Below are 72,089 nucleotides of genomic sequence, written 5' to 3' on the forward strand. Positions count from 1 at the left end.
GTACTGTTCAAAGGTCCTGATCAGGATCAAGGGACTAAATCCAGGGGCCCAGTTAGTCTCCATCCAAGAATATAAAAAGAGCTGGCACATGAACTTGCAAGCCCAATAGCAAGGATTTGTAATGAATCTGTATACTCAGGGGTCATACCCTGTGACTGGAGAATTTGCCGTCTACACATTTTATTAGCACACTCCCACTTTTTGTGCCAAGGTCAGTAACAAAAATTTTAAATAGGATTGGTCCCAACCCGATCCCTGTGGAACTCCACTGGTAACCTCCAGCCACTGCAGATACCTGGGAAACTCAGAGTATCTGGAGATATTACTACAGAGAATTCTTTCCCAAGTGTCTGGCTGGTGGGTCCTGCCCACATGCTCAAGGTCTGGTTGCCGTATTTGGTGTCGGGAAGGAATTTTGCCCTGGGTTAGATTAGCAAAGACTCTGAGAGTTTTTCACCTTCCTCTGCAGCGTGGGGCACGGGTCACTTGCAGGTTTAAATTAGAGTAAATGGTGGATTCTATGTAACTTGAAGCCTTTAAACCATGATTTGAGGACATGTATAATTCAGCCAAAGGTTAGGGGTCTGTTACAGGAGTGGGTGAGTGAGGTTCTGTGGCCTGCCACGTGCCGGAGTCAGACTAGACAACCATGATGGTCCTTTCTGACTTTCAAATCTAGGAGTCTAAGGTCCCATTTTGCTCAGGCAGCCTAAACTACATCACTTCCCGTCTATTCAATCCATGTAAGATGCTTATCTGGCCCCCATCACCATTGGATCTGAGCGTCTCAGCATCTTCAATGTCGCTCTCCCCATCACACTCACATGCGGGAAGGCAGCGCTATTGTCCCCATTGTACGCATCGGGGAATTTGAGGCACAGAGTAGGTGACTTGCCCAAGGTCACCCAGGAAATCTGTGGTAGAGCTGGGAATTGAACCCAGGTCTATCAAATCCCCAGCTAGCCCCCAGGTACCGGGACCGTCCTTCCTCAAGTGCTCCATTGCCATTGTACTGATATTTGAATGTATGCTTTTGCATGGGTTTCCTAGGTGTTTTAAATCCTAAAAACCACCAGGTTCGGCTGCCTGCTAGTCAGTAGTCCAGCACTCTCTGCAGCTCAGCATGTGCAACGATTGGCAGGAGCCGCGTCCTCATTCTAGGTACATCTCTGTAGGGCTTGCAAATCCCTACCTGTTTCCATATGCTTATCATGGGACTCACCTGGAGTCCTTTTTACATTGTGCCTCTACCCCAGGACATCCTCACTAATCCAAGAGGAGGACTATGAATTTTCCGAAGCTATGCCTACATGTGCAGTAATAGCCAAACCATTGGCAGACAAGACATCGCATTATAATTGCCAATGTTTGTAATTTTTCAAGCCCTTTAATAAGAACTAATTTTCATCAGGCCACCAAAAAGACCACACATCTAAAGACTTCCTCTCTGCCCCTGTTCAATATTCTACCATCTACCGCTACCCAAGCTTGTACAAATTACAATTGTTTTTAGAACAGGAAAAGCGTGTGTGAGAGAGGGGGAAGTTCTTCTTTCTTGAAAAAGCCTGGACCATTTTAGCTTAAACTTCCCACAATTATTCTCTCCCGGACAGAGAAAAAATCTGCCAAAGATAAAAATTGGAAACCGTATACGTGAAAGAAAATGACTCCTTAGAATGCAACCATATAGGAGTTGCTCGGCCTACAATAAAAGGTTGGTCTTGTAGTTCAGACTCTGGACCTGGACTAAGGAGACTGGATTTAATTTTTGGTTCTGTCACAGACTCCCTGTGTGACCTTGGACAAGTCACTTAGGTCCCGTGAAAATATGAGCCTAAGTGACTTGGGCTCCTAAGTCCTGTTCACTTTAACTTGGACTCAGGCTCCCAAGTCACTTAGGTACTTGTGAAAATGTTTACCCTTAGTAAAAAGAAGAACAGGAGTACTTGTGGCACCTTAGAGACTAACAAATTTATTAGAGCATAAGCTTTCGTGGACTACAGCCCACTTCTTCGGATGCATATGCATGTATGCTGTAGTCCACGAAAGCTTATGCTCTAATAAATTTGTTAGTCTCTAAGGTGCCACAAGTACTCCTGTTTTTCTTTTTGCGGATACAGACTAACACGGCTGCTACTCTGAAACCTGTCTTTACCCTTAGTGTCTCTGTGCCTCAGTTCCCCAGCTACAAAATGGGTGCTAGTACTTTTCTTTGTCTCTTTTGTCGACTTATATTGTAAAGTCTTCGGGGCAGGGGCCTGTCCCTGACTCTCTTTGTGCACAGTGCCCAGCACAATGGGGCCCTGATCTCAGTTGGGGCCTTTTAATAATACAAAAAAAATCTATATCCTCACTGGCCTTGTAGCTAGCTTTCCTCAGTTGGTCTAAGAGAACAATTTTGCCCAAGGTTTTAGCCAGGTACGGTGAGACTGGAAGTAGAAGCAGCAATGGTGATGGCTAATCACATCATGATCTTTCTTTTTTCTTTGTTTTTGTTTAACAAAGCAGTAACTCTTCCAACTGAACAGTAGTAGAGTAACCAGTCCTGCCCCGGGACTCAAACACTTTCCCAGTACAGAACTCTTAAAACACAAGGCTTCCCTTCCTCGGCCCCTAACTCTTGGTCCTTTTCCTCGGAGAATCTTGAGTGTGAGTGTGTGTGATTACAGAACCTTGCAGAGATGTCACTTTCACCTTTGAAGGTAGCCCTGCATTCAGTTAAAATAAAAAAGACACTTGCCTATTAGCTTTTATATGCAGTTAGAGGAGTGATGGGGTCAGTTCCAGGATCTCAGAAGGCCGTTGCTTCGCTGTATTTAGATCTTCCCTCTTTGGGAGGCCTTGGGGAGTGGGGGAGATCCAGGTGGGACTCCATCTGGTGCAGCTAAATGTCATCTCTGGAACTGAATTCTTCTACCTGAGGAGAGGCCTCCTAGTAGCTAGGTCTTGGTTTTAGTGCTTCCTTCTTACTTCTGTCTTGCTACGCTGCTCCCATTAGTGCCTGTATGTCAAGTTTGAAAGGCTGCCCCATTTGCCTTACACCCTTGCTGTCAAATCTATAAATGAGGGACAAGCCAGGGGCACGGCAGACAGATGCCTGGTGCTGACAGCCAAGGATGAAACCCATTTCTCTGTAGTACTGTCAAGCTGCGAAGCTCAAGGAAACTATCTGCCATTGTGAGCTGGCAAAATTCAGCCTCTTGCCGGTGTTTTGTGACACTTCCTAGCTGTGCTGCTCAGGCAGGTTGCAGGGTTATTGCTCCTGTCTCTGACGCAATTAGCATTTATTAGCAGGATATGAAAAGACTGCCTCAAGCTCTCTCAGCAGGAAGGGGAAAGGGTTTGGCAGTCCCCTGCCCACCTTTGAAATAACAGGAATATTGGTCCATGTCCTCCTTTGCTGAAGGACCAGGGTAAGGTCTTTGGAGGGGTTGAACAGGAATATCCCTCAAGGCAGTAGCCTGAAGTGTATCTCCCTCTCTCCAGCTGAGGCGTGGTGTGGTTGCGGATTAGGATACACACTTTGTAGAGGGCAGAACAGAACCAATTTTTTTAATGCGATTTACTGTGTATTGCTTTCTTTGTATTCCATTAGCACCTAAAGACCCTAGTCAAGATCAGGGTCCTGTTGCGTTAGGCATTGTATAGACACATGGCAAGAGCTGATTTGGCCCCAAAGACGTTTCTGTCTAAGTAGACAAGGCAGATCAAGGGTAGAATGAAAAACAGAGAAGTAAAGCCACTCGCCTATGGTCATGCAGAACATCAGTTGCAGAGCCGGGAAGAGAAACCAGGTATCCTAGTCACTGGACCATCCTGCTTCTCATGCCGCAGTTCACCTGTAAGACAACTGGAAATCTGTGGATCAGTCCTGTTCTCTTACCCCCTCCAACATAAATGCTAACTGGCCACGAGATGGGTGTGAGAGCCCTGAATCTGCATGTGATGTAAAGTTAGATGCCGCCTTTATCGGTCGATAAATGACAGTGGCATTCTGAATTTTGGCCAGTGAATTTGCAATTAGCAAATGTTTTCCTTGAACTTGGCTTGCTGATTGGAGTCAACATCACCTTTCCCCACTCAGCTGGTCCGGGAAAGAGTGACAATTCAGATTACAGCCTCAAGCGTCATCCCTATTTTCAGGCCCTCCAACTATATTGTCAGTATCCTCCGAAGGGAAAGCCTAATGATTTATATTGAAGTAGTGCCCCAAGCTCTTGTGACCATTTGGGGACTTGGTGTATAGCGTATGGATTTTGTTTGAGATTCTGAACTCTGCATGTTTAAGCCCTTATGATTAGACTTGTTCTTGTCTCATATGCCATGTGGGAAGGAGATAGGGGAGTGGTGCCTGCATTTCTGTCTATAAATAGGCTAGTCATTAAAGACAATCAACACCTGAATAGATGAGGCCTGAGCAAAACAAAGGAGTAACAGTACCTAGAAAAAACAGTTTTCTCCAGAAGCAGTTGCCTGTTGTAAGCTTTCTGGGGGCAGGGACTGGCTAGGTTCTGTGTTTGTACAGTGCCTAGCACAAAGGGCCCTGGTCCGTGAATGACACTATTAGGAATACAGTATTATAGAGCAATAAAAATAATAGTAATGAAGAGATGAATTGTTGGCATAGCCCTTTAAAAGCACAGAGACTGGGTCAGTCAGCCACACAGAGCAGCTTGGGGCAGGGGAGAAGAACAGAAGGCCATGCTTTCATTGCAGAGAGGTCCTTTTTGACCGCAGGACCAGCCAAGGCCGGAGGAAACTGACTGCAGAGGTCACGGAAAGATGGCGTGTGTCAGAGGAGAAGCCAGGAACTTGAAAAGTGCGGCCCATCAGAGGGCACCTTGAATCCTGAAGAGAGACTAACCCAAAGAGCCACTTGAGTGAAGGGAAACTGAGGCAGGGACTAGTGTGCAGGTGTGTTAGTGTTTTGCTTAGATCTGTATATCTCTTGTGCTACCTAAGATGAAGAGTAACCGGGGTAGAAACCTTTTGCGAAGCCTGCATCTGTTTGCTTCAACTATCCCGTGTCCCTGAAGAGGTGAACTGTAAACCAGAGTGGCCACAAGGATGAAGCTCTGGGGAACGGTGTATTAAACAACTGGGGAGTCTGGGGGAGCCAGCAGCAGCCTCAGGGCACAGGGGGTCTAAACTTTCAGAATGGGGGTGCTAGAAATCTGATCCTGAGAGTGCACTTCGACCCAGAGGCAGTGCCGGCAGTCTGCTCAGAGTTGAGAAAGCTTTAATGCGCACAGGTGCGGCGTGCTGGGACCCAGACACCACAACCTGGTGAGTGTCCAGCAGGGGAAGCTGGATCAGGGCTGTGACTGGTGCCAGCCAGGGCCCTACTCTTCTAGATGAGGTGCACATATATAGTAAGAAACAACATCCTTGCCTAGAAGAACATACAGTCTAAGTTAAGACCAGAGGCAAGCTTTGGGCACAGCAAGCAAATGGGGTTGCGGTAGGGCGGGTGATAGCGATAGAAGTGTGCGGGTGCATAGATCTGCCAGTTTCTTTATTCTAAGCGTACATGTCCTCGCCAGCCATTGTCAGCCAGCAGTTTCGCTGCAGATGGCCCCAGGGAAGGGAGCCGTGAGTGAACCGGGTCTCTGGTGGCTTGAAGATGGAGGTAGCTCTCTGGCATCGTTGGGGATGGAGATTCCTGACCTGAAAAGTGCATACAGCAAAAGGGCCATCTTGCATCACAGTGAAGCCATAAAGGGCAAAGAGCCGGTTTTGGTGCTTCCTGTGAGAAGCATCATTGTGTTCGGAACCCGCTGGAGGGCTCAGGCACTGGCCGGCACTGGGAGGGAGGAGACCAGCTTGGGAAACATGGACAACCAGTGGTGGCAGGGATCGTGGTCACTGTCAAAGGTTCCTCCTTCCCCCCCAGCCAGGCAGCGCCTCAGTGAGCATGGAGCCCTTGCCCAGAACTGTCTGCTCCACACCAACAAAGATGCCTGGTAATTAAGGAGGTAATTAGTTGGGTAATTAAAGGTAATTAGTTGGATTCTCTCTCAGGCCAGGGACTGTTGGGGAAGGCAAGAACACTCAGCCATTGTGCTGCAGGGAGCCTGGTGCTTTGCAAAGCAGCTTCCAGCCGGTGTAACCCTTTCCCTTCCACTCGTGGCTGTGGCATACAAGATTCCCAAGGAAGGCACGATTCATAGGAAAAATGACCGTTACTGAAACATTGCTGCTTGGGGGATCCTCATGCCCAGAGATCCCTGGGCACCTAACAGTAAAACCAATACAGACTAGAGCCAGAGTCCCACAGCCTGGTCTCCTAGCCACCCCACCATACATACCACCCTGACCCCAATCACTGGGATGGGCTCTCGGGCAGCACACGGTCTCTGGGGTGGCTTGATCCTGAATTATGGAGGCTTTACAGACTTATAGCTCTGGGGTGCACCTCAGGGGTAACTGCTGGTTTTAGAGTTCAGTCCCAGTCGGGTTGTTGATCAGGGAATTCAGCACGAATATTGGGGGGCTCAGGGGGGTCCAAGGTTTGGGGTTTATTACTGCCCTTATTTTAGTACTATAGGGCTGCACTGAGATTTAAGCTGAGCAAAGAGGAAATCCCTGAATTCACACGGCACTGAGTAAGGATCGGAGCGAAATGTCGAGCATTCACGGCCTGGATCCTGTGAATCCTTACGCACATGCTCAGCTTTATGCATGTGAGGAATCCCATTGACTTCAGTGGAGCTACTCAGATTTATGCATTTCTGTGGGATCAGGGCCTAAGACAGCAGCACAGATGCAGCGTTGCCAACTCTCATGATTTTGTCATGAGACGCATGATAATTACTGTTTTCTTTAAAGCCCCAGCTCCTGGAGTCATGTGGATCTGTGAAGATTTCAGCCTTCATTCTTAAAGAAAACGTGAATTTCTAGCCCTTGTGGCTCTGGAGAAAGCTTCAAAATGTGACCCTGGGGTGATGTTACTGACATGAACTGTGACCATATAGATCATTGTTGCAAGGTCCTACAGTTGCACCAAATCTTGTACAAAGGAGGTCAAATAAGGTGTTTATGGAAAGGTGGTAATTTGCTAGTTATGATTATGCTGTCTGTATGTGTGTATCATTTTTGTATTTGAAGTTATGAATATTGGCTATGTACTTGTATCTCAATGTGTTTGATTGTAAGTAGCATCAATGAAGCATTTGGTCAGCTTCTTGAAAAAGGACTATTCTGAGTAAGTGCCCAATCAAGAAACACTTAACTGACAATGGACTTTGGGAGATGCTAATACACATCTGAGCTTTCCTGGGAACATTCAAACTAACATGTAAACAATGGCGTCAGCCTGCAAAAAGCTGAATCATTCATGGACATGTGACTTGCCCAGGTGGCTACAAACTCCATCTTGTTGCTGTGATTTTGCACAGAAGAACAAAGGGTTTTCCGCCCACAAGAGAGAGAATATAAAAGGCCCTGGAAGCCTCTCCATTTTGTCTTCAGCTGGCTCAAGAGATGGCTACTCCACCCCACAAGAGATGCCTGAAAGAAACTGGAACAAAGGACAGTAACTACGGGGGTAGGAGTGATTCTGGACCCAGGCCAGAAACTACACCGTTGGTCTGAACAGGATTGGGCCCAGACTAGGAAGGGGTCTAGTCTGTGAAAGAAGCTTATTGGAACATCTCTGAGAGTGAGATTTCCCTGTATTCAGTTTCCTACTGTATTAGGCTTAGACTTGCGTGTTTTGTTTTATTTTGCTTGGTAATTTACTTAGTTCTGTCTGTTATTACTTGGAACCACTTAAATCCTACTTTTTATACTTCTGCTTATTAATTAACCCAGAGTAAGTGATTAATACCTGGGGGAGCAAACAACTGTGCATATCTCTATCAGTGTTATAAAGGGTGGGCAATTTATGAGTTTACCCTGTATAAGCTTTATACAGAGTAAAATGGAATTATTTGGGGTTTGGATCCCATTGGGAGCTGGGTGTCTGGGTGCTGGAGACAGGAGCACTTGCTAAGCCGTTTTCAGTTAAGTCTGCAGCTTTGGGGGTGTGGGTCAGACCCAGGGTCTGTGTTGCAGCAGATTAGTGTATCTGGCTCAACAAGGCAGGGTTCTGGAGGCCCAAACTGGCAGAGAAAACAGTCTCAGAGGTAATCTCAGCACATCAGGTGACAGTCCCAAGGGGGTCTCTGTGACTGAACCCATCACAACCAGTGCACTTTAAAGGCTCAAAAAGCAGAAGGCAAATACGAAGAACCCCACATCTATTATATTTATGTAATCTCGTGAGTTTAAAGCTAATCTCATGATTTCCGTTGCGGGATTGGTTGGAGGTGTATTTCATGATGGAAGCTGAGGAGACCAGATGCATGGCAGGTCCTTACTGCCCTACCTCCTTCTCTAGCCAGACTGCCAATACTCATTTACCCCTTTTCTGCCCCATTCCTCATTTCAAGTGGTTTTCTTTACTTGTATTTTTTCGATGGTCAGTTATTTTTAAAGGGGCCACTGTCAGCTTGAATTTCTTCTAAAGTGATTCCTTTAAAAAACAACAACTATATTCTGCCATGGCCCCCTTTAAACAGTATGGCTTGCAACTTGCAAGGAAGTTAGTTGTGGGGGTGAGGAGCCTGGGTGGTGTTAACAACTGCAGAGTTCCCAACTCTCGCTATTTTATTGTGAGGTATCATTATATTTGTTGTTTCACTTCAAGCCCTGGCTCTTGGTGTCAGATGATTGCAGGAGAATCTCAGCTTTCATTACAGAGAAACAAGTACATTTCTAGCCCGCATGATTGCAGAGCAAAAACTTGGAAATGTGACCTGAGTTTAAATTGGAAAGCTCAAAGTCCAGAAGGCAAAGAAAAAGAACCCCCGTTTACTTGTAATCTCGAATTTTGAAGCAGTCTCTCCTGAGTTTTGGAATGTTTGGGGTTGGCCACCCCAGGACAGGGGCACGTGACCTGAGGCTGGCGCAGAAAGTGGCCCGTTCATTGGTTTAGCTGGCAATCACGGTTGCACATTGGGTGGGTAGGTAGGAAAGCTCCTGGCCTCTGCACACCTCCCTTTCTTGGGTCCCGGTTTGTGGCCTCATAGGAACGATAAGGAAGCATCTAGGAAACACTGCAGCAAACATGCTTGTGTGGGTTTGTTTTTACAGGCTGGAAGGAAAGCTGCAAAAGAGGGGAGGGGAGAAAGAGCCAGGGTGACACCAGCATGTTAAGTAGCCTCCAGTAACACAGCAGACAGTTGTGAATCCACTTTGAGCTTTTAGGATGCATGCTGTGTGGCTGCTGCTAATGTTACTGTAAGCTCTGGGTGTGCTGGGATCTGCATATCAACCTAAGTACGCTGGGTTTAGGGCACTGAATCTAGCGACATCAGTCGCTAACTGCGCAGCGTGTTTTCCTTGAATGGGGAGCACATCCATCAGGGAGCCTGTAATACAGTGAGTGGCTGCATCGTTACCAATCACTAGTAAGTCTCCTCTGTTTTTTTTTTTTAATGGAAGCTCTTTAATTTGATGTCACCGTAATATTGCTCGGTTTTAGAACAACTCTGGTTGCCGCTGCCAGGAAACCAGAGACAGCAATAAATCTGTCGCACTGAGCCTTGGTTAACCAAGGAGGGTGAGATTCTCTGAGCAAGGCAATGATATCCTCCCCTGTTCCGTGAAATCTCTTTGAGCCATCTTAGTTCTGTGCAGCACCTGTTACGGCGCGATCCGGGGACCAGCCCTGGAGGAGTCGGTTCCTGCTGCTCAGGCCCTCTTAGCTGTCGCTGACATGTCAGATTGCGAGCGGTGGGCTTTGGAAGGGACCGTGGTCTAATGGTCAGAGGAGCAGACTAAGAACTGGGGCACCTGGGTCCTGTTTCCTGTGCTGACACTGATTTACTGCGTGAGCTTGGGTAAATCACATAACTGCTCCGTGCCTCAGTTTCCCCAGCATACGTTGAGGATAATTGGGGTGTTGCAGGGATCGTTATGTTTTAAAGTGCTTTGCGATCCCGGCATGAAGGGTGCTAGAGGGGTGAGGAGTGGGATCATTGTAGATGGAGCCATTAGGGATGGTGTTAACTCTCTTCCCTGTCTATCTAATCCATCCGTTTAGGATCACATCAGGCCCTCATCACTGTAGTACCTGAACACCTCCCTAGAACAGAGCTAACATGACACAGGGTCTGTCACACAGTGACTGGTCCCTTTAAGAGGGATTGAGGTCCAGTGCATCTGTGACTAAATATGTGCTCCCAATGGGGAAGGCAGCACCCACTGCAGCCTGTATGGTTTCCACTCCCCTCTCTCCTTAACTTCCTGTTCCCATTTAAATAGTCCAGCACTAGGGTGGGGGCAGGGCCCCCTTGATTACACCCCAGGCTCTCCAGGGCATAGGTGCCAGCCTACCCTTAAAGGGGTAGTGCGCTCCTGCAAAAGGTCCAACAACGGGGCTAGATTTCTCCCTCCTTCCCATATGCTTGCCGGACACTGGTCTCTGCTGGGTGGGTTTGGGGAGGGGACACCCACTCCTAGCTTTCCCTGAGTTGTCGCTGCGGGCAGGCGAGGCTGAACAAGCGAGTCTTGTATTTTGTTCTGGAGGCATGAGGTCTGGTCATTCTCACTTCCTCTAACAGGGAGTCCCATAGTCTTTCCATTGACTTCTCTGGGCTTCCGGTCAGGCCCTTAACATCCAGTGTCATCCAAACTGTGGAGGTAAGCGTCTCTCCAGCTCCCCTCCTGCAGAGTTTAGCAGCGTTACAGCAGCAGACGGGAAGAGCTCGGCACCTCCTGAGTATCAAACTCCCCCTGATTTATACCCTGTGTAACTTTTCACTTAATAACAATACCTGGCTGGGGGATCTGTGCCACTCTGCAAACTCCGTACATACGGGAAACACTTCCCTCCGGGAGAAATTGCATTGCTTCCAGCAGTCACTGGAACACAAGGAAGGGGTAATTCTGGCCAAGCGCCTCAGAACAAACTCTTCCTCTCATGGAAAGTGCAAGGGAGTCTTTACTCTCCATGCGGAGCAGTCCCTGGTTTCAGGGACTCATCTGCAAGACCCGCAACCTCCTACCCACATTGAAAGCTGCATGGAATTAAATGTATCTATCTTGAAAGGAGGAAGGATGGCTCAGAGATTAGGGTGCTAGCCGAGGATGCAATTCCCAGCGGTACCACTGACTTCCTGTGTGGCCTTGGGCAAGTCACTTAGCTTCCATATGCCTTAGTCTGTCAAATAGGGCCGAACACACTTCCCTACCTTACGGGGTGTTGTGATGCATTAAAGGCGGTGAGGTGCTCATACTATGGAATGGGGGCCAATTATATAAGTGAGAGAGACAGAAAGACCGAGTCGATCTTTATGGGAAATAATGTGTCAGTCAAACCCAGGCCAAGCTTTTCCAAAAGGGCGGAGGCGGCTCCATTTTTGGGTGTCCAACTTGACACCTTAAAAGGACCTGATGCAGAAAGTGCTGAGCACTGACCCTGTGAAATTCAGGTCCCTTTAAAGTGTGTGATGTTCCCCCCTCCAAAATCACTGATCACCTTTGGCCCTGGTCCTTAAGGCATCCCCACTCCTGAACAAAAGCTGCTGACAAGGGGATTTAAGTGGCTAGATACACTTTTTTTTTTTTTCATGGGTGGGATCAAAACCCACTTTTCCTCAAGGGAATCATTTCTTTTCCATCCCAAGCATAGCGCCCCCTCTCCACCCGGTTACCTTCTTTAATGCCAATCTGCTTACAGGTTTTGATGGACAAGTCTGGGTTTTTTTGGATCCCGCCACCCACTCAGCAGGGTGTATCTTCTTTATTTTTCCCTATGAATTTATTTGGCGGTGCCTCCACCCTCCTCACTCCTTCCTGGCAGGGCAGCTTGGGAGGAAAATTCTAACGACAGGGTAACCCCCACTTATTTGCCAGATAGTTGGAGACTTCCAAGAAGTAACACAAATACATACAATATATTCAACACAATAATTATATTAAACAGGAGACAAATATAACATAACAGGGTAAAACACTATTTTTAGGGTCACCGGTGCCCACGCTGATAATACCCATGACTTTCCCCAGTCTCGTGACTCGATGTAGCAAATGTAAGATTAGTGTCCCGTTGGTATGTGTATTTTGTTGGGGCCCTGGATGACCTATGACCACGCGATCTTCTCTGCAGTGGTTTAGCAGGATGGCTGACTGGCTTCAGTACAGCCCAAAGGACTCACAAGTGGGAGAAGGTGGTAAGTCCCTCCACAGGTTTAATACACAGCAGGTTATAAAATCCCCAAACCCTCACTCCCTGGCTTGAGGACACAGTTCAGGGAGTAGGGGGTCCCCAAAACAATTTCCCTGACTAACTAGAAGATGGTTCACTCACAAACTCCATGAATGATCCTCAGGTTCAGAGCTGACTTTGGACTCCTCAGTCACTGCAGAGGGGCTGATCTCTGCTGGCAGGGATCCTCTTCAGGCAGGAGTCGGGCTGCTTCAGTCCCAGGATTTCCCCTCCCCACAAAGGGGTGCAGGGCTCAAGGTGCAGATTACACAACTGTACTAACATCCAAACTGTAGTCTCCCAGCCCAGTGTCCAGACACACTGCTCACAGCAGGCAGCAGGCCTGGACTAGCAGCCAGAGCAGAGCTGACCGTGTGGTGACTGGTCTCACCTAGGGAATTGGGAGGGCTAACTCAGCCTGGCTGGGGAAATTTCCCAGCAAAATTCTACAGATTGGGAGTCCTCAGTGGAGAGGGAAAAGCCCAGCTGAGGGATCTTGCTTTCAGGTCCCTAGAGGCCAGTTCTCAGGGGGAACCCTGCATGCAGGCCTGGGACTCACCAGCTCCCTACACAGCCAGTCCTGCCCTTGCCCTGGCTGGCTCCAGACTGCCTCAAAAATGGCTTCTCCCCTTTCCTGAACTCCCTGGGACGGGCCTCTCACTCCCTATTGGTTGCTGGGCAGATTCTGAGTCTGCTTTGGCTCCCTGTCCCTACCAGGGACAGTGCCTCTCCCTGAGCTGCCGGAAGACAGAGCCCCAGGAATCTAGGTCATCTCCTTGGGGGGTTGTGATGAAGTGGGACTGTTCTTAATGTTTTCTCTGAATACTGTGTGGGTGCCTCAGTTTCCCCTATGCATTTCTTAAGTATCTAGGTGGTGGGATAAGGGTGTGTGATTGTCACAGAGTCCTAGGGGGCCAGCGTGATGGTGTCTGCACAGAGAATGGCTGACACCCTGTCTCCTGGCAACTGATGGCCTGGGCCTCTCCCCTGCAAAGGTGCCAACTGAAGGTGTTGGAGAACAAAGAGATCAGGTGACCTCCTGGCCAGGGAAAGAGACAAAGGCCAGAGGAGGGGCTGGAGAGTTTCAGTTTGGAGCTGGCTGGGGAAATGGGGAGGGGGTGGAGCAGATGGGGCTCTGGCCTCCCTGGCCTCAAGATGGACCTGACTTAGGGGTCCTGTTCTCTGTACCTACAAGCTCTGTTTTGGACTGTGTTCCTGTTGTCTAATAAACCTTCTGTTTTACTGGCTGGCTAAAAGTCACATCTGACTGCGGAATTGGGGTGCAGGGCCCACTGGCTTCCCTAGGACCCCGCCCGGGTGGACTCGCTGTGGGAAGCACACGGAGGGGCAGAGGATGCTGAATGCTCCGAGGTCAGACCCAGGAAGGTGGAAGCTGTGGAAGCTTCTTGCCCTGGAGACAGTCTGCTCAGAGAGAGGAGGCTCCCCCAGAGTCCTGACTGGCTTCGTAGGGAGCAGTTCCAGAGCATCGCCCTGGTGACTCCATGACAGAGTTACACAAAATTCCCACAGGAGGTGGATTCCCATGACGAGGGCCTTCTCAGTTTCCTCATTTTCCAAGCAGGGGTTGTAATGAGAAGCCAGTGCTGGAATTTTGCTCAAGTCATTAATAGTTTCAGAACAGATCCTTCTCACAACACAGTGAAATTAATTCCTCGCCCATAACATGCTCGCCCAAAAACCAACACATCACCAGGCATTTCGCCCCCAGGAATGAGTTATCCAGAGCCCCGATTCCTTTAAAGATTCCACTTGCTGTGCAGAAGAACAATTCAAATGTATTTTGTTCCCTAGATCCTGGTGAGACAAAAGTCTTGGGAGAAAAATAATTGTTGGCTTAAACTTCAGCCTGCATTCAGCAGCAATTCATCACCTCCATGTGTGGTTTGAAGCCGGGCTTGCTCAATATTCAAGCTGGGAACACTCAGTAAGAAAGAATAGACTTGGGCCAGTGTGAAATATCACCCGCAAAATTCTCCCTAAACTGCTTTCATTTCATGCCCTTTGCTTTGCCGCTAGACGCCATGCACGAAAGGGAAGGAAATCAGGCGTCTCTTTATATTCCTTCCAGCTCTTTGAAAAGCACTGGGAATGTGGTGGGGCTATTGAATTCATGGTCCTGCCATCTCCCATGGTCTGTTCCTAGAATCTTTGCTCATCTGAGATGGTACTTCCAGGGATTGATGCTAGATCATGGAGATAGAATACTAGTTCCAGTGGCATAAGTAACTGTGATGATGGCATCTCTATACCACACCAGTGGATGTGCCTAGTATGCACACTAGTTTGCCTACTAGGCTGGGGATGGGTCTTTTGCAGAGGGAAGGGGATTCTAGAGGGAGGATTTTACAGAGTAAGACATAAGCGCTCTGCTTTCTCTCTTGTGGAGACTTTACATTTGTTCTTTCTTTTCTTCTTCTTTCAGTTTGAAATAGGTCACCTCATCCGTACCGTGCATCTCTTGCTCTTTGTGTTTGGAAGACACAGCACAATCTCTCTGGGAGCATCTGAGATCCTTCAGTTCTGCTGCTATAACCCCATGTCACCCAGGTCTTCGTGGACGTGTGACACCACAATGAGGGGCACGTTCCAAATTCATGGACAGATACTAAGAGATGCTCTCCGTGATCACTGAGACTCAATGGCTCTTATTTCAATGGCAGTGTAAAGAGATGAGTGTGTATGGTTCTGCCACCATTGTAACCTGTCTGATCTCAGTGGGAATGTAGGAGATACTGCATTATGATTCTACAGCGAAAACTGTAATGGCTGTGATGTTATGGATGGTAGAGGGCCGAGAGGGGGGGAGACTCCAGTACCAACCTCCTGGAGTAATAACACTATGGTGCGCTGTTCTGTTTGGGCCTATTACCCCAAGAGCTACTCTCACAGGACTCAAAAAGACTGAGACTCAATAGCGGGGTACGAAACAATGAATTTCATTGATCATGACTCTGCTGCTCCGGAGATTCCCCAGCACGGTTGGTGAGGAGACAGCGTCTCTTTGGTTATTACAAAGCCCTGAACTGGAGTATGGAGAGGCTCAGCCCTGGATTGTTTTCCCCGAATGGGGAGACTGAGCTAAGGTTTCCCCAATGTATGACCCCTGCACATGTGAGTGAGCAGATTTAGAATTAACAATTGGAATGTACAGTACCATGCACATGAGTCATTTGAAACTAAGCTTCCATAAGAATTGCCAGACCAGATCAGACCAAGGTCCAGCCTGTCTCCGACGGTGACCAATACCAGCTATTTCAGAGGAAGACGCAAGAACCTCTGCAGCAGGCAGAGGGGGGATAATTTACCTCAGGGAAGTCTCCTCTTATCCCCTAATACGCCGAGACTGATTTAAGTCCTGAAGCATGAGGAGGGTTTATACACTGTCAGACTTTTTTTTTTTAAATATTAACAAGAATAACCAAAGTTACCACAGCAATCCAGGCGAACATCCAGTCCCTCTGTGAATCTTGCTAATGACATCCAGTGGGAATGAGTTCCCCAAGGTAATTACACATTGTGAGAACGTGTAAAATAACCAAACCATGCCGCTTTCCCCTCTTTAGTATGACATGAATTTAGTGATGGTTAAAGGTACTTAAATGGGCAGGTCTGAAGATTCAAATGGTTGGTTTATTTGTAGAAACTGGCCAATAGCAATGCAAGCGTCCCCAGCCCTGACCAGGAGGGACCCACCTTTAGGCTGGGGGGAGGGCGGGGGTGTACTCTCCATGGCCCATTCAACTCTTGGTCTCTGGTGCTGGGAAGATGGTACCAAGAAATTTGCCAGTGAGGGCCGACAGTGCTGGTAAATTCTGTTCCATGAAGGTGTTTGCCTTGCAAGTGGACGCCGGTCAAGGCAGGTCATGTGTCTCAGGCAGTTTGTGTTAGCATCAGCCTGGCGTATGGCGCTGTTGCCTTTTAGCTGCACACTGATCTTTGCCAGACGTGTTTTGGGCGGTGGCGTATGGGGGAATAGAGTAAGGGATGGGAAGGTGTATTTTCGCAAAGGGAGGAGATCCTTCCCTTCCACTGCAAAAACAAAAACACCCTGCAGCAGTGGATCTCCGAGCCTGGGTCAACTGACTCAGGCGGCTCGTGCTATGGGCTAAGAAGAGAAGTGTAGACATTCCCAGTTGCGCTGGAGGTTGGGCTCTGAGACCTGTCCTGCTCACCAGGTTTCAGAGCCCGGCTCCAGCCTGAGTGGGAATGTTTACACTGCTATTTTTACCCCCATAGAGTGAGCCTGAGGCCAATGACCCACGATCTGAGACTGGCTGCCCCAGCTGGTTTTTGCATGGTAGATGTACCCAAAGAGACCCTGGAGCGTGACTGCAATGTGTTCCTGGCCTTCCCAGACTGAGCCCCAGAACAGCCTTTCCTGGAAGCGGGATTCTGCCCTGTAGGCAGAATGGGAGGCCATTGGTGATCTGCACCAGGCGCTGGGATGTAAAACGTCTTTTGGGGCAGATTTCCCTGGTTTTGCTTAAGGGCAAAATCAGACACAGACCCACAAAATCTATTTTTGGACCATTTAGGCCCCTCCCTCCGGTGGCTCAGCAGATGGGATGCGGCGGTTGTGTGTTTCAAGTGGTGTTTGCAGTGCAGTGCCCTGAAACGTTGCCATGAATATTGAGGTGCAGAAGGCCCCTGATTAACAGGCACACACAAGAGAAGCAGGAGTGCGTGCTCTGCCGTCTGCTAATGGACCGTTCACTGATGGTGGATGGCAGTGCTACCCCTGCACCTCTCCTGCGCGCGTGTAGGGGACCCACGCCAGCAGCCACTGAGGTCGGTGCAGGTTTGCCCATTCGCTCTGCTGGGAGCAGAATGGGCCTGCAGAGATGTCAGAGATGCTGTTTCCATTTGGTTCCATCCTGCTTTGAATAGAGGTAAGGAAGGAGCCGAGTTTACTGCAGACCAAAGTCCTGGCTAAGCCACAGAATGAGGGGAGCACAGGGTCATCTGAGACATGAACTGGAAGGTGCCAGATTTAGGACGTGACCCTGAGCAGGGCAGAGCACCTCAAAGCCTCTATGACTTGTCCTTTGGCTGACCCTGCCCTAGGCCATAGTAATCCTTAACGCAGTGGTTCCCAAACTTGTTCCGCCACGTGTGCAGGGAAAGCCCCTGGCAGGCCGGGCTGGTTTGTTTAACTGCTGCGTCTGCAGGTTCAGCCGATCACGGCTCCCACTGGCCGCGGTTCGCTGCTCCAGGCCATTTTCAGGTGACATTGTAATCAAGAAGTGGGCAGCATTAGCTCCCGTAAATGTAAACAAACTTATTTCTCTTAGTGATTGGTTGAAGAAGAAGTAGGACTGAGTGGACTTGTAGGCTCTAAAGTTTTACATTGTTTTATTTTTGAGTGCAGTTACGTAACAAAAAAAATCTACATTTGTAAGTTGCACTTTCATGACAAAGAGATTGCACTACAGTAGTTGTATGAGGTGAATTGAAAAATACTATTTCTTTTGTTTATCATTTTTACAGTGCAAATATTTGTAATAAAAATAATATAAAGTGAGCACTGTACACTTTGTATTCTGTGTTGTAACTGAAATCGGTATATTTGAAAATGTAGAACAACATCCAAAAATATTTAATACATTTCAGTTGGTATTCTATTGTTTAACAGTGTGATTAAAACTGCAATTAATCACGACAAAATGTTTTAAGCGTGATTAATTTTTTTTTAGTTAATCGCGTGAGTTAACTGCGATTAATCGACAGCCCTAATTTGGACCCTTTCCAGCCGTTGCAGGTGAGAGAATAACAGAGGAGGATATGTAAGGTATGTCTTTTGCTGTCTGCGTCTTGTATGTGAAAATGTCTAAAAACTCTGAGTTCAGCAGAGTTTGTTCTCAATGTTGCTGCAGCGTGTTAGAAAAGAGGCACACGCATACTGTGCTCTCTCCTGGAAACTTTACTTTTTTTTGCTGTTTTCCTTCATCTTCAAAATAAGCCACTGTGGAGTGAAAGTGTGTGTGTGTGTGTGTTTTGTTTTGGTGTAGGGAAAGGTAGCGGGATGCGTCAGCACATCCTTCAGTGCTTTGCTGAATCAGAGCCTAGATTTATTCAGGAGAGAATTGGATCAAATACTGAGTATGGGCGCCTGCCATGTTTGTGTGTGTGTAAGAAAGAAAGAGAGAGAGAGACCAAATGATTCAGCAGCTCCCAGCACTGGGGAGAAAAATCAGATTCTAAACATATAATTCCACTGGCTATTTCTGTGGTCCCTTTGATTTGTATCCGTCTCTAACTACTCTGGTATGCCCCTAACAAATCGCAAGGCCATGGAGCCAACAGGCATTCGCTCCATAGTGGTAAAAGAAATGAAGCCTTCCATAATAACCATCATACAGAGAATCCCAAACAGACTATGCTGTGGATGAAGAAACACACCCAGGAACCATGCAGCCCTGGGAGAGGAAATCTGCCTCAGAAAAGCAGGTCATGTGTAATCCTTCTGCGAGGTGTCCTTGGCAGCAAAGAGACCCATGCTTATTTCTCTACGGCCTCCTTCAATAACACTGGCTTGAGTCCCCACCCAGAAACCTGAGAAAACTAACCCCCACCCCCGGGTTCCCTTGACGGGCAGTACTCCCCCTGTGCAAACACGGAGTCTGTTGCTTGAAACAAAGAAAACTCTACTGGGGGAGAGGGAAAAGGGACGCATTAAATTTGTGGAGGCCAGTAACAGAGAATCAACAAGAGCTCTGTATATATTTTAAGTAAAATTCTATCTCACACACGCCACAGGATGTATTAAACTCAGCTAAGGATTATTATTATGCTAACCTGAATTATAGTCCCATATAGATTAGGAATGGAGCCTGATACAGAACAGGATTATAGTCTGATCTGGTATCTGTACCACCACAATTGGTCCCAATTAGCTTCCTTGCTGGCTACCTTAAGAGGCCAAACACTGTTAATTAACTGAATTAACTGTGCTCTCACTTCAGGAAGCAATCCCTTTCAGTTCAGGCTTCAGGCACACTGGTGAATAAACCTGCGCTGTTAGCAGGCGACTTCCATTTCTAGGGCTGTGGTTCTGGCAGCAAATACTAACAACACATTAAAAAAAAAAGTTTCATTCTTTGTAAAGGGGCGGGAGTGAGCAGTAGAACTTCTTACACCTCCAGGAATTGTTCATTGGATTCATTACTGATGTGTCTAGAAACCACCTGCATTCAGAAAAGCTAAACAATGGCTAATCTTGCTAAGCATCTTCATTAATTATCTCCATCTGGCTGGCATGCACTTAGATACACAGAGAGATTGTTTTGATCGTTTGCTGTTTACATATTTTCTTGCAGTTTAGTAAAATACAGAAGCCATCCACAATAAATAAATACTACGCAGAATAAATAAATAAATAAAATGCATGGAAAAGAGCAGTAGTGGATGTGATCATAATGGGTGAAATTCACCCTGTGTGCAGAGAGCCACCACAAAGCCTGTGCATTGGTCCTAACCCTAGTAGGTGAGATTTAGGGTATTTGTTGCCTATGGGTGAATTTCTCCCTATAGGAGAGTATATGCCATTTATCTAGCACTGAAGGGCTTTATTGGAGTATGTTGTATATAAAGGGGCTGAGTCCCGTTCGCTACCCCAATCAGATGCACAACCCCCTGCACTAGCCCTGTGGTGCAGCAGTGTTTTGGGGGCGGGAAAGGTCAGTCCTTTAGCAACGAGACTTTTGGCCTCCATCTAGGCCGAGAAAGGCCGAGCGTATTTCATTAGTCAGCTGCAGGCATTTTGTCAAGTGCTTCCAAGGGAGAATGATCTCACTCAGGAATAGGGTGACCAGATGTCCTGCTTTTATAGGGACAGGCCCCTCTGATAGTTGGGGCTTTGTCTTATACACGCGCCCATCCCCTGTCCTGATTGTTCACACTTGCTGGTCACCCTACTCGGGAAGCGAGCTCATTGAGACGCTCACCTTGCAAGAAGCTGACCAGTTCCTGCACATTGCAGGACTGGGCTCTTTGGCTGTGATTTGAGCCCTTGCAGAGGAGCTGTTCACTGTCCTTGTCATAATTATAAAGGGAAGGGTAACAACCCTCCTGTGTGCAATACTATAAAATCCCTCTTGGCCAGAGACACCAGAATCCTTTACCTGTAAAGGGTTAAGAAGCTCAGGTAACCTGGCTGACACCAGATCCAAAGGACCAATAAGGGGATGAGATACTTTCAGATCTTGGTGGGGGGGAAGGCTGTTGTTTGTGCTCTTTGTTTTGGGGGTTTTTTGCTCTTGGGACTAAGAGGGACCGAACATCAATCCATGCTCTCCAAATCTTTCTGAACAAGTCTCTCATATTTCAAACTTGTAAGTAACAGCCAGGCAAGGCATGTTAGGTTTATCTTTGTTTTCTCAACTTGTAAATGTTCCTTTTGCTAGAGGGTTTACCTCTGTTTGCTGTAACTTTGAACCTAAGGCTAGAGGGGGTTCCTCTGGGTTCTTTGAATCTGATTACCCTGTAAAGTTATTTTCCATCCTGATTTTACAGAGATGATTTTTACCTTTCTTTCTTTAATTAAAAGCCTTGTTTTTAAGAACCTGATTGATTTTTCCTTGTTTTAAGATCCAAGGGGGTTGGATCCGGACTCACCAGGAATTGGTGGGGGAAAGGAGGGGGAATGGTTAATTTCTCCGTGTTTTAAGATCCAAGGGTTTGGATCGGTGTTCACCAGGAAATTGGTGGAGAAGTCTCTGAAGGCTGCCCAGGGAAGGGTTATAGTACTTGGGAGGGAGATATTTTGGGGGGAAGACAGAGTTTCCAAATGACTCATAAACGATTTGGTGGTGGCAGCTTACTGATAAGCTAAGCTGGTAAATAAGCTTAGGTGACTTTCATGCGGGTCCCCACATCTGTACCCTAGCGTTCAGAGTGGGGAAGGAACCCTGACAGTCCTCTTCGCCATTTGAAGGCCTTAGGTCTAAATCCTTGTCCTGGGGATGTTGGTGGCAAAGCCCCCATTGCCGTTAATGGGGCCAGCACTTGGGCCTTATCGTAGAGCTTGGATCGTGAAGGGGCGACACAGTAATAACACAGGGTGGGTCTGAACTGGAACCCCAGGTTGGGGGCTCCCTCTCCCCTTTTGCATTTGGGGGGAAGGTTGGATTTGAATCCCCAGGTCTGAACCCGTCCCCTTTGTTTTGGGTGTGGGCTTGGAAGGGGTCTGGTTCAGCTGCAGATCAGAGAAGTGGAAGGCTGGACAGGTGGGTGATCTCATGAGTGGCTGTCATTCAAGGGGCCCCAGGCAGGAATGGGGGGGAGGGGCATCAGAACTGGAGCTGGCTCCTAATGCGATCCAGACAGACACTCGTTCCGTGGCTTGGCAGCAGTATTAAACGCTGCTCCCACGGAGCTCTCTGCCTTAGCCCACGTTCTCTGGGTGAGCTAAGCCATGGGACTTACCAGACAGAATCTTGTCTCCAGCCGCAGAACAGACAGCTCTGGAATAACCTGACCAGAGCGGACAGTCCTTCCTCACCCCATCCCTTAGTGAGTGGGTGGCTGATGCCGTGAAGCCTGAGGGCCTTGTAAACTGTCCCCTCTCTGACACCACTGGATGTTCTCATTAGACATGTCGGCATTGGCCATTGCACTCACTTGCATAGGTGCCGACTTCTACTGGCGCCGGTGGATGCTCGACCCTCCTCTACCCCCGGCCTCGCCCCGACTCCACCCCTGCCCCTGGCCCCTGCCCCTCCCACCCCCATTCCAACCCCTTCCCCAAAGTCCCTGCCCCAACTCTGCCCCCTTCCTGCCCCTATTCGACTCCTTCCCCAAAGCCTGGCCCCGCCTCCTCCCCTGAGCGCGCCACGTTCCGGCTCCTCCCCGCTCTCGGAGCTTGCTACAGCTGTTTGGCGGTGGGAAGCGCTGGGAGGTAGGCGGAGGAGTGGGGACGCGGCCAGCTCAGGGGAGGAGGCAGGTGAGGGGAGGCGGGGCGGGGAGCTTGGCAGCCATTGGGTGCAGACCACCCACTAATTTTTCCCCGTGGGTGCTCCAGCCCCGGAGCACCCCACGGAGTCGGTGCCCATGCTCTCCAGAGCGTTCGGCAGCAGCCCTGGCTGCCCCGGGACAAAGCTGAGCCGGGGGCGATTGGGGTGGTCAGAGAACCGCTTGCTGCCTACACTAGAGCGCTCCTGCAGGGAGGCGTCAGCACATTGCCCTGGCCTGCCTGAGGTGTCTCTCAATTGCAGCGCTGGGAGTCCAGCAAACAGAAGCCATTCTGCACATCACCACCCCCTCCTTCCCGGCCCCACCTCCCCCTTTCCCTCCCAACACCCCATGCAGCCAGAGCTAGACAGACATTCACCCGGCCAGCCTGGCTACTGAGGAAGGCATTTCCATGGTAACAAGCAGCACATCCAAAAGCTCTCAGAGCTTCCTCTCCTCCACTCCTGACTGGCCAGCTTGAATGGTAAGAGGGAATAGGAGAGCCAGACGGTTTCCCACATCATCCCGGTACATGGTCGTTCCCCCTCTTGTGCGCACATCCCGGTACACGCTCGTTCCCCTCGTGAGTGCACATCCCGGTACGTGCTCGCTCCCCTGCGTGTGCACATATCCCACTACACACTCGCTCCCCCTCGTGAGTGCACATCCCGGTACATGCTCGTTCCCCCTCGTGAGTGCACATCCCGATACACGCTCGTTCCCCCTCGTGAGTGCACATCCCGGTACATGCTCGCTCCCCTTCTTGTGCGCACATCCCGGTACACGCTCGCTCCCCTCGTGAGTGCACATCCCGGTACGTGCTCGGTCCCCTGCATGTGCACACATCCCGGTACACGCTCGCTCCCCTCGTGAGTGCACATCCCGGTACACGCTCACTCCCCTCGTGAGTGCACATCCCGGTACACGCTCACTCCCCCTCGTGAGTGCACATCCCGGTACGTGCTCGGTCCCCTGCGTGTGCACACATCCCACTACATACTCGCTCCCCCTCGTGTGTGCACATCCTGGTACACACTCGTTCCCCCTTGTGTGTGCACATCCCGGTACGCGCTTGTTCCCCCTCATGGGTGCACATCCTGGTATGCACTTGGTCCCCCCAATGCGCGCACACATCCCAGTATGAACTTGGCCTCGCTTAGCACTAGTGCATGCCACGGTACATGCTTGGCTCCATCTATCACATACCCTACCCCAGTATATACTTGGCCACCTCACGTATATGCACCCCCCATACTAGTTTGCCCTTTTTCACGCACACACACTCCCTTGTGCATGTTTGCTCTCCCATCATGTGCACACAAACCCTCGTACACACTTGCCTCCCCTCACACGCGCACATACTCCAGTACCTGTTCGGTCCCCTTCCCTCACTGCACACAACCTGGTACCTGCTCAGCTCCTTCCCCCAGCGCACACACCCCAGTACACGTTTGCCCCCCCACACACACACTGCACCTGGCTGCACCCAGTACACATTCAGCCCCCACTAGCACAAGCTCAGCCCCCTGGGCATGTGCACACCCCCTTCTACCATATGCTCTTTCTCCCCGCCCCCAGTGTGCAAGATACACGCTTAGCCCCTCTAGCACTAGCAAACATCCCAGTAGATTCTTGGCTCCCCCTAGCGACACCCACCCCCAGTAGGCACTTGCCTCCCCCGTCCTGCACAGACACCCTGGTATGCGCTCACTCCCCTTGTGTGCACAGACTATGTATAAACTGGGCATTTGTCCCATTGTAGTAGGGGAGTTTCGTTATGTGCGCAGTACCCTGGCTGAGTGGCGTGAAGAGAGAATCGAAGTCCCCACGGCGATTCGCTTCGTCCAGGTGCCTGCCCACCTTGACTTTCCCTCTTGGCCCCGTGTGAATAGAACTCGCATCACAGGGAGGACTGAGCCCAGGGGGTCCTGGGAATTAACCTCAGTCTCTTCGAGGGAACTCTGGGCAGGGGTGAGGGTGTCCCTACTCCAAGATCCTCCTAACTCAGTTGCTACCTTTGTAACCAGTGATCGCGGCACTTCACTTAAATGCATACACAAGTTGTTTACACCAAAGCCCTTTCTTTGGGGAGTAAGGAACCCTTCACAGTGTAAGCCCCATGAGGACATGGCTTGGGTAAGGTTCAGTGCAGCACTCTCCAAAGTGCAATAAACCTTATAACTACAACCAATTTACTAGCCCAGTGTCTTCTGCCTAGACTTGGACATGGTGCTCTGACACTGCTGGGAGAAGGGGGTCACGGATGGGTTTGGACTCTGTCACGGAACCTCTTCTCCACCTTTGGTTCTGGCCTCCTCTCAGGCCATGTTCCCCTCCTGGGTCTGGTGCGTAACGCCCTCTCACCCAACGATGTCGCCCCTCCCGGGTCTGGTGCGTAACGCCCTCTCACCCAGCGATGTCGCCCCTCCCGGGTCTGGTGCGTAACGCCCTCTTGCCCAGCCACGTTCCCCCCTCCTGGGTCTGGTGCGTAACGCCCTCTCGCCCAGCCATGTTCCCCCCTCCCGGGTCTGGTGCGTAACGCCCTCTTGCCCAGCCATGTTCCCCCCTCTGGGTCTGGGCAACCAAAAACCCATACGTTTCAATAAGGGGCCAACAGCCCCCTCACGCACTGGACACATTATTCCTCCCCACAGTACACACTTGTTCCGCGCACAAGCACATGCATCCTGGTACACACCTGCTCCCTCCTCACATGCACACCATGGTACACTCTTGCCTCCCGCCCCCCGGTATATGCTACACATACCTCCTCCCTTATGATAAATGCTACATCCTATCAAGGTATACACTACAAACACATAAACCGCAAGGTATACGCACCACGCTCCACCCTCCCACCCCCACCACGGCATACGCTTCCCACACCGCCCCCGGCGATTCTGAAAAAAAAGCTTTTGTGTGGAACTGAAAACAATTTTTTTGTGTGAATTGAAAAGTCTTAAAAAAAAAACCCAGTTGGGCTCGAATGAGCTGTTTCATTGGGATTCTGAGTGTTGTCGGGGCGGCCCAGGACTGTAATGGCAGGCGGTGCAGTGGGTCAGGCCTGAGGAGCGTTGGAAGAGTCCGCACTGTACTGCCAAGAGCTGTTGTGTGTGTGACTGTAAGGAGATTCAGGGCTGTAGGGCACAGAGACGGTGGTTGTGCCTGCCTGCGTTATATCTAGTCAATGTTGTCCATCCCTTCGCTTTACAGGCGCTTGACTCAAAAGCCATTGACGTAAATAGGGGTCTTTCCATTTACTTCAGGGGGCTTTGAATCAGGCCCTTAATCCATAAAGGTAAGTGGCCCAGACAGAACTATAGTGTGTTAATCTCATTCTGGGTCTCCGTTTGTGCAGTTCAATAAACCAGCATTGTGCAGAGCTATCCAGTGGTTTGCCTCAGCCTCCTCGCGCTCCATCCTAGATTACCTGTCATTTACCCTCATGTTTATTCCAGGCAGAATTTTGTTGATACAGCAACGGTTTTTGTCACCAAACTGTCAAAGGAAGAAGCTAAACATCTCTAGGCCTATTTAGGTAACACATCTGTTAATCAAAGCGAGATTTGCATGTATAAACTTCAGGGTAGCTGGGCTGCACATTTCATTTCTTTCCTCATCAGACCCAAACATTTCTATGTAAAACAGACCCTGGGTTTTACCAGATGAGCTCAAATAGATTGCTGTGCGAGTGTGTGTTTACATCTAAACGGTGTAGAATTTAAGTGACATTCTGCATATTTAAATTCCCCCTGAAAGTTCAACTGGATAAAGTGTTCTTTCCCTTTGCAGCTAAAACTATTGTGCAGCATTGCTGTGCGCTGTTAAAGAGCTGCTGAGTTCCACCTCAGAGGTGGCTGAATTTTTTCTGAAGTGGTTCCAGACAAATCCAGTTTACTTATGTAAAATAAGCAGTCCCACTTAGCTTGAAGGGGCTAAGGCAAGTGGGATTTAGCCCATAGCTTTATTGGTCAGTTAAAAAAAAGCACTTTGGGATCCCTTTTGGGATGAAGATGCTGTGCAAAAATGCTCCTCTATTATTCACTATGTAATTTAAGGCCATATTTTAAACTAATGCCAATATGAAAAGTTGATTGGCTTGCAGTCATCACTAGAAGCTCAGATGAAAATACAGCTTTATAATATGGAAAGCTTGGCCTGAACTTCTTAATTTAATCGTATAATCTAATTGTTATAGTGTGTATCTTTTTCTTGGCAGTCCATCGATCCGATGATGACAAATCTGTGCAGATCATCTATTGTTGGTCTCATGGTGTGCCCTCGGATGACTGTACAAGCCAATTCTAAAGGTGCACATTTAGCTGCAGATGTTGCATGGGAAGTTCGCGGTCAGTGGATTGTGTGCTGCTGATGCTCTTTGACGTCGTTCGCGTGCCTCTTGTAGACACCGGCAGCGGTCTTCCTCAACGGCGATGCAGGTATTTCTAACTGTTGCATGCCACTGTGTTCTGTCGCTGGCAGCGTCCTCAAGGTCCCTAGGTTTGATACTGGTGTACTGCAGATTGGCTTTGATGGTATCCTTGTAACGTTTCCGTGGACGACCTATATGCCGGATGCCCTGGGACAGCTCACCATACAGAAGCTGATGGGGGATTCTGTTGGCATCCATGCGGCTAACATGACCGGTCCAACGTAGCTGTGACTTCATGATCATCATTTCGATGCTTGTCATCTGGGTTCTCTCGAGGACCTCGAGATTGGGCACTTTGTCTTGCCAGCAGATCTTCATGATGTTGCGGAGGCAGCGCATGTGAAATGCTTCGAGCTGCTTGATGTGATTCTATATAGTGTCCATGTTTTGCACCCGTACAAAAGAGATGAAAGAACAACAGCTCTGTACACAAGCAGTTTTGTTGACATCCGGATGTTGTGGTGATTTAAAATTTTGACACGCAGACAGCCAAGTGCCTGGCTTGCTTTGGATATCTGTGCGTTGATCTCATTATCCAGTGATCCATCACTGTGTATATGACACTACCCAGGTATTTAAAGTTCTCCACTACTTTCAGCTGAGTGCCATCAATGGAGATACTCGGGACAGAAGCATTTGATCCAGGTGCAGACTGATGGAGACCTTCTGTCTTTCCGAGGCTGATAGTCTGAAAAGTTGCGAGGCCTCAGCAAACTTGTTGACAATGGGCTGAAGATCATTTTCAGTGTGAGCCATGAGGGCACAGTCGTCAGCAAAGAGTACCTCAAGAAGGAGTTTCTGCACTGTCTTAGTCTTTGCATTCAGGCGATGGAGGTCAAAAAGTGAACCATTGTGCCGGTATTTCAAGTATATACCTCGGTCCATATCTTTCATTGCATGGTTAAGGACACATGTGTGTCTATAGATATAGATATAGATATAGATATAGATATATAGAGAGGGGGGGGGATTAGGGATAGCTCAGTGGTTTGAGCATTGGCCTGCTAAACCCAGAGTTGTAAGTTCAATCCTTGAGGGGGCCACTTGGGGATCTGGGGCAAAATCAGTACTTGGTCCTGCTAGTGGAGGCAGGGGGCTGGACTCAATGACCTTTCAAGGTCCCTTCCAGTTCTAGGAGATGGGATATCTCCATTAATTTCTATATTTCTAATTTCTATAAAAACCAAAACCTCCTTCAAATCTCAGTGTATAAATATAGAAAGTATTTTATCTAACTAGTTCACCCTTACTGCATTCCTTGATATGTTTTTATTTCTTCAACAGACTGAAAATGTCTCTCTGTTCTTCAGGTAGAATAGTAAATCTGCATATGTTTGAAGAGATTTTGCTGCAGTGGGAGAAAATGGAAATAATAAATGTTTAGGGCTTAACGGAACAAGTCCATGATCTCAACTAGAAATGGATCTCATTAGAGCCACTGGGTTCAGTCACTTGTCATCCTGTTAGTAGTAGTAGTATAATGTATTTGTATTGCGGTAGCACCTAAGCATTCTGGTTGTAGGCCAGGATCCCATTGTACTTAGGTGCTGTGTAAAGACAGAACAAAAAGATGGCCTGCTTGGCTTGTACTGAGCATGCTCAGTACCATGTGCTGAAGCTGCTGCCCTCACTCTGCCCCTCCCCTATTGGCAGGTACGGGTCATCTCTGTGGCCTGTACCCCAGAGAGTTTCCAATCCCACCTTTGCCCTTGGTGAGTCCGTTTCCCACACCTTCAGCCTTAGCAGCAGCAAAGAACTAACAAGTCAACTCTAGGGGTAGCATGGTCTTGAGAAATAAGCATAGAGCAGGAGCTGCTGAGTTCTAATCCTGGCTCTGAGAATCCCAATGATCTTTATAAACATCACTTCACCCTCCCAGCATGCCTAGGGCCTAGGGCAGAAGTATTACCCCCCTCTGCAGTTGGGAGTGGGAGTGGGAGAACTGGAGCGACTGCCTATGGTCACACAGCAAGTGTGCCAGCGCGGCTATGTAGACACTAGCTACAGTAACAGAAGGGATTCTTCCACCGCTGTAGTAAATCCACCCCCTTGAGCGGCGGTAGCTAGGTTAATGGAAGAATTCATCCATCCGGTGTCTACAGCACGGATTAGGTCGGCTTAATCACACCTCTCGGGGGATGCATTTTTCACACCCCTGAGTGATGTAGTTAGGTCAGCCTATGTTTTAGGTGTTGATCAGGCCTAAGTATGTAGCGCAGTCAAGAATAGACCCCACAACTCCTGCCTGGGCAGTCTGGTGCTTGGAGCACAAGACCATCCTTCCATGCCACTTCCTTCTCTGCCCGTGGCCAAATCCCTTAGCCCCTCTATGCCTCAGTTCCCCGTACCTCCCAGAGTATGGAGAGGGTTAATTGGTTACTGCACAGTGCTTTGAAGCTGCAAAGTGTTGTATAAGTACTATGGATAAATTGATGGGTCTCCAAATGCCCTGGATAGATAGATGAGTGAGAGGCAGCCCATCCTCCCATTTCTATTCTCCGCTACTCTCTCTGACACATGCCATCCCGGTAAAAGGAAGGGGATGCTGCTGCCTTTGATATCGGTTGATTGCTATGGGTCCAGGACCTTGGACTCGTTTGCAGTTGAAGGTGAATCGATGATGTGTTCTTCACCGTGTAACAGAGGAGAGACTGCGGGGAGGGGAAAACAACCCATTCCTGCCTGAGAGACACACTTGTCAGCTGCCACAGCAACAGACTGATTTACGTCTCAGAATCCCCTTGAACAGAATAAGCGGCAGACCTCAGGCAACGGGCAGCCAGTGGCTTTTGCAGCATCCTCTCTTATCCTCGCTGCATGAGTGGAACATACAATGACTTGAATGGGAGAAGCTCCCATAGTCTCCCCCCCGTTGCCACTCACAGATGGTGCCTGTTCATTTGAGGGGGTCCCACCCTGGAGCGAGTGGGCACAGGGCTTGGAGTGAGCCGCAAGAGTTTCATCACGGTTGAGAGGAAGCGTGGCCTGGTGGTTAAGGTGCTGGGATGGGACAGGTGAGTTCAGTTCCCAGCTCTGTCCTACACTCACTGCGTGACCTTGGGCAAGGCACTTAGTAGCTCTGTGCATCAGCTCCCCATCTGCACCTCCTTTCTCTCACTGTTTGTCCAGCTGGCTTGTTTAGATTGTAAAAGCACGGGCTGGCTCTTATTATGTGCTTGTGTAACACCAACAGCCCCCGGGGATCAGCGGGTGGGATTGAACCGGGGACCTCTGGAGCTGAGTGCATGAGCCTCTACCGCAGGAGCTAAAAGCCACCTGCCTATTTGCTCAGGCTGTAGAGCAGACTCATTTAACTCTCTCGCTACGTGGTCTCGGTGCCACTCGATGGGACAGAACCACACCCAGGAGTTGTGTGGGTTACACTTGTACAGCTGGCAAGACAGTCTAGGGTTGCCAAGTTTCTAATCGCAGAAAACCGAACACCCTTGCCCTCCGCTCCTTCCCCGAGGCCCCGCCCCTGTCCTACCCCTTCTTCGAGACCCCACCCCCCCTCACTCCATTCCCCCTCCCTCCGTTGCTCACACTCCCCCACTCTCACTCACTCACTCATTTTCACTGGGCTGGGAGTTGGGGTGGGGGAGGGGATGAGGGCTCCGACTGGGGGTGCGGGCTCTGGGATGGGGCCAGGGATGAAGGGTTTGGGATGCAGGAGGAGGCTCTGGGCTGGGACAGGGGGTTGGGGTGTGCGGTGAGGGCTCCGGGAGGGAGTTTGGGTGCGGGAGGGGGCTCAGGGCTGGGGCAGAGGCTTGGGACGTAGGAGGGGGTGAAGGCTCCGGGTGGTGCTTAACTCAGGTGACTCCTGGGAGGCGGCGACATGTCTCTCTAGCTCCTAGGCATAGGCGTGGCCAGGTGGCTCTGCGTGCTGCCCCTGTCTGCAAGCGCCACCCCCGCAGCTCCCATTGGCCATGGTTCCTGGCTAATGGGAACTGCGGAGCTGGCGCTCGGGGCGGGGGCAGCACATGGAGCCCCTGTGGCCGCCCCTATGCCTAGGAGCTGGAGGGACATGTTGTCACTTCCCGGGAGCTGCGTGGAGCCAAGTAGGGAGCCTGTCAGCCCCGCGCCAGCTGGACTTTTAACGGCCTGGTCAGCGGTGTTGACCAGAGCCACCAAGGTCTCTTTTCGATCAGGCGTTCCGGTCGAAAACCAGACACCTGGCAACCCTACTTCCTCCCCATGTGGCTGAAGAGAATAGTCCCTTCCCTGCCCCAGGCTCTGTCTCTCCAGTCACAGGGTCCCTGGACGCAGCCTCACAGAACCTATCCGACATGTCGGTCAAGGTTCTGGGTGCACCTCCTCCAGCACAGGCCAGCAGGCAGGCTCAGAGCTGTGCCCCTCTCTGTAGGAGCTGTATCTCTGCAGCCCCAAGCTGGCAGGGGTCCACCAGCAAACCAGAAACAAACCTCTTGGTTGGTGGGCAGAGCCTGAGGGAATCCCTCTGAAACTAGAGGACTGTCTGTCACAATTGTCTCATGGTGCAGAAGGGACAGGATGGGTTGTACTGAATATAAAGGAAATTCTTCACTAAGGTTTCTGGACATGGACAGGACACTGCTGTGTCTCTCTCTGGCTTCCCAGCTCCCGTCCCAGCCCATGTTGCCTAGTTATCACACAGGGTCTCCCTAAATCATGGATGGGATTGCTGACTTCCCTTCCCTACAAATGTGCCCCAACACTGGGCTTCTTGGGATCAGCCTATGTGGGGAAAGAGTAGCTAGGTCTCGGTGGCCAGTTAAGTCCATTGCCTCAAGGCTGAGATGTCTATGAACAATGCCTTCCTGTGACAGGTGGGGGGGAGGGGACTGTTATGTTGAGACCTGTCCCCTAGGAAGGCAGCTGAGCACCAGGGAGGTTCATTTCAGTCATATTGGAGTGACTTCCAGCCACCATGGTGGGTCAGATTCAAACCTAGAGGTGGGAGATCCCAGTCCCCTGGGCCATTCGGTGGCTCCAGCACCCATGTTCTAAATCAGGGCCTCGAGTCATGTGATCACATTGGCGTCCAAGCGCACTTTTTTTTCTTTTAATGAATATTTCTGGCAATCTTGGGTTGTGAAGAAAAGGTTGAAGCCAGGACCCAGGTGTGATTGATACAATGGTGACTGCCTGAGTCTGTAGACAGCCTGAAGCAATAGCTGTGAAAGGGATGAAATACCTCTTGCAACTCAATGGCGAGTCAACTCCCAAATCCATTGCTCCAGGGGCTTTCACCAACCTCACCCCCAGCAGAGGGCTCTGTGTAGGGCAGAAGGAGTGTGCAGCCCCCACCCACTCAAACAGCTTCACCCCAGCAGATGGGTAAGTAGTAGGGAGCCCTCTGCAGCCAGGCCTTCCTCTCCAGGGGGACGGAGGGGATCCCATTGCCACTCCTGCTGCTCCAGAGAGGAGAGGTGCCCCCAGCAGGAAAGAAGGGGGCTGTATGCCCTGGGAGGAAGAATGGTCCAGTGGTTAATGTGCTGGCCTGGGCGAATTGGGTTCCATTCCCAGCTCTGCTGCAGACTGCCTGTATGATCTTGGCATATGACATAATCTGTGGGGTGCTCAGTGTGATGCTTCTCGGGGCAGCCAGGGCTGAGAGTCACCTTGTCGCCTCCTTCCTTCAGCATAAGGGAGCCTTGCCTGTACTAGCTCCCTAACACAACCAGCCTGTCAGCCACTCATGCACTCTCCTCTGGCTATGCCAGCTCGGCCAGCTGACAAGAGATGCACCCCCAGCCCCTGCATCCATTCAAAAGTGTCGCAAAAAAAGAGAGAATCGAGATTCAAACAGAGACAATTGTGCGTGATGGAAACAAATGGTGACGTACAAAACAAAACCACAAAATGCAAACTAGGGCCTAAAGCTATTAATAGTGACCTTTCCTAGCTAATAAACTAGAGACTTCTGCAGCGTTTGCCGGCCCCAAGGAGCCAGAACTCAATCTTTCATGAAACGCCCCGCTCCTCAAGGTACCACCTCAGTGAATGGATGCAGGGAATCTTTCTCCACCCAGAGCTACACTGAATCAGTGTTTTGTTTTGATTCAGGGCCGGGGTGATGCCCTTACTGTCATATTGCTCCTCTGCACTTCCACGTGAGTTCGATGTTTCTAGTGTAACTTTGGTGATTTTCCATTGGTTTTTCTGGGACGTTGCAACAGTAGAGCCATACATACATCATCAGCTAGAAAGGGAGGGGTGACAAGTCCTGCCTGTTGAATGGGCCATCACGGAGACACATGACTCCCTGGTGACTGAATTTCGCTTTAAGACCCATAAGGGCATAATTTTCAATATAGTTACATTATTCCTTAAATATCACCCGTACACACAACTTGCAATGATTAGCAGTATCAATAAGTTCCTAGCTTTCAGTAGAGACCTCACATGCTACCCTTTATGGCTCAGTACCATGAAAGCGGGGTATTAGCTGTAGTGAGTTTGTCAGGTCTGAGACAGGAGTTGCCTGTAAAGCTCAGTGAACTCTTTGCCAACTGGCCTCTGTGTCACAAGTGCAAACACCCCGCCACTCCAAGTGGGGGTGGGGCCTCATGATCCTGGCGTCCCTAAGGTCTGGATAAGTTTAATCCAGCCCGGTCCCTGATATCAAACTGATGCAAGTGTCTGGTCTAAAAAGGACCTATAACTAAGTGTGATAGATGTGTTGATTTTTTTTTCTGGGGTTTAAACACTTTGCATTGATTTGTGTCTCCGTTTGTGTATTGTATGAGAGGCCAATTTGACGGCGGCTCTGCCGGTCGTCCATCAACGGCTCCAGGTGCTTTGTCTTCATTTTGACTTGGCCGCTGCTTTTCAGGCTCACGGCAGGGATCCTGCCACACAGCAGTGGGTCCAAAGCAGTTATTGGAAATGCTTCACCGGAGGCTTCAAGAACGGGGACAGAAAGTCCTGCTGACTGGATGACATGTGCCATTGAAACAACATCACACACCAGGGAAGCTGGGTAAAATTCACCCCTGGGCCACCCATCTGTGCCTCCCACTTAACGCCCTGCCTTGAGTGAATTTCACCTGCTGTATGAATGTTCTTCACTGCACAGGTGCAGATAGAGATCCATCTCACCACTATTATATTTGCCATGTTAGTGTTGGTGACAGGTGCTGGGCACCACACCCCCTCTGGGCCCCTCTTCACACCCTCCTCCCCAAAATGGGCGCAGGCCAAGCAGAGCAAGTTTCTCTAATTGCCCTGCCCAATGTGGCCCTCTGCTGTCCAGGCTGGAAGGACCCCTTAGTTGAGCCAACAGGCCCATTGATTTCTTGGGTTCCCTGTTGAGATTGGAGGCCAGACTTTGCCGATTCTGGTAGTGCTTTTCTGGGATGCAGATGCTTGTCCATTAGAAAAATGGATGGTGAGAGCCTAGATCACCGAGCAGGTGTTGGATGCTTGTGATGTTAGAACATAAGAACAACCGTACTGGGTCAGACCAATGGTCCATATAGCCCAGTGTCCTGTCTTCCGACAGTGGCCAATGCCAGGTGCTTCAGAAGGAATGAACAGAACAGGCAATCATAAAGTGATCCATCATTCCCAGCTTCTGACAATTAGAGGCTAGGGCCACCCAGAGCCTGGGGTTGCATCCCTGACAATCTTGGCTAATAGTCATTGATAGACCTATCCTCCATCAACTTACCTAATTCTTTTTTGAACCCTGTTATAGTTTTGTCCTTTACACCGTCCCCGACAATGAGCTCCACAGGTTGATTGTGTGTTGTGTGAAGAAGTACTTTTGTTTGTTTTAAACCTGCTGCCTATTAATTTCATTGGGTGACCCGTAGTTCGTGTGTTATGAGAAGAAGTAAATAACACTTCCCTATTCACTGTCTCCACACCAGTCATGATTTTATAGACCTCTATCATATCCTCTCTTAATTGTCTCTTTTCCAACCCGAGAAGTTTCAGTCTTTTTAATCTCTCCTCATATGGAAGTTGCTCCATACCCTTCATCATTTTTTGTTGCCCTTCTCTGTACCTTTTCCAATTCTAATAGATCTTTTTTTGAGGTGGGGTGACCAAAACTGCAGGCTGTATTCAAGGTGTGGGCATATCATGGATTTATATAGTGGCATTGTGATATTTTCTGTCTTATTATCTATCCCTTTCTTGATGGTTCTGTCTTATTCTATCCCTTTCCTAATAATGGTTCTTAACATAACAGAGCTTTTTTGACAGCTGCTGCACATTAAGCTGATGTTTTCAGAGAACTCTCCACAATGATTCCAAGATCTCTTTCCTGAATGGTAACAGATCCCATCATTTTGTATGTATAGTTGGGATTATGTTTTCCAATCTGCATTACTTTGCGTTTATCAACATTAAAGTTCATCTGCTTTTCATGTTGCCCAGTCGCCCAGTTTAGTGAGATCCCTTTGTAGCTCTTTACAGTCAGCTTTGGACTTAACTATCTTGAGTAATTTTGTATCATCTGCCAATTTTGCCACCTCATTGTTTACCCCTTTTCCCAGATCATGTATGAATATGTTCAACAGCATTGGTCTCAGTATAGATCCCCTGGGGGACACCACTATTTACCTCTCTCCATTCTGAAAACTGACCAATTATTCCTATCCTTTGTTTCCTGTCTTTTAACCAATTACTGATCCATGAGAGCACCTTCCTTCTTATCCCATAACAGCTTACTTTGCTTAAGAGCTTTTAGTAAGGGACCTTATCAAAGGCTTTCTGAAAGTCCAAGTACACTATATCCACTGAAGCACTCTTACCCACATGCTTGTTGACCCCCTCAAAAAATTCTTATAGATTGGTGATGCATGATTTTTCTTTACAAAAGCCATGTTGACTCTTCTTCAACAACTTGTGTTCATCTATGTGTCTGATAATTCTGTTCTTTACTACAGTCTCAACCGATTTGCCTGGTACTGAAGTTAGGCTTATCAGCCTATAATTGCCAGGGTCGCCTCTGAAGCCTTTTTTAAAAATTGGCATCCACATTAGCTATTCTCCAGTCATCTGGAACAGAGGCTGATTTAAACGATAGGTTGCATACCACACTTAGTAGTTCTGCAATATCATATTTGAGTTCTTTCAGAACTCTTGGGTGAATACCATCTGGTCCTGGTGACTTATTACTGTTTAATTTATCAATTTGTTCCAAGATCTCCTCTACTGACACCTCAATCTGGGACAGTTCCTCAGATTTGTCCCCTAAAAAGAATGGCTCAGGTGTGGGAATCTCCCCTACATCCTCCGGCAGTGAAGACAAATGCACAGAATTAATTTAGCTTCTCTGCAATGCCTTTAACTTCCTTGAGTGCTCCTTTAGCACCTTGATTGCCCAGTGGCCCCACTGATTGTTTAACAGGCTTCCTGCTTCTGATGTACGTACAAACTTTTTTGCTGGTACTTTTTGAGTCCTTGGCCACTACCAATGTGTCTAGAAATGCTGGGTTTTCATGACTAATCCTTTGAGCCACCCAGTCCCCCTGCGCTATTTGGAAGGCTAGAGGTACTGCAAGCCTGAACCAGTCCAGTGATACTGTAACCGTGCCTCTGGGCGTCACAACTGAGAATACCAAATTCAGGACAAACTGCGAAAAATAAGGCAGACACACCCCAAAACTGGTGGTTATTCTCCCATGAGATATATCAAACCAGCAACAAAAGTAAACTTCTGTTTCACCCCACTGGCTAACAAGAAGTCAGAAAAGTTTCCTTAGGTATTCCAGTCTTTGTATCACCACCAAAAACAAGAGACTTAAAGATGAGTGGTTCTTTCAAACCAATTTCATCAGATAAAAGGTTCTTCTGATCCCAAAGGACCAGCCACACACCCAGGTCAATATATAACTCAGATCTTACCCAATAATCAGGCTGTTGCCAATCCTTTAGCATCTAAAATCTAAAGGTTTATTTATTTAAGAAAGCAAGCAAGCAAGAAAGAAAGGTGAGAGTTAAAATTGGTTAAAGGAATCAAATACATAAAATAATTGCAAAGTTCTTGATTCAGGTTTGTAACAGTGATGGAATAAACTGTTGGCTTAAGTCAAGTCTCTGGTTGCTTCCAAATCATTGGAAGGTCCTCAGTCCCTTGGTTAGAATGCCCCCATTAGTATAAGTCCATAGTCCAGAGATTTGAGCAGTAAAGAGGCAAAATGGAGGTGTTTCCAGCGCCTTTTATAGCTTCCGCCATGTGGAGGGAAATCCATTGTTTCAAACAAAGCCCTCAGCACGGCTAGTGGAAAATTACAGGTAAAAGATGGAGTTTGGAGTCACATGGGCAAGTCACATGTCCATGCATGACTTCGCTGAGTCATAGCAGGAAAGTCCATTATGTGTAGATAGGCATCTCCCATGGTCCATTGTGAGTTAAGCGTTCCTTGATGAGCCATTTAATTTGAATAGTCCCTTCAAACTGTGCAGGCTAAATACTTGTGGGCGTTACCCCAGGAGCAAACATTTGAATTCCAGGTATAGAGCCAATACTCATAACTTCAAATACAAAAATGATACATGCCTACAAATAGCAAATCATATTCCGCAAATCATAACCTTTCCATAGACCCCTTATTTGACACATTATGTACAAGATCTGGTGCAATTATATACCACTGGTAGCAACAACGATCTACATGGCCATATTTTAATCAGATAATGTCACAGATACAAACTCAGTGTCAGCTCAGCCAGTGCAGCTCCAGGATGTACCTAGGTAGAGAGTTCAACAGAGAAGTGACTGGGTGCCTCTATGGCATATCAAACAGGATTCACTGCTTGAGTCTTCAGGTTCTCCCTCAGATACATGGATCCATAGACCCCGCCAGGTACCACTGGCTGCATACCAGTAACACAGGCCGACATGCCAACTGCAGGTGTAGCAAAGCGCAAGCTGTGGCAAGCCCCCATGGCAGTTTATTGATGCACCTGCTTCTTCTACTCATATCAGGATACCAAGATGGAGAGCCAATTTTAAAGCAGATGCAGAGGCAGTCAGTGGAGTTGACAACACAGCATCAAATCAACTTCATTGTGTTCCCTCCACACAGTAAATGAACTAGTTTCCTAACTATCTTCCCGAACTCAACCGGCTTGGCTCCTCCACCCCTTGGTAAGATTTCCCTGCCTCCCTTCAATGGAGGTGAGGAGGTGCATGTACAATAGCTGTACCCCCTTCCTGAGGCTGAGTAGCAATGGAGCGCAAAGCCTTTCTGAACTGTGTGTGTGTGCGCACACATGCACAGTCAAAGTACGATGGCTCAGGGCAACTTTACACCTCTCAGTCACAGGTTCAATTCTGCCCAGGTCAGTTCTGACCAAACAGCATCATCTGGTGACCGTACCATGGCTGAAATGCAATATATTGGTGTTACTCTTGTTCCTAGTGGACAATGGTCCATGTCAACTGGCACTAAGGGCTTGTCTACACTACCCACCGGATTGGCGGGCAGCGATCAATCCAGCGGGGATCGATTTATCGTGTCTCATATAGATGCGATAAATCGATCACTGAGCACTCTCCCGTCGACACTAGTACTCCTCCAGAACGAGGAGCACAAGCGGAGTTGACAGGAGAGTGTCAGCTGTTGACTTACCGCAGTGAAGACACCGTGGTAAGTAGATCTAAGTACGTTGACTTCAGCTACGCTATTCATAGCTGAAGTTGCGTATCTTAGATTGACCCCGTGCGGTAGTATAGACAAGCCCTAATTGTCCCTCTCATTGGCATCCTTAGCAGAGAAACCAAGGACTACATTAGCCACCAAGAGGTGTTTCCTTCAAGTCAGGGGTGTGAATAAGGGAAGCTATCGGGGCTGGTCTGTGGGGAGAGAACTTTGGCACTAAAATTTACATGGGTAGGAAAAAAGAATCCATAAAGGGGAATACTCCACCCTCCTCAGCCCTCCTTGTTTACAGGAACTAAGATGTACCTCCCCTATGACAGGCTAACATGCCATCTCTTCCTGGCCGCAGCAAGGCAGAGCTCAGTCACCGTGGTCTCTCAGAAGCACCTGCCAAGAGACAGCCCTGCATTATGTTACATGACAACAGCACTTTCCAGGAAATTTAATTAAATGATGCACTGAAATGATAGTGGCCTTCACTGAGTCTGGAATCAGCAACATCTTAGGGCTAAGAGTCAACATTTGTACATGTGTCACTTAAGCCGTGGCAGTGTCCGTTGAAATAGGGGATGTTAAGCCAGAGTGTTTAGATGATAACTTGAGGGGAGGGAGGGGGCAATTGGTGTTTGTGTTTAGCAGGGAATAAACACAGACAGAGCTAAGAAAGCCCATATCTCTGGTCTGAGTTCAACCTTCTCAGAGCTGAGTTACCAGGGGGAATCCTCTTGTTATAATGATCATTTTGAAATGTCTCTCCCCTCAATCCTTCCTGCTGCCTGGGAAGCTTGATTATTAATAGTGATCATATTTTAGGTTAACTGCCAATGGTGAGAAAGGCAAAACTAAAAACAATGACCCCTGCTCCAAAGAACTTACAATCACCATGCAGATATAACCAACCCTGCTCAGGCTGTCAGCGGGGTTCAAACACTTCGCCCTCAGAGCCAAAAGCATCAGCTCGTCACTGTGCACGGTCCATAAAGGGATCCCCCTTCCAGAGCATCATACTCTACACTTACTGTTGGGGACAAGCCCATCTTTTTGTTTTCTGTGTGCATAGTGCCTAGTAAAATAGGGTCATGGTGTCTGACTGTGGCTCCTACATGCTGCAGCAATACAAATACTAATAATAAGGAATAACCTATTTGGTGCTTTGTTTATTTGAGATTCTCGCATTAAAAAAAGATAAAATAATTCAGAGTGCTCCCCTTAGGAAGGAACAATCAGTTTCACACATACAGAATGGGAATAGACTGTCTAGGAAGGAGTACGGCAGAAAGGGATCTAGGGGTTATAGTGGACCACAAGCTAAATATGAGTCAACAGTGTGATGCTGTTGCAAAAAAAGCAAACATGATTCTGGGATGTTGTGACAATGCGGTTCTGGCGGAACCCAACTGAGAGTGCCAACTCAGGACAAATTGCTCAAATAGGGCAGTTACAGCCCAAGGCTGGGGTTTTTTCCACCTCTAAGGCAAACCAAACCAGCCAGACTAAGAGGACTTCGGTCTCACCCCACTGGCTAACCGCAAGTCTCACAAGCAATCTCCTTAGATACTCCAGTTTCCCAGTATTACCACCAGTGCCACTCGTTATGGGGACAAATGGTTATGAAAACCAATACCCCAGTAAAAGAAAAAGGTTCTCCTGATCCCAAAGGACCAAGCCCCAGACCCAGGTCAATATACAAATCAGATCTTACCCACAAATCACGCTGTTGCCAATCCTTTAGAATCTAAAATCTAAAGGTTTATTCATAAAAGGAAAAAGATAGAGATGAGAGTTAGAATTGGTTAAATGGAATCAATTACATACAGTAATGGCAAAGTTCTTGGTTCAGGCTTGCAGCAGCGATGGAATAAACTGCAGGTTCAAATCAAGTCTCTGGAATACATCCCCCGCTGGGATGGGTCCTCAGTCCTTTGTTCAAAGCTTCAGCTTGTAGCAAAGTTCCTCCAGAGGTATGAAGCAGGATTGAAGACGAGATGGAGATGAGGCATCAGCCTTATATAGTCTTTTCCAGGTGTAAGAACCTCTTTGTTCTTACTGTGGAAAATTACAGCAAAATGGAGTCTGGAGTCACATGGGCCAGTCCCTGCATACTTTGCTGAGTTACAAGGTGTATCTGCCTTCTCTCAATGGGTCCATTGTATAGCTGATGGTCCTTAATGGGCCATCAAGCAGGCTAGGCAGAGCTAATCTCAGCTTGTCTGGGATGTCACCCAGAAGCATAGCATAAGTTTGCTATACAGACAGTATAGAGCCAATATTCGCCATACAGACAGTATAGAGCCAATATTCATAACTTCAACTACAAAACTGATACACACATATAGACAGCATAATCATAACCAGTAAACCATAACCTTGTCCTAGACACCCCATTTGACCCCCTTTATACAAGATTTGGGTGCCACTACAGGACCTTGGTTGCAACAATGATCTATACGGTCCCAGTTTATGTCAATAACGTCACAGATGTATTAACAGGTGTGTTGTGAGCAAGACACGAGAAGTCATTCTTCCGCTCTACTCTGCTCTGGTTAGGCCTCAGCTGGAGTATTGTGTCCAGTTCTGGGCACCGCATTTCAAGAAAGATGTGGAGAAATTGGAGAGGGTCCAGAGAAGAGCAACAAGAATGATTAAAGGTCTTGAGAACATGACCTATGAAGGAAGGCTGAAAGAATTGGGTTTGTTTAGTTTGGAAAAGAGAAGACTGAGAGGGGACAGGATAGCAGTTTTCAGGTATCTAAAAGGGTGTCATAAGGAGGAGGGAGAAAACTTGTTCACCTTAGCCTCTAAGGATAGAACCAGAAGCAATGGGCTTAAACTGCAGCAAGGGAGGTTTAGGTTGGACATTAGGAAAAAGTTCCTAACTGTCAGGGTGGTTAAACACTGGAATAAATTGCCTAGGGAGGTTGTGGAATCTCCATCTCTGGAGATATTTAAGAGTAGGTTAGATAAATGTCTATCAGGGATGGTCTAGACAGTATTTGGTCCTGCCATGCGGGCAGGGGACTGGACTCGATGACCTCTCGAGGTCCCTTCCAATCCTAGAATCTATGAATCTATGAAATTCAGTAGCAATGGTTTTCTTTTTAGGCTACAATCTTTCTTTTCAGTTTTAAGAATGACAGTTTTCAAGGTTTCTTGGGGTTGCGGGGTGGGTGTTATGTCAAGAGGATCATTTTTATACAGAAGATACTACTCTCTCCGTGGAGCTAACGGTACTAAAATACATCTCTCCCAGGGATGAGTTGACATGAGTCTTCTCTGCCCAGTCTCTTATGTTGCTTGTTTCAATGGCAACCATAATTTTTAAACCAGACTATTATAATACAATGGGTAGTGCTTCTTTGCACCACTGCTCTCTGCTGGATGAACTTAGAACTGGCCAGCTGTGGGTCATAGGCCCTAACCTGCTAAGAAGCTCACACAGCTTCCCCTTTAGCTCAAGGCTGAGGGGCCTAAGATTTTGAGTCTCTTCCTGCTTTCGCCAAGATTCTGATTGGCCATGTTGTATCATAGGGCTTGTCCACACTACAACTTAAGTCGATGTAACTTGTCGCACAGGGGTGTGAAAAAACACATACACACCCCGAGCGACGTAAGTTACATCCACTTAAAGCAGTATTTAACTCAACGACCTCCTTTAAGTGGATTCAATGGGCAGAGAGTGCATGGTGCGTTGGTCATTAAGTTAATGGCCACAGATGTGTTTAAAAAGGGACTAGATAATTTTATCAAATACCACAATAAGGGGCACTGAGTGGCCATGAAAAACACTTGTAGTTAATTCATGATAAGAGCAGTGTAATCAGTACTCAGGCTTCATGGCATCAACCAATTGCAGGGGTCAGGAAGGAATTTTCCACGTATGCCCAGCATTGCACACTTAGGGGGATGCAAAATGGAGTTGGTTGGTTGTTGTTCTTTTCATCATTCACTGAACTATCAGAAACTGCTCCAGCTGGCGGGAGGATACTGCATTTGATTGGGCTGTGTTCTGAGCTGGTAGTTCCTTTGATTTGTTCTAAATTTCATCCTGTGTTTTCACACTTTACTCCCTTCATAAACTAAAGCACAGCAGTCAAGTCTTCCGTCAGGGCTCAGTCCTATGGCCCTTATTCATGTCAGTAGTCTCGTTGACTCTGAGAGGTCTATTTGTATGGCTAAGGGCTACTCATGTGAGTAAGGGGTGTGGATTCAGACCTTAGTTCTTACTTTGCAAGCAAAATAATCCTAGTGCCCTCTCCACCTGGATGCAGTCCCGCTCTCTGTAAATCTGGAATTAGGCACTCTCCAGTCCTGAGTTAGCAGACTTCTCCGCTGAGCCAGGAGGACATTTCAAGCCGTCACAGGTGACTCCCTTTCCTCCCCCAGCCTGGTCCCTGAGCAAGCAGGCTGTGGTGCTGATCGGTGACGGATGGGAGAGTTCTACTGATGCAGTATTTCCCATTATCATGTCAATACCCCAGTGTTATAAATTGCATCCATACCACCGTGACGGCTGCTGCTATGATCTCTGACTGCCCGGCTGAAGCTCTGATTGCGTAGGCTGGGGTTGTTTTGTATTTGTGAAGCTAGCTTTGGTTTGCAGACGCCTGACTCATTGCAAGCCCCCAGGCAGCTCTCTAATTCCCTCCCACCCCCCCTCCACCCGGGAGCTCCTCTGTTGCTAGCCGAGCTCTTTTTGATGCACGCCGCCTGTTTGCTTGCATAGTGCAAAATGAATCAGCCTCCAGATTCCTAAGGGAAGCGGAGGAGACATGTGATGGCTGGGATGGGACAGGCCTGTGCTGGGATGGCTGGGCACCATACTGAAGTGTGGACGTGCCATTGACAGAGGGCAGGCCCGCAGGAAAGCAATATTTCATTTGTCATTACATTGTCAGCTCAAGTGCACGAGCTGATAAGCTCAAGAGTTGACTCCTATCAACGGTTCACTGCAAGAAAACAAACTCGCCTGCTGATGGGTAATAACTGTGCCTGGACCCAGCTCTGCTCCCTGGTACATTCATATTGAAATCAGTGAGGGCATGCAGGCCCAATGGAGAGCAGGCTATGGGGCCATATGACGCGCTTCCCCTTCTATTGCTTTGTCAGCTCTGGTTCGCTTGTAGAGAGGGGGAGGATGATCGTGTAGTTAACAGACAGGCTTGGGGAGCAGAAGAACTGGGCCCTATCACACTGGGCTTCCCTCACACTGCCCTGCCTGTGTGCCTCTTTCCTGTCCTGGAAAGAGCTTTTGGGCGGAGAGGTTGACTCAGTCTCGCTGGCCAAGTTCTACATGAGTCTCTTGACTGTGACTGAATGTTGCTAGAGCCAGCTATGAAGGTGGCGTTTATGGTGAGTCTTGTTCACATAGAGTGACCAACCATCCATCAGCTGGTACCAATGTCTGGTCACTTCCAGTCTGGGTGGGAGCTGAACTCATGACCTATAGGTGCCGGCTCTACATCCCATTCAGAAACACCTGAGTTGGGTGGGATTCGAACTGGCAACAGAGAGGCAGGCTCTAGATCCCATTTCCAGTCACCTGAACTGGTCCTCCAGATGTTTAAGGCCATATGTTCAGCCATAAATGAAACCAATACATTATGTGTTGGATCTATTTATTGTCCATTGGGTCAGCCCGTAGAGAGAAAGGTGCAGTCTGAGCACAGGCCAGAGGAGTTCTAATGCCATCTCTGACACTGACTTGCTTTGTGACCTTGGGCAAATCACATCACCATTCTGTGGTCCTGTCTGTGGCAAATAATCATCATGGAGCTGAAGGGATGGATCCAAATTATCTAGGTGATTAGTGATTTGAGGGCAATGTTGATTTTAGCCATTTGTTTTAAATTGCTGGGGACTAGAATTCCTAGATATGTTAATGCCATTGGACATCCCACTGACTAAGCAAGGTCTAGTGTGTGTATTTCGTTAATCCTAATGTCTCTGACTTGTTCTGATTAATCTTATAGCTGGCCAAGTGCTTGAAACTGCTGGTGAGTTCTAATAATTTGGGTATCAACCTTTGTGGGTTAGAGGGTAGAACCAACACACCATCCGCACACAATATAATTTTTTGTTCTATAGGATCATTCTGAGTAGCCGTCAGGGCCGGCTCCAGCCCTCCAAGCATGTGCTTGGGGCGGCACCTTGAGGGGGGCGGCGCTCACCCAGGGAGAGTGGGGCCGCGGCCGGGCTCGCTGCCCTCTCCGGGCTCCGGCCGGCCAGGGAGAGCGGGGCTGCGGCTGGGCTCACCGTCCTCCCCCGGCGCTCCAGCCGGTTGGGAAGAGCGGGGCCGTGGCTGGGCTCTCCGCCCTCCCCCCGGCGCTCCGGCTGGTCGGGGAGAGCGGGGCCCCGGCCGGGCTTGCCGCCGGGGAGAGCGGAGCCGTGGCCGGGCTCGCCGCCCTCCTCCCGGCGCTCCGGCCGGCCGGGAAGAGCGGGGGCCGCCCTCCCCCGGCGCTCTGGTCACCAGGGAGAGCGGAGCTGCGGTGAGCTCGCCACCCTCCCCTGCCGCACTCCCCGCTGGGCGGCAAAAAAACCAGAGCCGGCCCTGGTAGCTGTTCTATCTGGACAGTCCCAGATTGTACACACAACAGTTCTCGCAATATGTTGAAGAGCAGTGGGGAGCATGGCCAACCCTGGCATGGCCAACACACAGGCCTCTCTGTAATAAGAAAGGATTTGAAATATATTTACAGGTGATAAGATGAAAGGAGGAGTTAGCATATCATTCTGGACATCATTCTGGGATGTATTAGCAGGAGTGTTGTAAGAAAGACATGGGAAGTAATTCTTCCACTCTACTCCACGCTGATTAGGCCTCAACTGGAGTATTGTGTGTAGTTCTGGGTGCCACATTTCAGGAAAGATGTGGACAAATTGGAGAAAGTCCAGAGAAGAGCAACAAAAATGATTAAAGGTCTAGAAAACATGACCTATGAGGGAAGATTGAAAAAAATTGGGTTTTAGTCTGGAAAAGAGAAGACTGAGAGGGGACATGATAATAGTTTTCAAGCACATAAAAGGTTGTTACAAGGAGGAGGGAGAAGAATTGTTCTTCTTAACCTCTGAGGATAGGAAAAGAAGGAATGGGCTTAAATTGCAGCAAGGGAGTTTAAGGTTGAACATTAGGAAAAATTTCCTAACTGTCAGGGTGGTTAAGCACTGGAATAAATTGCCGAGGGAGGTTGTGGAATGTCCATCATTGGAGACTTTTAAGAGCAGGTTAGACAAGCACCTGTCAGGGATGGTCTAGATAATACTTAGTTCTGCCATGAGTGCAGGGGACTGGACTAGATGACCTCTCGAGGTCCCTTCTAGTCCTGTGATTCTATGATTCTATAGAGCAGTTTAATCCAATTGATAAAGTGATCACCGAATCCCATTCTCTCAAGGACCCCAAAGAGATGATGCCAAGCATCCCTCTCGAAGGCTTTTTCAGCGTTAAGTGATAATGCTACCAAAGGTTCCTCTGAGCGCTGTGATATTGCGGTTTTATCAATGAGTTACCTGAGGTTGTCATGGGGCAACTGGCCCTCTAAGGGGCATCAGGGCCTCCCCTGCCCATGACAGTCCTCTGAAGACCCACCTGCGAGTAATTGGTTGCCCGGGACAGCTGTTCAATGGCCAATCAGTAGAAGAACACCGTGCCCTGTAACAAAGCTGCCTGAACTCAGTCGGTGGAAGTATTCCCAGGAAAAATGTGCCTCTGATGAGAAGGGGCTGGCAGGGGAAATGGTAACCCTGGGGGGAGAGTGTTCCCAGGTAGGCAACAGGAGTAGCCCAGGGGAAGGAACTGGAAGGGCTCCAGAGAGACTGTCCCCCAGGTGAAAGGAACAGGAGTATCCGGAAGAGACACCTGGAGGTCGCTCTCCCAGGGCAGGGAGCAGGAGCAGCCTAGAAGCCCTGGCTCCAGAAGAAGGGCTTGGTCTGCGGTGCCCATGGTTAAAGGACTTAGAGGTTAGTTGGACTGACCCTGCCAGTGGATTTCCAAGGAGGCGCCTGAACAAGGTCTTGCTTATGATCATGTTAATCTTTGTTGTTAATAAATGGGACCCTCGGAAGGGGCTGCTTGTTAGCTCACCTGTGGCGCCACACACAGCTGCTAGGGGGCCTGGAGCCAGAGGAGGAGCAGTCACACTGACCCATACCTAGATTTAATACACCCGACCTGAGCGACCCATACAATTAGAATAAGAACTTTGGCCGGTGTACAAGCAAGGGCTTTGGCAGGAATCTTCACCTCACAATTTATCGGTGAAATGGGCCTGTCACCTGTGCAGTTAGTGGGATCTTTCCCTGGGTTGGGTACAGTGAGTTGAATTGCGCCCTGCGAAAGCAGGGAACCACTCTTTTGGGCCTCATTAAACAGATCTGTGGAATATTTGATCCGATTTTTCTTTTTTTATAACACTCCATAGGATTTATCACGTTCCGTTTCTTTCACAGCTCGGTCTGTTTCCTGGAGCCTGAGCAGAGTGTCTTGTAAAGCTCCTTCCGGGCTTTTGAGATGCCTGGCAACAAAGCTCCACGCAGAGATTGGGTCAAGGCTGCCATAGTGGCTGGGGGATCTGCTTTGGATAATTCTGAATAATGTTATTAACGTCTCTCTGTGTCACGTACGTCTTCCTGTGGGCATTGCACACTAAGGGTATTTTACCTCGATTGGATTTTGATTGCAGTTTATAAGCTAGGAGTTTGCCTGCCCTCTGCCCTGGCTCCGAGTAATCTTGTTTAAGATGAAACATAGTCAGTTCTGAGCCTGTTTAATTCATATCTCATTTGTACCAGGACTTATTGTTTGTCAGGGGTGGCTTCTTTGGCATAGTCTTGATCTACATTTTAAAGTTTTTCAGCAAAGGTTTCTGTTTTTTTGGTTACAGGGTCTTTTTTTTTTTTGCTGACGAAGGCACTCTAATCCTGCCCTGATGTAAACTTTTGCTGCTTCCGGTAATATTGCAGTTGATGGGGCTGTGAAAGGTCTCCAGCTCATCATTGATGAAAGCCACAAAGGCGACATCCGTGAGGTGCAAAATCTCCATCCTATCTAGAAGTCTCAGCCGCCCGCAGCGAAAGCTTTAGATTGACATTCTCAGGGTCTGATACCGAGATCATCCTCGCTGTGGCCTCATTGACAAATTGGGCTATTATAAAGTAATTTATCCTCCAATAGGTAGAGTGAGAGGTTAAAAAAAAAAGCTATAGTCATGGGCAATAGGACGTTTAAATGTCCATATATCTACCAGACACAGATCTAATAGCTGTGATAATATTGCTAGCCTGTTGCTTGAAGGTCTGTGCAGTATGGAGAAGATTTGTCTAATATGGGGTCAAGACTTTTGTTGAAGAACCCCGCAAGGGTCTGCTGATTTCCATTAGTCCTGCCAAGAAGTTATGGAAGTACCCAGGTTCCTCTTTGTTTGGCCAATACAGACGAGCAAAGGTTACAATCATTTAGTGCGACATTTGCCATCACAAATCTTCTGGGAGGAGGGGCGGGGGCTGGTTTTTGCTCAACGACCTGGGGAATCAATCTTTTGTGTATCTGTCACATAACTCCTTTAGTGCCAGAGTTGTAAGGACTAGAAATAGAGCTGGTCGGGAATTTTTCAATTACATGATTTTTTCACTGGAAAATGCCAATTGGTCAAACATGAAACTTTTCCCAGGCCCATACCAGGTTTGATGAAAGCTTTGTGGAGAAAGGTTCCTCGGGTGGGAGAGGGAGATAGAGAGAGGGAGAGAAAACAAATGAATGAACAAACAAATGCCACCACCACCTCTGGGACTCCCCTCTGATGGAGAAGACTCCGATTCAAGTGTCTGCACTGCCAAATTCTGAGCAGGGGCTTGGACTGGGTCTCCCAGATGCTAGGTGAGTGCGTTAACCACCAGGCTATGCCGGAGTACGTCTCTTTCAGTCTCTTCTGTTGGAGTGGTCCTATGTTGTATAAATTGTTAAATATTCATTGGGCCACAGGGAAACTGTGGCTATAGTCCTGTGGTCAGGACACTTACTTCACACGTGGGAGACTCAGGCCAGGTCTATGCTAAGATTTAGGCCGGCCCAGCTCTGGCGCACAGGTGTGTGAAAAATCCACAACTCTGAGCAGCAGAGGTAATGCTCGGTGTAGACACAGCTAGGTCAATGGAAGGATTCTTCTGTTGACCCAATGCGGAGTGGGAACATTTCTGAAATCTCACAAAGTTTCATGGGATGGGAAAACCGTTTCCTGCCCAGCTCTAACTAGAATTAGCTGCTCCCAGTCCTGCTCCAGTTTTTGGGCCTCTGGTTCAGTTAGAAGGGTCTTTGCTTGTAAGTCGTGAATATATACATATATTTCCTTTTAAGAGGGTGATTTAGCTTGGTAATTTTCCAGGAGACACAATTAAAACAAACAAGAGGAAGTATTTCTTCACGCAGGCAACCTGTGGAACTCTTTGCCAGAGGATGTTGTGAAGGCCAAGACTAAAAAGAACTAGACAAGTTCATGGAGGATAGGTTCATCAATGGCTATTAGCCAGGATGGGCAGGGATGGTGTCCCTAACCTCTGTTTGCCAGAAGCTGGGAATGGGCGACAGGGGATGGATCACTTGATGATTACCTGTTCTGGTCATTCCTTCTGAAGCACTTGGCTTTGGCCACTGTCGGAAGATAGGATACTGGGCTAGATGGCCCTTTGGTCTGAGCCAGTATGGCCGGTCTTATGTTAATATTACTGGACATGTTGACCGCAATTGAACAACAATACTCATTGGGGGCAGAGGTTTGTTGTTGTTGTTGTTTTATTGGAAATGCACTTTTACTAATGCTTTGAAGGCTAGTTTCCAGGCTTAACAAAGGCCGTAACCCAGATGCTCTGGTTCTGTGTCATTCATTGGAGTCGTTCTTCAGCTCTGAGGGCTGCAGTGAAATAGACGATGCGTCCTGTGGAGCAGCTGCCCTCAAGGGAGATTAAAGCTGGAGCAGAGGAGCAAACTTTTCCTCTGCTCAGAAAGTAGAACACAGTGGGGAGGGCAGATTAGCAGACGGGGTAAGGTTTGGTTTGGCCTCTGGTGGAGACAGCGGCTGGCTGGAAAGCTCCGCCCTGAATTCAGGACCTCAGCTCGGAGGCTGTTTACAGCCAGGGTTTTAGTTCAGACCCGTTTCCAGCCCTGTTCCATCAGCTGTTGTGAGGATCAGGGAGAGCTCCATAGCTGGGAAACATAGTTTGCTTGATTTTAAAATAGTGGCTGTCTCTCTGTTTCACTTCCAGGTGGAGAATATTGGCACCCAAACCGGGCCTGGCCTCAAGGAGAATCTGCAAAGGTTTGGCTGGAAATGACAGACTCCTGCCCATCCCTGGGGTTCTTGGCTTAGTTTGAGGACCCCTGACCCCACTATTGCTGCTTTGCTATGATCACAGTTAATGGTAACATCCCAGCTGGACTTTTCAGTGCTATACTGGACAGTACATTGTTGTTATTATTATTATTTACTTTTCGTATTACTGTAGCCCCTGGTAGCCCTAGGCCTGGACCAGGACCCCAGTGTGCTAGGTGCTGTACAGACACAGATCAAACAGAGAGTCCCTGCCCCTCAGTATAAAATACGAGACAACAGAGGGATACAGACAAACCAAAGGGGAAGCAGAAGGAAACACTGAGACAATATTGGTCGGCATGGCAGGCAGTGGTCTCGGCCCCCGCAGCAGTCTAACCATCGTCGAGTGTTTGGTAGCCGTCGTGGAAAAGGAAAGTTTTGAGGAGGGCTTTGAAGGAGGACAATGAGGTAGCTTTGTGGTTGTTTATTGGGAGGGACAAGATGGGAGAAACCACCACGGGGCTTGTTTGAAAATGGGTGAAGGGAGGCTGGCATCATGAGCTGATTGGAGGTGAGAGTCGGCGTCTTGATAGGTAGGGGGCGGGGGGTGGATCGGCCATGAAATGCCTGGAAAGTGAAGACAAGCAACTTACATTTGATGCCACAGAGAAGGAGGGAGGCAGTGGAGGAATGCAAAGAGAGGATGTGACGTGGGCAAAGCAACAGGCTAGGACAGGGGTCTCCAAACTGTGGCGAGTGCCCCCTTAGGGGGCACAGAGGAACATTCAGGAGGGTGCAGCAGGGCCTGGGCCAGCCCCCATGGGGGGCAGGGAGGGCGTGCCACGCAGCCCCTCTCTGCCCCCAGCTCCATTCCAACTCCAGCCTCAGCCGAGGCCCCGGCTTCGGCCCCCGACCGTGGCCTAGCTCCAGGCTCTGGCTCCGCTCCCAACTGTGGTTCCCACTCCTGGCTTTCGGCCCAGGCCCTGCTCCCAGTTCCTGGCCCCTGGTCCCACTCCCGGCCCCGGCTCCCGGGGGGTACGAACAAATTACATTACGGATAAGAGGGGGCGTGACATAAAAATTTTGGGGACCACTGGCCTAGGATAATGATGTTACAGCAGCATTGTGAATAGATATGAGTGGGGCAAGATTGCATTTACCCCGGCCAGAGAGAAGGATGGAGGGAGGGCCAGGACTAGGGTAAACATTGAGGCAGAGTCGGGTGTTCATGTAGGCTCAGGATCTGTGCTGGTGGGAGGAGGGAAGAGATCGGGATGGAGGGGGAAGAGGAGCAGGCAGTGATGGTGGGAACTGAAGAGAGGTGATGGGAACAAGGATGGGGAAATGCTGCCCATGGGAGAAAGGGAGGGAGGAGGAGGAGGGTGGATGCCATGATGCGCAAGGTGGTGCAGTGAGAGCCATGGGGGAGTGGCCGATGCACAAGAGTACACAAAGCAAAAAAAGTGTGAAAAATGCTGGGGGGGGGGGGGGGGGGGAGAACTGGCACAGGAGCAGCTCCCTGTTGCTTGCAGCAGGACCCCTGCCAGGCAGATAAAATGCCCCCTGGAGGGGGAAGAAGGTGGCCAAGGTGCACCTCTGGGAGGCTCTGGCCAAGGGAGACAGCAGGACAGGACCGTCTCCCTGGTGATTGAACCTGGACTGGGAGATCCATGAGCTGGGGTTCCGTATCCAGATCCGAACTTCATAGCTGGTCTTTTATTCCTGTCATGAGCTGGACCAAACTCCTGCCTCTGAACTCCAGGAAAGATCAGCTCTAAACTAAGCAGCTCAGAGTGCCGCAATACCACATCCCTCACCTCAGCGTTGGATCCCGTCGCTGCAGGCGGCAAGGCAAATAGACCAACCCATCACGTCTGCTGGGAACAGGGACTGAGTCAAAGGTCAACACATGGGCACCAAGATGCTTGTATTTACAGACCACTAATCCAGGCTGCCGCTGAGCGGGAAAGTCAGTTTCACTGTACAGATGGGGTCAGGCGGGTCACAGCAGGGCAATGAGGAGTTGCTTTAGGGAAAAGAAACACACAGAGCCAGGAGTGTAGAATGGGTAGAGATTAGCTGAGTACAGCTGTCTCAGCAGAGCAGAGTACACCACTGTCTTTCACCCCAGTGGAACCACCAGGCACTGCTGTTAACCAGGCCCTCAAGAGAAAAAAACGGGAGCAGCAAGAGAACAGGGAGGTGCAGCAAATATCTAATGCATTCTCCTTTGCCTCCCTCCCACCTGCGCCTGTGACATGGGCAAATGGGAACGGCCCGGGGAGGCGTGTGTGCTGAATGGAACGCACCAGCTCACCAGGGCATCGCTCTCCTCGTCCCCGGAGGAACAAGCTCTGTCATTTTAGAGTGGAAACGAGGTTACCAAAAAAAACCCAGCTATGTTTGCAGCTCAGGAAAATGCAACAGGGTCGGCTGAATAAAACCAGCAGGCGCCTTCCTGCTAACTGAAATGGAACACAAGCCTAGGCAAAAAAGTGCCAGTGAAGTGCCTCACTGCTAGGCAGGGCGGATGCCCTTTGGCTGGGGAGTTCTGATGCATCAGAGTTCATAAGCTAAGATGAACGCGGCTATTAATACATGCGCAGTGTTTGCGCTGCTTCATTTGCTCAGAAGACAAGGAAATTGGGGCCGACGAGAGGAAGGTAGCTCTTGTTAGACTGGGAGTTATGGATTCTAGTCTCAGCTCTGCCGAAGACTCTGTGCGTGACCTTGGACAAGCTGCTTAGTCTCTCTGTCTCTGTAGTGGGGCAGCTGCCCCACTCTGGCATGGAAGGGGTTAGAGCAAGCCAGAGAGGCTGTGAAGAGCCCCAGCCAATCCTGGAAGAGCTTATTGGAAGCCAATCAAGTGGAGGCTTGAAAGCAGCCAATCAGGGCCATGCTGGGCCCTATAAGAAGGCTGCAGGGCAGAGAGGAGCAGAGTCTCTCCCTGGAGGACAAAAGGAGAAGAACTGTCTCTTAGAGAAGCACCTAAGACAGGACAGAGCAGGGCAGGGTCAGCAGAGGCTGGGAGAGCTCTGGGCTGATGACTACCAGACTGGGGCCCTGACACACAGGGATAGAGAAGGTGCTGGGGCTACGGGGAAGTGGCCAGAGAAGTAGGCAGTGGAGGAGAGTTGGAGGAAGGGGCTAGGTGAGGACTGCAGCGAATCACTGCGGCGAGTGATAGAACCAGAAGCTGCTGGTCCTCTGGAAGGTGGGGAGAGCCAGCGGAGCGGGCACAGCCAGAGGGCAGTGTCCAGAAGCGGACGCTGCGGTCCGGGAGTGACATGTGTCCGACGGTGAGGACGGTGGAGACCGAGAGAGTAACGGTGGACGAGACATCACTAGCGAAGGCGCACTGCTGAAAGAGCTAATTCCCAAACCAACCAGCAAGAGGCGCCGCTGTTGTGAGTCTGTGACCCGTTACAGACTCACTTCCCCATCTGTAAAACAGGGATAATGAATACTCTGTCTCTCCCACCCTGTTGCTGTCTTTTCCATGTAGACTGTGAGTTCCTTGAGGCAGGGACAAACTTATTAGTTTGTGCAGCACCTAGCACAATGGAACTGTGACCTTAGCTGGCGCCTTTAGGGAATACAAATAGTAATAATGATAAAAGTGTCCAAGTGCCCATGTTGTAACATCACGCCAGAATCCGGACCCCTCCCCACAATACAACTTTCATGATCCATGGGTCCTACCCACGCCTGTCCCAACGTGTGGCACAAAATGCCCTAATAGCAACTATGTGGGTGAAATCAGACAATCAATACACGCTTGAATGAACTCACATAGGAAAATGATAAAAGGTAAAACCACCCATTGCCTGTGGGTGAACACTTTTCACCAAGCGATCACTCTATTTCTGACCTCAGTCTTCGTCCTCAATGGAAATCTGCACAGCGCCTTCAAAAGACAAGCCTGGGGGCTTAAGTTCATAACTTTGCGAGACACAAAAAATCCTGGTCTTAATAATGACACTGGATTTATGGCTTATTGCAACAATCTGTTACCCACTAACCCTCCCATTTTTGGTCCTATGACTGCAGAGGTGTTAACTGGCCACTTTGTCTTGAATGGTTCCTTGGAGTTTGTGTTAGCTATTTATGCTCCACAATCTGTTCCACCTTGTATTTAGCTGTGACCCACGGAGCACCTCTCTTCCCTAACAGAAAGCTAATCTCTCACCAGCAGAAGTTGGTCCAATAAAAGACATGCCCTCACCCACCCTGTCTCTCTAATATACTGGGATCAACCTAGCTACAGTAACATTGCGGAACTGAAGTGATGGCAGTTTCCTTAGTTTGCCCTATCGGGTGCAGCGCTGCCCAGGACCTTTGCAATGCCGCATGCTATGACCTTGCACCTTCTTTCCACTGGCACCACCCCCAGCCATGGCCCTATATCAAGGCTTATGAGGCGTTCTTGGAGAACAGCCTCATGACTTTTTTCTGCAGTGCCTGTGTCAGGGGATGCTCTTCCTGCCAGAAATGGGGCTTTTTTGGGCCCCTTTTCTCTGCTCTGGCCCTTTTACCTGGCTGGAAAGGAGGTGAGAATTTCAGCCCCGGACTTATGGCACTGAAGATAACCTATAACAACAGCATATTGGTCCATATGTTGACTTACTTATGCTGTAAGTATTATACCTCAAGCTTGCATAGCCTCCTTCCATTAGAGGACCTCAAAGCACAGTAAAAATGCTAATGAATTAAGTCTCTCACTGCCCTGTGAGGGAGGTACATATTATCCCCATTATACAGATAAAGAAGATGAAGGTCTCACTGCAGGTCACAAAGCCAGATCCCCAAGTACCAGGACCTGTGTTTTATCCACCAGACCATTCTTTGGCTACAAATATTACCTAATCACTCTTGCCGAAACTTTTGACACCCTTCTCCTTGCTCATTTACATCTGTCATGTAGCCCTATCCAGTAAGAGGCTTTGAACTCTCTTTTAAACAAATCTGAATTTGGCATTGATTGCCTGTCCCAGAGCAGCCGTGACCAAGTGGTAATCCCTAGGGGAAATCTTTTGACTGGATTTTACTGGGCTTGGAATCAAAGTGCAAACAGCTGAGCTTGCTTTGGGACACGTTGCAACCAGAGTCCAGTCCAATTGGCCAAGAAGCCAGCCACACCATCAATGAGAGCTACTGGTGGAAGCATGTGTTGCATTTGCTTCTGAGATGGCACCTATTATCGGTCAGCAGGCTGGAAGCCAAATTGCGAAAGACAGCCTGTGAATACATTATCCAGCATGAATTCTCTTGTCTCCTGTCCAACTGGAGAGGATTTAGCTTCTGAGTTCTCAGGTTTAATTCACTCCGGAGCCTGGATGCGTTGCTATCGCCAGCATGTCTGCTGCTGTTATAGGTTATCTTCAGGTGCCTCTGATAGCCATCCCTTATTATAGATAGGTAACTGTAAGGTGAAGGGAATAGCTATGCATCAATCAATCATAGTCCACAGGGCTCACCTGATGGAGTTGGGAGCTAATGCAGTTAAAATGCAACTCTCACTGAAAAACCTTTGATGTCCCTCATATGCAGTTTAAACAACAACCAAAGCCCTCCCATCCTCTTTACTCTATGCTGGCTTTACTAAATGGATGCATTGCTCAGGACTCTGCCAAAGGTGAGCAGCCAGAAGTTGATCCCATAATGGTCACAATTAAATGGTTATCCTCACATGCAGTTACTCTGGGAGAGATGGGGCCCACCTCAGGAAGGAGGGGAACATCATCTTTTCACATCGACTCACCAACCTAGTAAGGAGGGCATTAAACTAGCTTCAATGGTGGCAGGTGACAAAAAGCCACAGGTAGGTATTAAAAAAAGGAGACCTTAAGAGAGGGCTAAATGCTGGTGGAAGGGGAAGGGAGAACATGGAAAATTACAACAAGGTCATAGGAGCAACAAGAAGGAAAACAATGGGAGAATCTGCTCAACATTTTAAATGTCTAGTCACAAGTGCAAGGAGTCTGGGGAATAAACAAGAAGAACTGGAAGTATTGGTCCATATGTTAAATTGTGACATAAGTGGCATCACAGAGACTTGGTGGGATAAATCTCATGATGGGAATATTGGTGTAGGGAGGTGTAACTTGTTCAGGAAGGACAGACAGGAGGAAGAGGGAGGACGTGTTGCATTGTGTATCAAGAATGTATTCATTTGGTCAAAGGTCCAGAAGAAGGTGAGAGGCAGACCAGTTGAAAGTCTCTGGGTAAGGATAAAAGGGGGAAAAAACAGGAGTGATGTCTTGGTAGGGGTCTACTACAGCCCACCAAATCAGGAGGAACATATCCAGAACATATCCAGAACATAAGACCTGATAGTAATGGGGGACTTGAACTACTCAGACATCTCATGGAAAAAATAATACAGCAAAACACAAAATGCCCAGAAAGTTTGTGAAATATCTTGGGGACAACTTCTTGTTTCAGAAGATGGAGGAAGTAGCTGTTGGTGGTGGGGAGCTATTTCAGACTTGATCCTGACCAACAGGGAGGACTTAGCTGCAGATCTGAAGGTTGAAGGCAATTTGGGTGAAGGAGGAAGACAAAAGGATGTAGGGACAAAATCAGAAAGGCTAGGACACATAATGACAGCATGGATTTGTCAAGAACAAATCATGCCAAACCAACTTAATTTCCTTCTCTGACTTGGTTATTGCCTTAGAGGATGGGGGGAAGCTATAGACACGATATATCTTGATTTTAGTAAGGCTTTGACACAGGCCCACATGATATTTTCATAAGCATAGGGAAATATGGTCTAGATGAAATTACTAAAAGGTGGGTGCATAACTGGTTGAAAGATCATACTCAAAAAGTTAATTTGAATATGGTTCATTGGGGGGGACAACATATCTATCAGAGCCTTGTAGGGGGTCTGTCCTGGGTTTGGTATCGTTCAATACTTTCATTAATGAGTTGGATAATACAGTGGAGAGTATGCCTATTAAATTTGTGGATGACACCAAGATGGGAGGGATTGCTAGTCCTTTGGAGGACAAGATTAGAATTCAAAATGACCTTGACAATTTAGAGAATTAGTCTGAAATCAACAGGATGAAATTCAGTAAAGACAACTGCAAAACTACACTTAGGAAGTACTACTCTTAGGAAGGAAAAATTCCTGTGAAGTATCCTTCTGCCACTTCTAATTCTGACCAAAATCAGCTCGATAAAGGTGCTGAGGATTCACACCAGAGAGCTCATTCATCTGCCTAGAAAGGCACCAGCTGTTGGAGCAGAGGTGTGGAGGAAATTTCCTATGATTACTTGGCAGAAGGAACTGGAATGAAAAATGCCAGCCACTCCCCTTGGTGTCTACTTTACCAGAGGCCTGATCCACAGCTTACTCAATCACAAGATGACTATGAGCCACTAATATGCCGCAGCTGTGAAAAAGGGACATGCAATCCTAGGAGGTATCAGGTGAGGTATTTCTAGTGGAGATCGGGAAGTACCAATGCCATTACACCAGGCATTGTGAAGACCTCATCTGGAATACTGGGTGCAATTCTGGTCACCCACATTCAAGAAAGATGAATTCAAACTGGAATAGGTGGCAACTAGAATGAAGGGCCTGTTTTACGAGAGGAGATTAAAAGAGTGTGGCTTGTTTTAGCCTAGGAAAATGAAAGTTGAGCGGGCATATGATTGCTCTCTATAATTACATCCAGGGGGTAAACACTAAGGAGGGTTAAAAGCTATTTAAGCTGAAGGACAATGCTGGTGTGACCCAGACACCTCCGGTGTTCTGTCCCATCTAGTGGCACCGAGACCACTTAGGGAGAGATTAATGAGTCTGCTCTACAGCCTTTGCGAACAGCCATACGGCTTTTAGCTCGTGCAGTAGAGGCTCATGCATTTAACTCCAGAGATCCCAGGTTCGATCCCACCTGCCAACGACTGGGGTCTGTCAGCGTCACACTAGCAGAAGCACAACTAGGTATAAACTAGCCATAACTAGTTCAGGCTGGAAATTAGAAGGTTTCTAACCATCGGAGGAGTGAGGCAAGCAACTTAACTGGTTTTAAGATGGATCTAGGTAGATTTATGAACGTGGTTGCCTGTGATAGCAGGAGACTGGACTTCATAACACAGGAAGTCCCTTCCAGTCCTATGTCCTATGAAGTCAATGGAGAAGCTCCTGCTGACTTTGGTGGTCTGTGTCTTGAGGTGCACAGTTAGGTCCTGATGTCCACTGGTGTGAGATCCCAAAACACCTGGAAGTATGGTAGCTCTTACACCAGGCCAGCCAGATGGCTGAATTCAGAGACACCTTTTTTTTTTCATGGATAGTTTAAAGAAACCCTGCTGAGAATCTCAGATGAAACCTTCCTATTTACTAAGTCACAGTGGTTCACCCCACGCTCCTGGGGTAATCTTTAGGAGGGTTCGGTCCTAGCAGAAACGCTGCAATCTTGCTGCTGTCACCTGGTTGTCCAAAGCCTATCCTTGAATGATATACATGACAGTCCCAGGAGGCTGCCTGCAGCTGATTGATGTCTATCTAAGCTGGTGGAACAGGGACGATATTTACTACTCAGCGGAGAGCCCTTCAGAAAGATGTTTTATTAGGGCTGTTTACAATACAGGAAATGCAATAAAGAATAGAGAACAAACTAAGTGAGGTAAGTATACCATACCTCTTCTTGGGCCAGCATAACAGCTATAATATACAGGCATCCAGACTCACATAGGTCACTTCTTGGCCATCACCTGAAGACGGGAATAGCTTCTGTTTTCTAACTGATATATTGACCCAATAAAAGGTATTATTACATTGCCTATCACGGCTCACAGTGGGAGAGCATTATAAAGAGAGAGTGATTGCTCCCCTCGGAGAGCCACAGAGAAGGAGTGTGCGTGTGTGTGTGTGAGAGAGGGTGAAAAAGATTCTTTATGTTGCAGAGAATGGGGAGTTCCAAAGAGATTTGACTGATGGATGGATAGCTGCCGGGGAGAGTGCCTGTCTGCGGTGGCAGTGGGCTGCCTCCCGCCCGGGTTTGGCTTCTGGGACAGCAGCTGAGTGAGTTGGAGGCCCCCCCGGCATGCTCAGAGTCGGTTCCTGTCCCCAGAAGTTGATCCTGGGTGGGAGGCAGCCTGCTGCTTCCGCAGCCAGGCGCTCTCCCAGTCAGCTGCAGCGGGCAGCGTCCCAGGCAGGTGGCTGGAAGAGGAAAGGCTCTGGCCCTGCCTCTACTCTTCCAGCTCTGGTCCTGTCCCTTCCTTTCTCCGCCCCAGCCGGCTGCTGGGGGCACTTGACCCTTTGTGCTATTATCACTCATTCCTCCTCAGTAACACAGGGATAATCGCAGGGGCGTTGTGATAAATACATTTTTGATTGCAAGGTGCTCAGATACTATGGTGATGGTGGCTGTGTATGTACCATAGACGGATAGTAGACAGTCAATGTTATTGTGCCAGCTCCAGCAATCATGGCAGGATACTGGGCCAGGTCTTTGTCCCTCTGTTTCCCCTCCAAACCTTGGTCTGTCTTGTCTAGACTAAAAGCAGAGCCCCAAGCACCAGCTCTGCATCTCCCATTGGCTGGGAACCACGGCCAATGGGAGCTGCAGGGGTGGCGCCTGCGGACGGGGCAGCATGCAGAGCCGCCTGGCCATGCCTCTGCGTAGGAGCTGGAGGGGGGACATGCTGCTGCTTCCGGGAGCTGCTTGAGGTAAGCGCTGCCCGGCACCTGCACCCAACCCCCTGCCCCAGCCCTGATTCCCCTCCTGCCCTCCGAACCCCTCGGTCCCAGTCCAGAGCAAACTCCTGCACCCCAAACTGGCCCCACCCCAGAGTACTCACCCCCCCACACACCCCCCAACCCCCTGCCCGGAGCCCCCTCCCACACTCCAAACCCCTCAGTCCTAGACAGAGCCCCCTCTCCCACACCCCAACCCCCTGCCTCAGCCCGGAGCCCCCTCCCATTCTCTGAACCCCTCTGCTCTGCCTGCAGCCCCCTCCCACACTCCAAACCCCTCAGCCCCATCCCAAGCTCCCTCTTCCACATCCCAACTCCCTGCCCCAGCCTGGAGCCCCGTCCCACACCCTGAACCCCTCATTTCTGGCCCCACCCTGGAACCCGCACCTATAGTCCAGAGCTCAAACCCCCTCCTACATCCCAACCCCCTGCCCGGAACCCCCTCTGCTCCCCAACCCCCAATTTCATGAGCATTCATGGCCCGCCATACAATTTCCATACCCAGATGTGGCCCACCCCTGCCTTAGCCTGTCTGAGCTGGGGGTTCATAGCAGCAGGGCTGGGGACAGAACCCAGGTCTCCCGAGTCACCCTGCTCTAACCCCCCTACACCACGTGACAAAAGAGGCTCTTTCCCACGTGGTCGCAGTGTCTTTGTTAAATATGGTCTCCTCATCCATACAAATATGGTGTCTCAAGTGGGCCAAACCACCGCAGTGTTGGAGATTATTGCTTTTGGCACTTGGTACCCAACATTACTCATAACAAGTCCTCCCTTGGTGTAAAAACACTTAGGCAAGATTGCACTTGACAGCATAACCCTCCCTACCCTCTCTTCTGCCATACATCCCACGTGATGTATTTCAAAGCTTGACCCAAAGGCATTAGCCGGACTCTATTTCGTTTGGCTGGCATGAGGGGTGTGAATTCTGCTGAGAGTAGCAGCGGCCAATTAGTCGGTGTTGATTATCTTATTCACCGCAGTCTTCGTTTTGAAACTTCAAATCGTGCTTCTGAGCTTTCTGATCCAAGAAAGTGGCTGAGCAAGAGGGAAAGAGAGAATGAGAAAGAGACATTGCACAGTTCAAGTCAGCAGCTTCTGTGGCCAAACGCATTGGAAACGGAGTGGTAATTAGGAAGGACGCTGCAAATTTCCAATGCTTTGTGGAGGCAAGAATTGAGATCCTCCCTCCCCCTCCTCTATTTATTATTTACAAAGGATTTATATGTGTGCGCGCGTACACACAAAGCAGGATTAAATTCCAAACTGATTTCCTTTCCCACAAATCTTGGAGCAGTCAGTTTTTGCTAGGCAAAGAGAGAAAGCTCTCTGGATTTTTGAAGCTTCTTAGTGCAGATCACACAGAAATGGGCTGCTTGCTGTCCCCTTCCCCAAAGACACTTGCAGTATGGGGTTAAAGCTGTATCTGCCAGAGTGGGGTTTATTGGCGCTTCCACTGACTGGCCATTATCCAAGAACACAGAGGTGCAGCAAAAAATTAAAATGAATCAGGAGGAGAGAGGGGGGGTTAATGGATTTTTTTCAAAATTGGGGTTGAGTTCTGGGCAAAGGTTCATGTTGGTTCTTATTTTCTCTGAACCAGTTCCTTCATCCCTGTATGCAAAAAACGGAGCTCAAATTGAGGCTACTCGTGAGTGTATGTCTGATACTCACTTCTCTGAGCTGGCTGACATTTCACCCTCTTCACCCAGTGGGGTGACACTGGCCACTCCCTCTCTCCTTCCTTCCCTCCATTGCCTCTCTCTCCTCACTTCATTCCCCCTAACTTCTCCCCCTGTAAAGGGAGATGGGGTGGAGACAGAGGAGTGGTAGCATAGGATATGACCATTCAGGGACGGAAAGGGGCAGGGACAGGGTTGGAGGTGGAGCTTGGACAGTGGGTGGAGCTTGGAAGAGAACCACCCCTTCCATGGTGTCTATGCCCCGGGATGTTTTTTCCCCATGACTGTCCTTCTCCTTGCTATGGCTCAACATGAGGTAGGATCAGAATCTAAAATAGGGAAAGAACAAGTCAGAAATTACTTAGACAAGTTAGATGTCTTCAAATCACCAGGGCCTGATGAAATGCCTCCTAGTATACTCAAGGAGCTGACTGAGGAGATATCTGAGCCATTAGCAATTATCTTTGAAAAGTCATGGAAGAGGGGAAACATTCCAGAAGACTGGAAAAGGGCAAATATAGTGCCCATCTATAAAAAGGGAAATAAGGACAACCTGGGAAAACACAGACCAGTCAGCTTAACTTCTGTACCCGGAAAGATAATGGAGCAAATAATTAAGAAATCAATTTGCAAACACCTAGAAGATAATGAGGTGATAAGTAACAGTCAGCATGGATTTGTCAAGAACAAATCATGTCAAACCAACCTGATAGCTTTCTTTGACAGAGTAACAAGTCTTGTGGATGGGGGGAAGTGGTAGATGTGGTATATCTTGACTTTAGTATGGCTTTTGATACTGTCTCGCATGACCTTCTCATAAGCAAACTAGGGAAATACAACCTAGATGAAGCTACTATAAGGTGGGTGCATAACTGGTTAGAAAATCATTCCCAGAGAGTAGTCATCAGTGGTTCACAGTCATGCTGGAAGGGCATAACAAGTGGGGTCCCACAGGGATCGGTTCTGGTTCTGTTTAATATCTTCATCAATTATTTAGATAATGAAATAGAGAGTACACTGATAAAGTTTGCGGACGATACCAAGCTGGGAGGAGTTGCAAGTGCTTTGGAGGATAGGATTAAAATTAAAAATGATCCGGACAAACTGGAGAAATGGTCTGAAGTAAATAAGATGAAATTCAATAAGGACAAATGCAAAGTGTTCCTTCCTAAGTGGAGTAATCAGTTGCACACATACAAAATGGGAAATGACTGCCTAGGAAGGAGTACTGCGGAAAGGGATCTGGGGGTCAGAGTGGATCACAAGCTAACTACGAGTCAACAGTGTAAGACTGTTGCAAAAAAAGCAAACATAATTCTGGGATGTATTAGCAGGAGTGTTGTAAGCAACACATGAGAAGTAATTCTTCCGCTCTACTCCGCTCTGATTAGGCCTCAACTGGAGTATTGTGTCCAGTTCTGGGTGCCACATTTCAGGAAAGATGTGGACAAATTGGAGAAAGTCCAGAGAAAAGCAACAAAAATGATTAAATGTCTAGAAAACGTGACCTATGAGGGAAGATTGAAAACATTGGGTTTGTTTAGTCTGCAGAATAGAAGACTGAGAGGGGACATAACAGTTTTCAAGTACATAAAAGGTTGTTACAAGGAGGAAGGAGAAAAAATTGTTCTTCTTAACCTCTGAGGATAGGACAAGAAGCAATGGGCCTAAATTGCAGCCAGGGTGGTTTAGGTTGGACATTAGGAAAAACTTCCTAACTGTCAGAGTGGTTAAGCACTGGAATAAGTTACCTAGGGAGGTTGTGGAATCTCCATCATTGGGGATTTTTAAGAACAAGTTGGACAAACACCTGTCAGGGATGGTCTAGATCAGTAGTTCTTAACCTGGGATGCACGCACCCTCTGGAGCTACGAGATGCCCTTTCTGGGGGTGCGAGACATGCCAGATTTTTTTAGAAGGTAAATCATCGAAAACACAAATTAAGCACAGGCACGTAAGTACAACTACTTTATTTCATCAAACCTATGTATTTATTAACATTATACATATTTTAACGATCACTGTAATATACAAACAAAAAATATATCTCAGTTTAAGCGGTGCGAGAACATATTTTTTAGGTTTAAGGGTTGCGAGAACATATTTTGATTTTCGATAAGGGGTGCAAGAACAGATTTTGAGAACCAAAGGGGTGCAAGCTGCAGTAAACGTTAAGAGCCACTGGTCTATATAATACTTAGTCCTGCTTGAGTGCAGGGGACTGGCCTAGATGACTTCTCAAGGTCCCTTCCACTTCTATGATTCTGTGATTATCCCTGAAAGTGCATCTCTCTGCACGTGGGTCTCCTTCATAGTTTTCAGGTGTTTTTCTGTTTAGACTGAAGCATATAAAACATTAAAGCTCTTTAGTTTTTCCTGGCACTGAGATTTTGTCTCTGCCCTCTGCAGAGGAGATTCTGAAGCCCCCTCCCCAAACACTTCAGATGAAGTTGCTTCACCTCTCTCTTTGAAGAGCTGACAGCAGCTGCAGAAGAAATTGGGCCAACTGCCAAGGATGAAAGTTAGGGTGAGAAGAGGTGAAGTCACGGTGGGAAGGAATGGAAATTTGTTTTGAGGTGTTATGTCAAAAGATTCCTTATGATCCTGTCCATACATATTTCATGCCAGCGCATATCACAGCCATCTGCCTAGTGCTCTTGGATATAGAGATTTGGAAACAGTGTGCAAGCCAGGGTCCTTGCAATGTTTTTCTTTTATCCACTTTTCTTTTACATTTTCTTTAAACATCTTCATGCTGGTGGAAGGAGCTGGATTGACAGCCTGGGAGAATGAGCTCCGCCATTCAGTCCTCAGAACCGCTACAGCATGAACGGCAGCAGGGCAAGCTCTCCTTCCCATTCCAGCATGAATGTGCCTTCCCATACGGACCCTGCCCTGCAGCTGAAATTCATCCTTGTGCAAAGGGCTATGCAGTACTATTTCAAGCAGGACTTCAGGCTGGGATTGGCAAAGGAGTCTAAGGGAGTTAGGCACCAGATAGGAGCAATTCCCTTTGGTTCCTTAGACAATCCCAATCTAGGCACTGCATAATCCGGGTGCTGGCCCTGTGCATAGGGGTGAATGTCAGAGAGTGAACCACCCACTGGTTTCAAACTGCATCTCCGATGCTGATGACTTCTGCTCAGTAGTTCAGACCCAAATAGGGTTTGGTAATAGACTGTCTTGTGTGTATGCTTACTGCTGCCCTCTACTGGCTGGACCAAGAACTACTGAACTGCAGGTACATCATTGGCCCTATATTGTTAAGAGTGAGGAGTGATTCTTTTTAACCCGAGTAATAGGTGACTTTGGCTTAGGAGAGGGAAGATCAGAGTTCTGTTGCCACTTCCCGGCTGCATTATGAAGTTGTGAGCACTCATGATGAGTTGCATAGTGGCAACAGATTAGTGAAGGACTCTGTATCCTATCCCCAGGCCCCAGAGACATCCAGTCCTGCAGGCTTTGCATTTATTTTGTTCTTTCCCTCTTGGAGTCTTTGCTGCTTTTAATATCTTTGTTCCTTTCTTGCGGCCTGACTTTGCTATCAGCGCAAAACTTTCCCTGACCTGGGCCATCTGGAATGGAGCCCCTGGACTGGGCGGTGAGGCACTGGAGCTGTCGGATGCCGAGAAGAAAGCTGCAGCTGTGTCATTCTGAGTGAACGCAGCCTGCAGGTGTCAGTGAATTTCTGACAGCGAGTGCAGAGAGGTGGCTTAAACTTTGCTCGGCTGGCCCCAGCCACCATTCTTCTATGGCAAAATCCTTCCCCTCCCAACGTCCCCTGGACGTAAAGGGGAAGATTGATTTAAAAGGTATATTGATGAACTAATAGAACTTTAAGAACAGACTGAAATTAATTCAGTGGCCCAAGGACCATAATCAAAAGAGAGCTGGGACATCTCAAAAATCACTGCCAAAAACATTATTACGCAGGACAGAAAGTCCTGTACTGGGCAGAACTGGGCCATTACCAGAAACCTACATCAGAAACGCACTTCTCTCTACCCCAGCATTTGATCTGGAGGATGGTGTGGACTGCACTCTCAGCAAGTTTGCAGATGACACTAAACTGGGAGGAGTGGTAGCTACGCTGGAGGGTAGGGACAGGATACAGAGGGACCTAGATAAATTAGAGGATTGGGCCAAAAGAAACCTGATGAGGTTCAACAAGGACAAGTGCAGAGTCCTGCACTTAGGACGGAAGAATCCCATGCACTGCTACAGACTAGGGACCGAATGGCTAGGTAGCAGTTCTGCTGAAAAGGACCTAGGGGTCACAGTGGACGAGAAGCTGGATATGAGTCAACAGTGTGCTCTTGTTGCCAAGAAGGCTAACGGCATTTTGGGCTGTATAAGTAGGGGATTGCCAACAGATCGAGGGACGTGATCATTCCCCTCTATTCAACATTGGTGAGGCCTCATCTGGAGTACTGTGTCCAGTTTTGGGCCCAGCACTACAAGAAGGATGTGGAAAAATTGGAAAGAGTCCAGCGGAGGGCAACAAAAATGATTAGGGGGCTGGAGCACATGACTTATGAGGAGAGGCTGAGGGAACTGGGATTGTTTAGTCTGCAGAAGAGAAGAATGAGGGGGGATTTGATAGCTGCTTTCAACTACCTGAAAGGGGGTTCCAAAGAGGATGGATCTAGACTGTTCTCAGTGGTACCTGATGACAAAACAAGGAGTAATGGTCTCAAGTTGCAGTGGGGGAGGTTTAGGTTGGATATTAGGAAAAACTTTTTCACTAGGAGGGTGGTGAAGCACTGGAATGGGTTACCTAGGGAGGTGGTGGAATCTCCTTCCTTAGAGGTTTTTAAGGTCAGGCTTGACAAAGCCCTGGCTGGGATGATTTAGTTGGGAATTGGTCCTGCTTTGAGCAGGGGATTGGACCAGATGACGTCCTGAGGTCTCTTTCAACCCTAATCTTCTATGATTCTATGATTGGAATAAGGTAGCAGCTGGATCTGAAACAGGTGAAGTTTGTCCCAAGTGGAAGAGCCTGACTCAGGGCAGGAAGAGTGGCCTAGTGGGTAGAGCTGGGACTTAGGAGCCCTTGATTCATTCCTGGCTTGGCCACATACTTATTGCGTGTCCTTGGGCAAAGGCTGTATAAGCAGACAGAAAGAATTGTCACAACAGGTGCTTGGATACCATGGTGATGAATGCAGGGTAAAAAATGTAGATAGGTTTGACAGGGAACCAAGGTGACAGGCACCAGGAAGATATGGCACTAGGCTGGAATTACTGCAAATACAGATGGTACCAGCCAGCCTCTATTTGGTCGTGTGCAGCCAATGGTAGGCTTTGCAGGACCACCAGTGAGGCCTTCTTGGTGTTGTGATGATGAACATAGTGGCCATGGGCTAGAGGCTGTTTGGGGAGATTGGTAATTGGACCCAGTGGACCCTCCCTGAGTCTAAGCATCCAAGCCATTCTACAAAACGAGTGTCAATGGCACTCTTTTTTCTCTGAGTTAGCCCAGAGCCAATACCCAGCATGCAGCTGTGTGCAATGGGCTGCTGGAGCAGCCATCTTTCAATTGACACATAGAGTTGAGGTCCTGACCACTTGTCCCATAGCACTTTCTGTTAAATTAGGGGAGCCTGGCCTAATTCCTGCTCGAGTAATTAGTCTGTCTGTGTAAACTCCTCCGCAGAGTCAGCTGGGTAGGACATTATTTTCTTCACTTTCCTTCCTGTTGGTAAATGGCATAGTCAATTGCTTGACCACACTTCGGTTCCTTATTTCATTATGAAACATACTTAAACCCAGATAACCACTTTTAGTCTGGTTTATTAATAAGGTACAAAAATGTTGTATATGATACCAGTTTCTGAAGAGCAGTTCCTTTCAGTGATGCTTAAGAAGGTGTGACCCCAAAGCTATGCCCCAAAACCATTCTTTATACCCTACTTGTTTACCAGAAAAGGGTACCACATACATCGTTTCGTTAGTTAGCTTTTGCCCTGTTTGTTCTGGTACCATGGTGTGCGTTCCAGGTTACGATGCACCTGTATCTTTGTTTCGAGTACATACGTCCTAGGTACTAAGAGGGATGAAGGGACTTCCTAGGTTTGTGTGGGCAACTCCTTTCCTGTTAGATAAACTGTCATTGGCTGTTTTCCTATTTATTTAAGCTAAGGCTTACGTCAGCTAATGCAAGGTGTTATGGGATACTTAGCATAAATGTTCAGGATTATAGTAAAGGTATAGGCCAATTTCGGCTACATAGCCGCGTATTAATGCTTAACATGTATACTTCAATGTTTAAGATATGTGTAATAATTATCAGCATAATATATATGTATGCTAGTCAGTGTATATTAGTCATCACTTCCTAAGCTCTTGTGTAGTGTCTCTATGTGCTATTAAACATCTGCCATGTTTCAGTGATAGATTAATCAATTCCTATGTGTACATATAGTTGATAAAACGCTTTGGGTTGCCATGAGATCAAAGGCATCAGATTAGTTAGATAATCTTTATTTAAACTAGTTCCCAATAACTAAAATGATCCAGGAACCCTGCATTTTCCTTCAGGATGCCTGTCATCATGATTAAAAAGCCCGTTTTTATTTGGGCTTGATGCTTTATAGACAATAAGATTCATTTTGTGATTTTGTGAGTATAGCCCCACATTAAGGAAATGCTTGTTAATTATCTTGTGGTTAATATGATAATTTAGCAAAAACATCACCTATTAAGAGCTCCTCATTAGATAAAATGATTCTAATTTTTAACACACAAAGTCTCCAACTTAATGAGGTTCACCTTCGATTTGTAGCGCCTTCGCAGATTAAAAGCTTCTTCCGTTTATAACTCTCCACATCATTCCATTTTTAAAAGAAGACATAAGTCAGTCTTAAATGTTTAACTGCTGCACTGTCTCTCTCACCCCCCGGTTTCAAAGGCCATATGACAGAAAGCTATCTCCCTTCTTGAAAGTCTTTCTGTCCCGACATGTCTCCATCTCAGTCCCCTGCTGATTGTGTGTTTCTGGAATCAGCGCTACTGCAGTAGAAGTTAGAACCAGACATGAGCCGGGGGTCAATCTGATGATAACTCAGCCATCTCTATATTACATGGATCGAACTCTGATTTCAGTGACATCGGCAAAAATCCAAGTAACTCCACTGAAGTTGGTGGAATTTCTCAGGATTTCCACTGAGGTAGATGAAATCAGCACTTGGCCGAACATGTTTGAAATGTTCCTGTTTTAAAATGGGCTTTTTTGGTAAACTGATTAGCCAAGGTTTTCAAAAGTGACTAGCGATTTGGGGGGGGTGTGAGGGTGAACAACTTGAGATGCTTTAAAGGAGCCTGATTTTTTGAAGGTGGGTGATCAACACTTCCTGAAAACCAGGCCCCTCCAAAGCATCTTTTATCAGGACCCCCAGCATTGATGCCTCCAAAAATTCTAGTCACTTTTGAGAATCTTGGCCATTGTGTCAAAGGAAGATTGTGATGTACATACAGAAGCAGCCTCTCCCTTCCCCCTCCACCACACCTTCCTCTGTGACTGGCTGACGGGTCTGGGCTGACTCTCCCTCCTGCAGGGTCGATATGTAATGGGCCTTCTGAGGGGGCTAGACCTTTACATTTGGCACAGCTAGACAATTGCAGTTCTCAAGTGGCCATTTTCCAACTGGCGGCTGCTGGCTGTATCTCCCTGCCTCTCTTCCAGCTGTGCTCTTAACTCCTCTAGTTTTTCCTTTCTTATTCTGAAGGAGATGGCATGTTCCCAGGAGGGCAAGACCACTCCCATGCTAAAAACAAACCAGCTCTTTAGTTCCACCACACAGGCCTCTGCCACTTGAGGTAATGGAGTAACTGATAGCAATAGTAGGTTGTCATCCTCTGGGTGGACCAGCACTGGAGGGGGAGGAGCGACACCTTTTGCCAACGGGTCTCCCAGCTCTTTGCTGACAGCAGAGGAATGATGAGACTCAGGAATCCTGGGATCAATTACAGGTTTTGGAGGGGAGTGTGCTCTGGTGGTTATAGACCAGAGGTGGGCAAACTACAGCCCGCGGGACCATCCTGCCTGGCCCCCGAGCTCCTGGCCTGGGAGGCTCGCCCCGGCCCCTCCCCTGCTGTTCCCCCTCCCCCGCAGCCTCAGCTCGCTCACTCTGCTGCCAGCGCAGTGCTCCGGGGTGTGGAGCTGTGAGCTCCTGGGGCAGCACAGCTGCAGAGCTTGGCCTGACCCAGTGCTCCGTGCTGCGTGGTGGTGGAGGCATGGCCTGGCTCCAGCCGGGTGGTGCGGCTGTAGCGCCACCAGCCACCGGTGCTCCAGGCAGCACGGTAGGATGGCAGGGAGCAACGGGGGTTGGATAGAGGGCAGGGGAGCTTGGGGTGGTGATCGGGGGTGGGGGTGTGGATAGGGGGCGGGGCAGTCGGGGGGAACAGGGGGTTGAATGGGGGCAGGGATCCTGGGGGGGAAGTCAGGAAGGAGGGGGAGTTGGATGGGGTGGCGGGGGGCAGTGAGGGGACAGGGAGAAGGGGTGGTTGGATGGGGCAGGAGTCCCGGGGGGGGGCATCAGGAATGAGAGGAGGGGTTGGATGGGGCGGCGGGAGTCTGGGGGCAGTCAGGGGACAGGGAGTGGGGGTGTATGGATGGGTCAGAGATCCCAGGGAGGCCGTCAGGGAACAGGGGGGGTTGGATGGGGCCAGAGTCCCGGGGGGGCATATAGAAAGTGGGGGCCGGGCCACGACCCCCTCCCCTAACCGGGCCGCCAAACAATTTACGAAACCCGATGAGGCCCTCAGGCCAAAAAGTTTGCCCGCCCCTGTTATAGACTGTTCTCCCCATGTCCCCACCATGTCAATGCCCTTTTCTGCTCCTGTACACTTCTCCCTCATCCTGGCACCTCCTGCTATCCACGCACAACAATTCTGCTCCTATCCACCCACCCCTGGCTCTACTCTCCACTTACCTCTCTCTCCCATCTCTGTCCTATTTTCATCGCTAGGCATTGGAGTCCGATTGTTTCCTCCTCTTCTTTGCTGCCTGTGCGCCAGCACTAACAACACAGAACAGAGAGGCTCTCTCTTCACAGTTCCTGTGCCAGGTGCCACATGAGCTCCCTGCAGTCAGGAGAAGCAAGTGCAAAAAAGCAAGTGCAGCCCTGGGCTGGAGCAAGCTCACTTGCTCTGTGTGGATGTCACATGTACAGTGCAGCTGGCATGTAGGAGCTGTAATGGGATGGAGCATGCTCAGTACAGACAGAATCTTTGGAGAATTTAGCGGCTAAACTCTAGCAAGTTGAGCCTGTGTGAAATGAGGTATTTTGGAGGCTTAGAACGTGGCCAGATTTTCACAGGAACAGCAAAAGCCACGTCAGTGACACTTAGCAACCCTCCAGCCAAATGTCAAATCCCTGTTCCAAAGCACTAGAGCATCTAACACAACAGGTGTAAGTTTGTGAGGGGTTTTCACATGGCAAAACAATATATTTCTCCCTGATCTTGTTCTTGGAAACAGCTGCACTGTTTTTGCTGAAACTTTGCTGAAGATGCCCAGGGTGGGAAATATCAGCCCAAAAGTTTAAAGTTTGGCAAAGTTATAACAGAGAGCGGGATCGTTATAATGGGAAGTGTCGGGCAACCTTAGGTGAAGGCAGGACTGCCAGCTCTGCCTGTGAACATGTTTAGAATCAGAAAGAGCAGAGGCCCAGGCGTGTCCAATTAACAATTGGGTTGTCCTTAATGGAGCCTGGCTATGCCCTCTTTCTATGGGTGACTAACACAGGCTGGGTGGCCCTTTAACCCGTGACAGATCATCTACCCCCCTTTTGCCCCAGCTGATCCTTATCGGCTGGAGATGAGGTGCCACAACTCAGTGACCAGACCCAGCGGGGGGGAGAGCTGGATGAATGCAGTGGGAGATGGAGAGGCAAGGCCCAGCCTTGGTCCCTTCCCTGGGAAGCAGCAAGGGAAGACAAGCAGACAAGCTACTCCTAGCGTGAGTTGGAGCTTGACTGGAAGCAGGAGTCCTGGTGAGTAGCAGCCTGTCTGAACCCCTGAGTGAGGGGTGGAGTCTGCCAACCATCCGCCAGTGGGGTTATTGGAGGCACAGAAGCCTGGGGGGAGGCAGGGGGACAGACTGTACTGGTTGCGGGGGGGCTGGGAGGAAGAGGCAGCTGGTTGGGTTGAAGGTTTGGTTGTTTTTATATTTTGATTGGATTTTGAGGCCCTGGGAGGGGTTGGATTCTATAAAGTGATCTGGCCAGAGGGTAAGGTCACGTCTATGACCCATGTAGGCCAAAGAACAGTGGGGGAAACTGAGGCAGAGTTGCTGCATCCGTCCATCCAGCCACAAGACTGTGTGTTGGAGAAGCAACTTGGCTACAGTGCTTCTTCTGTTGGCTTCCATGGACAGGGCTGACCCTGAAACATCCTATTTTTACTGCTGCTTCACAATGGACGGAGAATGTAAATGTTGGTTCTGTCAATGTGCCCAGATCATATTCCTGTCTATGGCTATTTCAGTGCCATTTAACGTGCACTTAGCTGGGAGATTATTCCTACCCAACTGCATCGCTTTACGCTTAGACACATTAAATTTCATATTCACCTGATCTATCAAGATTATCTTGTGAAACGGTTACATCCTTCTGAGGCTTAACCACTGCCCTTATTTTATTATCGTCTGCAAATTTAATGATCTACCATGTCTGAATCGTTAATAAAAACATTAGCGGGTACCGGTCCCAATATAGATCTCTGCGAGATTCCTCTGCTCACCTGCTCTGCAAAGATTAAGTGTTATTGCCAGCATTGGCGTGCTTAGTCCGATAGGGAAATACAGTCTGTGCCCCAGTGAGCTTCCACTGTGAATGGGCAGACAAGACGATACAACTGCCCCTGCTCTAAGAAAGAGTCGTCTTATTACAGATTGCTGTCACTGTTGCTTTGCAACAAGGTCGTTCCACCTGAAGGAGGTTCGCCATCAAGCAGGCGGAACGCTGATCACGTCTGTTCAGATTATTATTAGTAGTGGTATTATGGTTTGTGCCTAGAAGCCCCAACTGAGATCTGGACCTCATCGTGCAAGGTGCTGTACATATATGATGCTGTCTTCTTGGCTGACATGCCAACAATTGAACCCCAGCGACTTCCAGAGCTGAAAGCATAAGCTGCTT

At 48.5% G+C, this 72,089-nt stretch overlaps 1 long non-coding RNA gene across 1 annotated transcript; it reads left to right on the plus strand.

The window, feature by feature from the left end:
• The first annotated feature begins 9,290 nt into the window (after window positions 1–9,290).
• On the plus strand, window positions 9,291–15,683 carry LOC117867240. The gene is made up of 2 exons (XR_004643339.1): window positions 9,291–9,452; window positions 14,697–15,683. It is a non-coding gene; the product is annotated as an uncharacterized LOC117867240 (long non-coding RNA).
• Window positions 15,684–72,089: the final 56,406 nt, after the last annotated feature.

This window comes from Trachemys scripta, chromosome 1, assembly GCF_013100865.1.
Source record: "Trachemys scripta elegans isolate TJP31775 chromosome 1, CAS_Tse_1.0, whole genome shotgun sequence".
NCBI lineage: Eukaryota > Metazoa > Chordata > Testudines > Emydidae > Trachemys > Trachemys scripta.